The sequence below is a fragment of the Vulpes vulpes genome, chromosome 3 (genome assembly GCF_048418805.1).
Source record: "Vulpes vulpes isolate BD-2025 chromosome 3, VulVul3, whole genome shotgun sequence".
In the NCBI taxonomy this organism is placed as follows: domain Eukaryota; kingdom Metazoa; phylum Chordata; class Mammalia; order Carnivora; family Canidae; genus Vulpes; species Vulpes vulpes.
This window is the reverse complement of record NC_132782.1, coordinates 66,548,291-66,619,704: the sequence shown is the minus strand read 5'-3', so window position 1 is coordinate 66,619,704 and position 71,414 is coordinate 66,548,291. Positions and strand designations below refer to the sequence as shown.

Below are 71,414 nucleotides of genomic sequence, written 5' to 3'. Positions count from 1 at the left end.
GGACAGGCCATGTGAAGACACGAGAAGACTGTCACCTGGGGCCCAGGAACCAAGCTGGACCTGGATCCCAGACGTCCAGTCTCCAGGCGATGAGAAAATTAAAGTTGTCTGCAGCTTACGCCTCCTGGTCCGTGGTGATTGTTGTGGGGGCCCGAGAAGCATTCCTGTGACAGCCACCCCTGTCGTCTTCCTGCTGGGACCAGCCCTGTCCTGCGCTGGCCTGGAGCCAAGCATGCGCGGCTCCTAGAGCCTCAGACACCTGCTTGGTTCCATTCAGACACATCAGGTTCTCAGCTCTGCGTCCTGCTCAGGGCCCCACTGGGACCAGGCCAGTGTCGCTGCTGCCTGGGTGCCCCCCCCCCCCCGTGTGCCCCCCGGGCCCTCTCCCCATGTCCTCTGTCAGCCTTGCCCAGGGACTGGCTCCTGTCACCACCATCCCCCCCACCCCGGGTCTGCAGCACCTGAGTTAGAAGCTGGGCCTCCTGCCCGAGCCCCGGCCCCGGGCTGAGCCTCACATTCTCCTGAGACTGGATGCAAAGCTGCGAGCTCTCCTAGCTTGGACAGCACCCCTGTCCTCCTCCATGCCCCCTCGTGGCTGAGCTTGTGGCCCCCACCCCCGCCCACAGCCTGTGTCCTGCCTGTTGGTGATGGAGCCCTCGGGCCACGACCCCAGGCCTGCAGGTGCTGGTATTCCTCGCTGGGTGACCGGAACCAGGGGTCCCGGGCTCCGCGCTGCTGCCGACGGCCGCCATGCCCAGGTGTCCCCTGTTGGCTCTGTGCCCGCTCCCTTCCCTGCATCACCTTTAGTGAGGGGAGGCCTCCAGGGGTCCCGGCTCTGTGGGATGTGTCTCCTCAAGGGCTTGCATCCTGTCCCCACATATCCAGACAAACGGACACCCCCGGGGACAGGAATCACCAGGGCTTCTGGCTCAGGGCCTCCTAACTTCTCTGGATCTGGGGTCGAGCCTTCAGCTCTCTGGATCTGAGATTTGCCTTATTGTCCTGTAAGCTCCACCATGTGTCGGAAAACCAGGCGCCACCCAGGCTCGTCAGGTGCGCTGGGGCGGGAGAGGTTCTGGAATCTTTCCCCGCCTGGACAGGGCGAGCAGGGAGGCATGGAGTCTAGACTTAAAACAATTCACTTTGTGCGGCTCCAGCGAGGCAGACACAGTGGCTGCTCCTCCTGGATCCACGAGGACCCGTCTACACCACGGCGGCTGGCATCAGCCCCGCAGCCCAGAGCCTGTCGCCCTTTTGGATGCCAGGTCCTAATTCGCTGAGTTACAGGCGGCGCCTCAACCCGTGTGGCCACCCGCAGGAGTTCCCGCCAGTGCCAGCCCAGCTCCCCACAGCCGGCTCTGTGGCCCCCGGCCCCCAGGCTCCAGGCCTTCCCTCTGCCCCGCGTGGGTCTGGATCTCCCTCCCGACACTGCACCCCTGGCGCTGGACCTCCTGCATCCCCAGCCATGTGCCCACCGCTGGGCAGGCATCCTTGGTGAGAAACCCCGTGAGGAGCCAGGGAGCACGGTTGACACTCCAGCATGACATCAAAAAGGTGATGGCACTCCCGGGGGGTCTCCTGCTCAGATGCCACTGATGACGCCGTGACTCACTCTGCTGACTATGGGGTATGGAGACCCAGGGAGGGGGACCCGCTGGGCATGGGGTGTGGATCCCTGGGGAGGGGGACACGCTGGGCATGGAGTGTGGAGACCCAGGGAAGGGGACTCGCTGGGCATTGGGTGTGGATCCCTGAGGATGGGGCCTGCTGGGCATGGGGTGTAGAGGCCCAGGGTCAGGCTGCCTGAGCTCAGGGACTGTGGGGCCAGCATGTTGTTCCTGAGCAAGAAGAAAGAGGCTCAAGCTTCTAACTCATCACATGGCTGAGGATTTGGGGTCTGCCTTCTGGCAGCTTCCAGGGCCGGTCTCAGGGTCCCCTGCTTGAGGAGCACGGGGTGACCAGGAATCAAGGCTCGTGCTCACTTTCCTTGCTCTGCCGGGCACTGGGCTCCCAACTTCCCTCTCATCTGCTCCCAGGTCATCCCACCACCTGCTGGAGGCACTTCTGTGGGCTGCGTGGTTTTTATTTTTTATTTTTATTTATTTATTTTTTTGGCTGCGTGGTTTTTTTTTTTAAGATTTTATTATTCATTCATTCATTCATTCATTCATTCATTCATTCATTCATGAAAAACACAGAGAGAGGCAGAGACACAGGCAGAGGGAGAAGCAGGCTCCACATAGGAAGCCCGATGTGGGACTTGATCCCGGGTCTCTAGGATCATGCCCTGGGCTGAAGGCAGGCACTGAACCGCTGGGCCACCCGGGAAGGCTGCGTGGTTTTTAAAGGCAGTTAGGGGTTTGCCCCTGGTGCCCTGTCCCCACCAGGGAGCAGGACTGGAGAGGGCAGCCAGGGGGCTGAGGTGGGCAGAAGGGGCCGCCAGCCGATGGGTGCCCTCAAAGCCAGCACTGGGACCTCTCCCGGGGGGGCCACCCCCTCCTGCTGTGCTAGGAGCCAGGGATCTGGGCTGGGGCGGGCAGTGAGGTGGAACAGAATGGGGGGGCGGGGGGACTCTCCCAGCGGGGCCCAAGCTCCACTGCTGTTAGACCCATGCTGCCTCCAAGCCTCCCCAGAGTCTCGCTTCTGCGCATCATCTGGGATGTCCGGGGGCAACAGGTGAAATAAATTGCCAGATAACATAGGGGATGCCCAATCGAATTTAGATTTCAGATGAAAAGTTTTCGGGCTCACTATTCCCCATACAATATGTGGTGCATACTTGATTTATCCATTGTCACCTGAAATTGAACTTTAACTGGTTTCCTGTGGGGCTCTTTTTTGCTGGATCTGGCCACCCTCCTGGAGTGGCAAGTCCGTCCCTGCGGGAAGGGTCATGGCTCAATAATCCAGGAGCCCTTTCTTCTTCCTCACTCGCATAGGGCCGGACCTATGCGGCCCCACCAGAACCCCTGGGAACTTCACTCTGCTAACAGACACGTATCAAGCACCCGCTGTGTGTCTGTAGAGGGACCCCCAGGGCATCTGCCGGGGTGGATGCTACGGTCTCCAGGTCAGGTGCGATAGTGGGCTGGGTGCCGGGGGCACAGGGGCTGCAGGGCCCTGGGTGCGAGGAGGACGACGAGGGGTAGAAGGGCAGGACCAGCCCGACGCCTGAGGACACAGCCCCATTCTAGAACCCCAGTGAGTGCTGTGAGGAGTGGGGGTGGGGCGGAGGGAGGTTGTGGTTACAGTGTCTGGGAGGCCCTTGCTGATCCAAGGCCTGCAGGGAGGGTCCTCGGGGCCGGGGCGACCCACACACAGGTGCAGCCCCCACGGTGGCCTCCTCTGTCTGCCCTGCTCCCCCAGGTTTGGATCTGAGGGCTAATGGCTCAGGTGTTCCTTGACCCAGGTCCCAGAACTGTCCTTGGGCCCCCCTGCCCCCCACTTTCGTCCACCTTTTCCTGGGATCAGTCCCCCTGCACATCCTGTTTCCTGGGAGCCCGGCTGGATGATGGAAAGGATCACTGACACACCCGGCCCTGGGGGACGCTCCTCACCTGGGCTGGGCTTGCGACCAACTGTCTGGGCCTCTCCTCCCACCGCCACGCCACCCCGGGATGCCTGTGGGGACCTGCAGCTGAGCCAGCTGGCTCTGGCATACCCGGGGGTGTGGGCTTCCTGAGGCTGCTGTCGCAGTGCCACGACCAGTGGCTTCAAACAACACACATCTGTTACCTCACAGCTCTGAGAATCAGAAATCCCCAAGTCAAGACGTTGGCAGGACCATGACTTCTAGAGGCTAAGGAAGAATGCCTGTCTTGCTTTTTCTGAGTTCTAGGGGTCGCCTGCCCCCCTTGGCCAGCGTCACTTCTGCTTCTGTCATCACATGTCTGACTGTGATGCTCCTACCCCCTCTTATAAAATCACACTTTGGTCACCCTGGACCCACCCAGATAATCCAGGACAATCTCTCCATCTGAGGGTCCTCAACTTGATCACACCTGAAAAGTTGCTTTTGCCATGGAAGGTCACAATGGAACAGCTCCTGAGGTTAGGATCCCTCTAGCATGCCTGCAGTCACATTCGCTGGGGCTCCCGCCGTGGGCAGGGGTGCCGGCCCGTAGTATGGGTGTCCGCTGCCCTGGCACCGACCAGTCTGCAAGCCGTCTTCTCACACGCTTAGACTTCCACATGTGGGGCAGCTGACGTATGTCTGCCGGGGGTAAAAGGGCCTTGTGACCACTGACCCCAGGCTGGTCTGGGCATCCCCCACCCCCCATACCCCCTCGAGGCGTGCAGAGCTGCTGCGTTCCTGCAGAAGCCGCTGGGGAGCGAGGAGGAACCACTGTCCTGCCACAGCCTTGCTTTATTCCTTTATTTACCCCTTACCAGCCTCCGAGGTAAATCAGGAGCCTCCCATCCCTGCTCCCCTTTATTTGCCTGGTTTGGGGACAGCACCCTAACTATACCGGCTTTCTTCCCTACCCGTCTGGCTCGAACAGACGCCCTCTGGGTGTCCTGACATGTTGTTTCTTGTCCCTGTCTCTTCTCTCATTGCTCTGGCACCTTTCTTTTTTCTTTTCCTTTTTTTTTTTTTTTTTTTTTGGCTTTTAGTAAAAAATTAGAGGAAATATACGGCTTTCTCCCCCACTGAAATGGAACAAATGGAAAAGAAAAAAGGGCCCACACGAATAGCACCTTGGGAAGCTCCCTTGGGCAGTGTGGACCCGCTCTGTGCGAATTCTATGGTTTGCAGGCCCACGCGGCCTCGCTCCCTGCCACGGCTCGTTCTGACGGCCCCGCTGGGTCCAGGCACCCCCTGCGGGACAGGAAGGCTTTGGTGGGGCATCTCCTACTTCTGTCTGATGTTTAGCATCATGGGGAAGGAGAGGAAGATTTTGAAAGAAAGAAAATACAGTTCTCTGTACAAGAGAGGAAGGAATTACAGGGCGAACTCCAGACGGGTATTTCCGCATCGCTCCCGTTTCTGTGCCTGCTTGCTGTCGTGTTCGTGGTTGGGAAATGCCGGTCTTCTGTCAGGCTTGGAATGGAAAGGCAGGTGCCCTCCCACGCCCGTCTCACCAGCAGACCCCGCGGAGCCATGTGGCCCTGGCGCCAAGGGCACCCTCACCCCGGGGTCCCCGGCAGGCGTGGTCGCTGGGACCCTGGGCTCCGGTGGAACCGTCAGAACCAGCTCCAAGCTCCCTCCTTATCTCGGTGAGAGGATCTGATCCGACCGCAGTGTGATTACTCCACATAGACTCGGTGCTTCATTTAGCCTGGGTGAGGATCAGCTTTGGGGGGACGAGTAATTAGCATCGCCTAGAACCACCCATAGTCCCCACATGGCGTTGAGGAGCTGCCAGCCACAGAGGAAGGGGGATACCCAGCCTATCTCTCTCCCTTGTCCCTATTCCTGACCTCCGGCTGATTAGAACCTTCTCTCTTCCTACTGAACTCCTCCCCAGGCCTCCCAGCCTGGACTGTGCACACTGGGGCCCAGCCGACAGTGCGTAGGGCTGAATTCTGGCCACAGGTGACAAGGATGACGGCTACGAGGGCCACCGGTATGGGGGGCACTGTCCCTGTGGATTCATCCTGGGAGGAGTTGGGACTTCCTGGGGTGGAGAGAGAGGAGCAGGTAGTGAAGGTGACCAGGAGGGCAAGAGGGGAATGGGGGTGGGAGGGTGGGCTTTCTCCCTTGGGGGTCCCGGGTGGTGGTGGGGGCCTGCCATGTGCTCCAGGGGCACCCAGGCAGGTGTACTTCTCCGAAGGCAGCCGTGTCTCCTAGCAGTTGTTGGTGACGAATTTGTAGGGCTGGGGGTTTTTCTTCCTGGAGGAGATTGACCTTTTTATAGCAAAATTAGTCTCCTTTTCTTTTTCTTCTGATGTTGTAACTGAGATGTCATCAGTTGACAGCCAGGTGGGTGGCAGGCAGCGGAGGTGTCGAGCCAGGACTGTGGGAAGGCGTCTGCAGGGCCACAGGGCGGGACGATTGCCCTCGGCTGGTGACCCAGTGAACACCTCCCTGTGGACACATGGCAGATCAATGGCATCACTCGGAGCCATTTGATTTGGTAAAATCAAATCCAGCACAAGGAAGGTGCACTTGGGCATTTGGTGATCCACTCCCCCAAAGGAGTCACCGTGGGGTTTCCTAGTGAAATAAGCTCACCTGGAGTTGCTTCGGTGGATGTTTATTCAGATCGAGCTGACCCTGGTAGGCCTCTCCTCCTGCTTCCTCCCCAAAGTGTCCACTATAGAAGCTATGGCCCATGAGTCCCTCCTGTGGCAGGGACTTGGGTGACCTGATGTGCTGAATGCGGCAAGACATGGCCCAGCCTGCACCCCAGCTCCCACTAGCGCCCGGATGCCATGAAGATGACTTGAGCTTGGGCTTCCACTGTGAAGGCATGATGCCTATGGGGATGCAAGCTCGGTCAGCAGTACCTAGAGAGTGTGGTCTGTAGATCACGGAGGAGGGAGGGCTTTGCCCCAGAGCCAAAGGCCTGCCAAGCTGGGATATGCATGTGAGTGCAAATTTCCACACTGACAAAGACATCTGGAGTGGGTTGAATGGTGCCCCCTCAAAAAAGAAAGGTCTAAGGCCTAACCTCTCCATACCTGGGAATGTGACCTTATTTGGAAAAAGAGTCTTTGCAGTTGTTGTTATATGAAGGGTCCTGAGATGAGGAGATCATCTTGGATTATCAAGGTGGGCCCTATATCCAACAAGTGTTCTTCTAAAAGCCAGGGGAAACCTCAACACAGACGAGGCAGGAATGGGAGGGGCAAATCTATGAGCCAAGGAATGCCAAGAGCCACCAGAAGCTGGACGAGGCAAGAGAAATCTGCCCCCAAAGCCCTCAGAGCGAGCATGGCCCTGCCTGCACCATGATCTTGGACTTTAGGCCTCTAGAACCTGTGGTTTTAATCCACCTAGTTCGTGGTGATCTGTTGTGGTGGTCCCAGGAAATAAATACAATGGCCAAGGATCCCAAAGAAACAAACCATAACTAAACATCTGGGCAAGGTCCACCCTCCTCTATCAGAACCTTCTCTTCCCCATGGAGTTCCATGTCTCCGGGTAGGGGCAGAGCAGGGCAAAAATGTGAGGTTTGACTGGTATATTCTTTTTTATTGCTGTGTAAGTTTCAGGAGTTAAAGTAACACACATGTGCTATCTCACGATTCCCGTGGGCCCGGAGCCCAGGTCTGGCTCTGCAGGTCCCTGGCTCCGGGTCACACCAGTTTGCAATCCAGGTGTCAGCTGGGCTCCATTCCTTTCTGGAGCCTGGGCTCTTCCCCAAGCTCAGTTCTTGGCAGAGTGTAGTCCCTTCCACCATTGGACTGGGACCCCTGGTTCTTGTTGGTGTCAGCCGGAGCCTCCCTCAACTCCCAGAGACCCTAGCGTCAACCCCACGTGGCCCCTCGTGATGTGGCAGCTTACTTCTTCAAGGCCGACAGGAGAATATCTTGTTTCAGGGAAGGTCTAGACTCCTCCCGTCCTTCTTGCCATATAGCATGATGTAATCATATGCGCTATCCCATTAGCATTACATGTTCTACTGGCTTGTCCCCACCGTGGAAAGGGGACTGTACAACAGTGTGACTCATCCAGGGGTGGCCTCCAGGGGTGGCTGATGCAGCTGGGGCATCTTTGTTCCTGGCTCTGCAGTCCAGCAGCCTTCAATTTCTTCCAGCTTTATTCTTCCCACACCTGGAGCCCACTGTCACACCATCGTGACCCTTTCTCCTTCCCTAAGAAAATACCAATGCCCCTAAAATCTCAGTATTTAACTAGAGGGTATTGTGCTGAGTGAAATAAGTCAACTGGAGAAAGACAATTATTGTATGGTTTCACTCATATGAGGAATATAAGGAACAGCACAGAGGATCGTAGGGGAAGGGAGGGAAAACTGAACGGGAAGAAATCAGAGAGGGAGACAGACCACGAGAAACTCTCAACTCTGGGAAACACACTGAGGGTCGCTGGAGGGGTGGTGGGTGCGGCACGGGGTCACTAGGTGACGGGCTTGAAGGAGGGCATGTGGTGGGAAGAGCACTGGGTGTTACATGCAACTGATAAATCACTGACTTCTACCTCTGAAACTAATGATACACTATATGTTGGCTAATGGAATTTAAATTTTAAAAAATTAAAAAAGAAAGATCTTGGTACTTAAACGTTTTTGGAGATTTAAAGAGAGAAGTTCAAGAGGGATAGCTTTTGGAGAGAGAACACCGAATCATCTGCCAGTCCATGAAGGAGGGCCACAAGTCTCAAATCGGGCATAGTTCCTTTTGGAGGTTCAGAGGGCAAATCCATCCAATGTCTCGCTCCTAGATGTCTCTCTCTTCTCTGGCATTTCTGTCCACCCTTGGTGTTCCTTGGCGTTGACTCATCCCTCCCATCTCTGCTTCCCTATTCATACCACCTTCCCTGTGTCTCTGTTTCAAGCTTCCCCGTGCCTTTCTCCCATAAGGATACCTGTCATTGGATTTGGGGCCCAGCCTGAATCCAGAGGGGTCTCATCTTGGGATCCTTACCTTCAGTGCATCTGCAAAGACATTTTTTTTACCCAAATACAGTTGAGTCCACAGGCTCCGGGGCTTAGGACTTGGCCATATTGTTTTGGGGACCACTATTCAACCCACTCCTGTATGTGTATGTATCTTTTCCTTCATGCTCTAAGATAGTACCTAGTTCTTGGATGCACCACGTGTGTGTGTGTTTAGACATATTTTACATTTGTAAGGCAACACAACTAGAAGGCCCCCATATCTGATCCTATCTTTATAATGCATTAGATGAAGACCCTGGACTCTGAATGTAACTTCCTACACCTTAAAACACCTTCGGAAAAATGAGATCTCTGGGTTATAAAGAATCCGTTCACTATTAGAAGTTACTGGCATAGCCTCATTTTAAACCCTCTGTGTGCTAGGAAGGAAATGTTTGAACAGCTCTGAGCTGAGGGCTCAGCCGAGGGCAGACGGAACCAAAGTAAATGACAGAGTTATTTCCAGTGCTCTCTGAGGCCCTTTCCAGTTCATTTGTTAAATAAATCATTGGCATGAAGATCAGAAGTGGGAGCCTTTGCTTTTATTTCCAACACTTTCTAGAGTAAATTTAGCAAGCTCCAAGCCGTCATTTACTAAAAACAGCTTTTATCCCCCCCCCCCCCCCCACCCATTTGAATGTGGTAGAAAGATCTGACACTGGATGCCATGGAATGCCGTGGAGTCCAGAGCTCCGGGGACCACAGACAGAGGACACGAGCTTCCCAGCAGGTGACACAGGGACCCCCAGGGAGGCTCTAATGGCAGGAATATGAAGGAGACAGCCTGCATGGGATTGTATCTTGTTTGGGAAGGTAATGCGTTTTGTGGAAAAACAACATCGAGAAAGGTTGAAACCAGAGTCAAGTGAAAAGAGAAACCTGGAAACAATGAGAATGAGATCTCATAAATCAGGTGGGCACACGCGCGTGTGGATTTGGTAGAGGTAAGAAGTACTGTCACGTGAAGAGTGATCCGTATCACTTACGAGGAATAAACTCTGGAATGTTGTAGCTAGAAATATTCCCTGAGGGTAGAGACTTAACAATTGTTTTAGGATTGACTTAAAGTAATATTTTAGTGACACAGGAAATCAATTGACCATGTTTAAGTAAAATCAGATTAGAAAAATCAATTCACACTTTTCACGCCTGTTTCCTGTCTTAAAGCTTGACCAGCACTGCCTGCGCAATCTACCTCGCAGCCTTGCTTACGGAGAGGATATGAGGAGAGAGTTCTAAAAGGTCTTTGAGAAATTATAAGCTTTGCAAATGTAGAAACAGAAAAAAAAAAGGAATGTTTCCTACGGGAAAGTTTATTCCTATTGTTTAGAATTATTTGATTGGATTTAACCTTCAAAATGATTTATTAGAAAATCTTTCATGACCCTCCCCAAAATCGTTTTAAAAATTGCTCTGGGATAAATTTAAACAACAACAACAACAAAAAGTTGTATTTCCAAAACACACTGTATCCTGACCCTGTTGCCTCTGTGCTGGCCAATCCTGCATGGTTGTCCAGGACCCTACACTTGTAGGCTGAGCAGACTAAGCACCATCTGTTTGATAAATAAAAGACTCCATTTTGGTAAATAGATTGTGTGTATGTCCACCTCAGTATCTCACCATTTCCTCGTGTCTAAGGAAAAATAACTTGTCCTCATTAGCATGTTGCCTTTATTCTGGCAGGAATAGAATTCTTTAAGAGAGAGAGAGGGTGTGGCAAGTAAGAGTGGGGGCGGCGGGAGAGGGGGAGAAGGAGACTCCCCACTGAGCATGGAGCAAGGAGCCCAATGTGGGGCTCGATCCCAGGACTCTGAGATCATGACCTGAGCTGAAATCAAGAGTTGGATTTTTAACCAACTGAGCCACTCAGGTGCCCCCATTTTGTCCTTTTAGATCAGGCCCTACCTACTGACTCAGAAACCACACCTTAAATTCTTAGTGTCAAGGTCTGAGTGCAATCCTGTTGGGTCTCTAACTTCTGCCTTAAGAAAACTATGTCCCTAGACAGAGACTACCCAAGCCACTGCCATCAACTCTGGGACCCAGCGGAGCTGAGTCTGCTCTGGGGAGAGTATGTGATGGGTCCCATACTCATTTCCATTGCCCAAGAGAAATTCAGAGCCAATGCCTTCTTGAGGGTGGATGTAACATGCCTTCGCTCCAAAGAGATGAAACCAACAACCTCAAGTGGATTCCAACGTGCAACTCAAGCTGTCGACTGGATCATTCCAGATCAATCTCACTGTTATTTCTAAAGTGATGTATTGAGTATCTGTTTCAGGCCAGGCATGGGCTTCATGCTTCCCATATACTGCCTGTCTTGCCACAGCCACCCTCAAGAGCAGATATCCACTTCCAAGTTTAGGTAAGAAAGTGGCAGGTAAGAAAAATTAAGTGATTGTCTGGGAGGCTAACTTCCTTATCCGAGTGCGACAAGAGGCAGAGGGTGGGTTCAAGGCTGTGATCCCAGAGCCCTCACCTACTCAATACTAAAACAGTTTCAGATTTTAAGAGAAAAATGTACTCTTGATTGGAAAATGATTTAAAATATTCACACAAAGACTGGGCAATTCCTCTGATAAACAGTTTAAAATAAAAACTAGAAACCAACTTCTAGTGCGAAAAATTAGCTGTAGTACCTTTTAAATAGATTGAATTTAGGGTGTGTGAAAACGGTCATGTTCTAGAATTACTACTCTATAACAGTTTTTCAGAGAAGTCTCTCTGTAATTCAGTATTAGTTTAGGCTAGAGTAGTGAGCTAAGCACACAATTTCAACCTTAATGGGACTCTTTGGCAAACATGTTCGACAATCTTTTATAATGCAAATGGCAGCTGAAGGAGAAATCTAAATCACAGCGATGCCCAATGAGATGTGGTTCAGTTACATTTCATTGATTTTTATAGAGAACACTAGTGACACACTTCAAAGTTCTGATTTAGCAAACCACAAACAAATCAAAGCACAAAAGATCAGCACATACAGGGCAGCACATACGTGATGCACCCCCCACCCACCCACCGCAGTGGACTACACTGGATAATGTATATGGAGACCCAGAGAAATTCCAACAAATACTGAACATAGACCATGGAAGGACTCAACAAACATCCCATGGAAAGACATTTTATTTTAAAGTCTTGCTTTTCTGAATCGTTGTTTTTCCCATGAGGACAGTGCCTCTAGATTACTTGACTCATGCATTCACCCTCTTCTGAAAGTCAACATTTCTTTCCTATTTCCTCCCGCTTCTTTTGAGGACAACAGAATTGGGCGACTTTAGAAAAAGTATACTCCAGGGGATCCCTGGGTGGCTCAGCGGTTTAGTGCCTGCCTTTCGCCCAGGGTGCGATCCTGGAGTCCCGGGATCGAGTCCTGCGTCGGGCTCCCAGCATTCCCGGCATGGAGCCTGCTTCTCCCTCCTCCTGTGTCTGCCTCTCTCTCTCTCTCTCTAGGTCTATCATGAATAAATAAATAAATAAATCTAAAAAAGAAAAAGTATACTCCAAAGGCTCTGTCTGGAAGTCTGAGGCAGCGCAAGATGTGTAGATCAGCATCCTACTATGGTCATAATGGGGACAATGTACATGAATGAAGTCATGTTGGTGGAGCAGGTGAGCAGAAATAAAACCAAGCACACTCAGCTGCAGTGGCTCTATTGTTGCTCAGTTATTGACATCACCAGATCTAGTGATACAAAGTGATTGCATGTCTACAAAACAGACAGCCACTTAATTTCCTTCAGTAGAAGAAATGAGGAAGCATCCTCTTTTTTTTCCTTTCTTTTTAATTCTCTAGGAGAAACAAGGTCAGTCTGCAGGGGGAAGCTGTGCAGGTATTTATCCCCTCAACACATACTGCCTTACTGACCCAAGAGGATGACCTTGGAACCTGACTCCCCGCAGTGCACTCTGCCATTTGTCCACCCCTGCTATGACCTTGAAATTAAACCTTGCCTCCCTTTGTACCTACACTCTATTCAAGTGCTCTGCCTTGATTATGTCTCTTTGCCCAGCATACTTCGTTTCTGTGTTTGTTTTTTTTTCTGGAACCAAAGGAACATTGCTTATAGCCTTCCTGGATGTCAACAGTGTTTGTCTAGCCTTTCCAGGTCATTGGCCACATCCTGTGGGTCAGATGGATCCTAGGGTTGAGTGAAACTCTGTACTATGTAAACTGGAGGTGGTAAAAATCAGAAAGAGAGGATAGAACATAACATAAAGCTAAGGAATGGAGCTGTATGTTACATTAATGTCTTTGGAGGGAAAGACTATGGCCACATGGGCTGAGCTCCAAGCCATAGCTCCCCAGAGCACTTGGGAGAGCAAACTGCCTTCTCACCAACTTGCTTCTCTTGTGTAATGGATCACTCTGGGTGTTTCTCAACCAGCTGGGAAGGTCAGTGGCTCACAGGCAACCCAATGGTAAGCTCAAAAGTGAGTGCTTGAATGTGGGCTAAGTGAACTGCCTCAGGGTCCATGGGAAGCATCATGGAGGATTGGAAAGCACCAGCGAGATGGTGGCCTTGGCCTCATCCCTCTGGTTGACTTTGGAAAAGCCACTCAATCCATCTGGGTTTGTTTCCTCCCCTGCAGAGTGTCTGAAGGTAGACTAAGTTGACCTCCAAGATTCAGTGGTCAACCCTCAATGCAGTTGGGAAGGAAGTATTTTGCCCCTTTAGAAAGCATAGTCCATTGAAATTTTGCATGCTGTTAGAAGGGTTCAGATAAAACACAGACATCTAATTTAGAGAAGGGGCCAGCCCCACATGCCCTGTTAGGCTCTAAGGTTAGCCCGTGTCTTGCCTACTGAAAGATCTATAGAGAGGGCTCCTGCAGGTGAGAGAGGCAAGGAACTGCCTGGGCGTCCTCTCTAGGGGAACATCATGCTCTCTACAAGGGCATCCCTGGCCCTCCCCCACTTCTATACCTGCCCCTCTTCCCTCTTGCTTAGCCATCGCTCACCCCTGACTTCTCTGTGGAGTCCACCCTGGCTGCCAATCCGTGAACCTCTGGGCTCGTACAAGGTCTACAATTTCCACAGTGCAGTGAAGCATTTAGCGGTCTCTGGTCTCAACTCATTGTTGGTGGCTCCTGCACGTTATTCTTGTCTCCTAAGATCTCTAGGGAAGGAGCATGTCTAAAACTTGTCCCTTCCCTATGTCTGGGCACGTGGAGACATGGCCAATAAGTCTGGCAGGGGACTGGGGACAGGACACCAGTATGTGATCACAAGTCCGTTCTATTTGAATCATTGCAATTACTCAATCAGAGCCACTATTTAAAGGTGTTCTAATTAAAACCCGTTGTTTAACGTGAAGCTCCTCATACTAGAAAAGCAACGCACAAAGTTCAAGTGACAATTTCTGGTTTTCCCAAGCATTTTCCCTCCTGGCTTAGGTCAGGTCTCACAGTAATCCCATAGGAGGCTACAGCCCAAGAAACTGAGGCTTGAACAGGTGGTGTTACCTGCCAGAGTCACACAGACACACGGACATAGGGCCACCTGCCCTTCTATCTGGGTCTCTGTCACGAGGCTTTAGATTTCCCTCTCGAAAAATAAGGTTGAATTTTGATAGAGGGTGTGAACTTGGGAGCTAAAAAATTGGGGCCTTTTTTTTCCTGAGTAATGGATTTTAGGGACTGTGAGTCTTCTGGGGGCACTTGTTCATGTGCCTGTGTGTGTGTGTGTGTGTGTGTGTGTGTGAGTGTATGTGTGTGGTGCTAGGCCAATCATCTTGCTGTTCTCATGGAACTTGAGCAGCCCGAGGCCTGCAGTGTGGGGGACACCCCAGACCGACTGGAGGGGACCCGGGAACCCCGCTGGGTGGGCAGGGGTTAGACTCTTTCCTTCCTCTGGCTCTGTGGCTCTGAGGACATGATGTCTGCACTCCTGGCCAGTCGTCCCCCTGCTGTCTGTCTAAAGAGGGACAGCTTTCTTGGCCCATGTGGGAAGATGACCCCAGCCAACCACTTGCTGGGTCTGGAGCAAGCGTCCCTCCCACCCTGGGCCCCAAGGTCGGCGGGGTCAGCAGGCCTTGGCCATGGCCAGGCTCCCCACTGTTTGGCCAACGCTGTCTGCCTGCGATGCCTCCAGCTGCTGAAAAGGTAGTTCTTCCGAGGAAGGGTCAAAGCAATAGTTGTGTGTTCAATTATTCTCCCCTGCTTTTCAAATGAGAAAGTCTTATCAATTTAAGCAAAAAATGGCATTTCTTTCACTAAAGAATATTTCTTCTACAACTTTCAGTTTTTAACAAACCTAATGGAAATCACAAGCAAAAGAAATCAAATTCAGGGTGTGTGGAGGGCTTGAGACTGGGCCACATGTCCCCCACCCCCACCCCCATCACTGTTGGCAGTGACCCAGCCCACCCTCAGGTGGTCACGAATCTCCTGGCCACATGCAAGTGTGGCAGACCCAGAACCAACCGTGGACGTGTCTTCGATCAGCTGGCAGCCAGCACGGAGCAGCAGGCTCCTGATACACACTCCCTGTGGTATACACACGGTGTATACTTTATGTGTATCTACACAGTATATACTCTGTTTATTCAAACACATCCGTATGTCTCTAGAAAGAAAGTTACTTTACGTTTTACATCAGAAGAGGGAAGCATCCAGGAAGAAATAAGCTCGGGTGCTTCCCCCAGTAGGCTGCTCCTGTCCTGTATCTTTGACACTCACTCTTCCAATATCCCAGGACGACAAGTGGCCCGAGGGCCCAAGACCATGCACTAAAATGTCAGGTTTCAGGATGGAGAGTGCCACTTGGGAGGATCGGATGAAAGAATGGTTTCAGTTCTTTGTCATCGAATTTAGTGACTATAATTACTCAGCAGGAATGTGAGTGGGCAGCCATGCGTCCTCAACGCATTGTCGTCCTGGTGGACAGAGCTGCATGTGTATTAGGGGCACAGGAGAAAGTGGTTAAAAATAAAAGCAGCAAAAAACGGGTCGATTTGGTGAATGGTCGGTCATGCTGGGAGCTGACTCCTGTCCTCTGAGGCTGGGTCACTGGGACCTCTGACAACCTGGGACAGGTGAACAGGTCCGCGACTTAGCCAAAACTGCCCTAAGGATTTTATGTAATCAGCAAAGATTTCTTTTCCTTTGCAATGGGAAAATATAGTTAGCAACACCCAAGTCTGGCCCAATCAACCCTTAATGCTTCCTGTTAGCTTCTAATTGCCTCCCTGATGGCTTCTGGGGACCCTGCTAATCCACTGGAGTTTTGCAAAGACCGTGGGTTCCTAAGACTCATGTTTTGTACCTCGTTGTACAATGTCATCGTGGCCTTCGGAATATTAAGTTCTAAAAACAGATTAGATGTATTCAGTGGCAGGATAGCCCCCAATGACTGGATTCTTGAGGCCGTGTGTCAGGTATGCATGATTTTATTTAAAATGTGTCCAATAAGATTTTCCACCTGGTATGAACATTTTACCTCTTCCCACGTATTATTATAAACAGTGTTTCCTCACTTCATGGAGTTTCTTAGAAAGTTCTAAGTAACTTAACAGAAGAGAAAAATGAAAGTGTGGGAGATGGAATAATGGGGAGTTTATATCACAGCGAGGGTGCTCACGCATCACGCAGCCCGGCCCCCCCGGGACACACAAGTGACAGGAGGGTGAGGGAATAGACCCGGTCATGCAAGTCCTCGTACCGTCACTTGGGATCCGTTGGCAGTTCTGGCATTCCCTGTCACTAGCACGTAGAATAGGATGAGTCAGCTGACTTCAGGGAATGGGAAATCGTCTCTTGCTCTGGGTGGCGGGTTGACCAGCTGGGAGAAGACAGGAACACGAATGCGGTGTCGTAGGAGCGTTTCAGAGTACCGAGGGGGCTGTCCCACTGCCGGCGCGTCGGGGAGCTCGCCCCGCGTCCGCACGGCTGCATGTCCACGGCGGCCACAGCGGCCCTGCCTTTTGTCCCCGGGCACCGGATTATCTGGGGACAGCCGCACACCACAGCGTCAGCAGAGAGCGCACGTTTTCACCCAGTGGGCAGTTGTAGTTTTAAGTCGCTAGAACCTGGCAATGTGAAATTTTTTTCAGGAGCCAGAGGCCAGGGCACGAATGAAGTCTACATGTCGTCACACGGGGCCACGGAAGGACACGTCTCCGAGTTACGCTGACCTGCCAGGGAGAGAAACAGAGACACAGAGCACAGCGATGCAGGACGTTCCTAGCGAATGTGAGCGGTGCCATGGGCGTGAAGTGGGTGGAGCAGCAGGCGCTGGTCTCCTGTCTGCTCTTCGGAGCTGCTGTCTGGGTAGAAGCCAAGGGCGGTGTGAGGGGGCGGGCGGAGGGGCGGGCGGGCTGGGGAACGTCACCAGCTCAACATGGGTTCTAAGGTGACTTCGAGATGGCCACTCATTTACCATCGAAACCTAATCCCGAACAGCGTTCGCTCCCTCGTTCTCCCTGTAAACACATCTGTTCATAAATAACTTAAACGTCTCCTTGGCATTCAGGATTCAGTTCCGGCTGGAGTAGAAAAGGGTGAGGATGCTCGGCGTTGAGGAGGAGATGTCGGGAACTCGTGTGTGTGGACAGGTGGCTGGAGCGTCTCCCGCACGTCGAGGACATCAGCCATCAGACACGGGCGGGGTGACCCAGCCGTACTTTTCATGCGTCTTCACCAAACTCTTAAAGGTAGCTTCGGCTTCCTTGCGGCTGAAGGACTTTTTGGATTTGCCGGCCTTTCTACAGATCCGCCCCTGCGGGAGAGGGAAAGGAACACCAGGTTAGAACCCCCTAGACGGGCGCCAAGCAGAGCAGGGCCGCCGAGCTGTCGGGACGGGAGGGGTGCAGCCAGGCTTCCACCGGCGCCTCATCCCTGGGCCCGGGAAGCACCTGCTCTGTGTCCTCGGCTCCCCACGGCTGTCCCAGGAGAGGTAGACGGGGTCCCTGGGTGGGGGGGCTCCTACGGCCATTCCTCCTCGCTCCCCGAGGATGCTTCCCTGTGACTTCCAGCCTCCCCCACAACCGAAGAGGCAGAGATTCAAAGTTAGATGTGTCCGTGCAGCTATTCACACGCACATTTCAAAAGTCAAGCTCAGGACCAATGGGTGAATTTCTTGTCATTCATGACACGTGGGAGCCACTTCATGAGAAGACGGGGAGGGCATTTTTGAGGAGGAGGGAGTCTGTCTGGAGTCCCAAGAGGGAGCAAAGATGAGGGTTGGTTGTCCTTTACACAATCCGGGAGACAGATCGGGGCACCGGGACCAGGCGTTCCTGACCCAAAAGATGGGACATCTGCATCTGCAGTGGACAAGAGCATCTAAACCATCTCAGAATGGATGCAGAAAGCTCTAGATCATGAGGGAGAAGGAACCTGCAGGCACTACTGACATGACTGTGTCTCAGGCTACGCTCTCCTTTCCAGAAACCAGTGGGAATGAGGTTTATTTGGCATCTGAGGGAAGGAACACATGGAAGACAAAGAGGAGCTCCAGCCGGGCGGGAGCCTCGGTCGGCAAGGGCCAGCACGGCTCTCACCACCCAGCCTCAGGGTCCTTCACGAGGCCTCCTGGTCACCAGGAACACCCGGAGCCTCTCCTGCACGCTCCCCGGTGCTCACTTCTTTGGGCCCCTCCTGGGAGACCTGCATGTCTTTCTGAGCATCTCATGCATGCATGTTGCAGGTGGAGTGGAGGAGTTCGTTGACATCTACCCGCCTGCAAGCTGCACACACCGTCTCCAACCATCTCCTCCACTAACAAGTCTCTGTGAACAGGCCCTCTGCCTTTCGACACCTAACAGTTCTGTTGCGGCACACCTGTGTCATCTGTGTCGCAAGGTGACCTGAACTGGAACCGGGCCTCACCACCAGCAGCCTGACTGGTGCTCCCTTGGACGGGCATCCAGGACAGTGGCCACTGGGCCTGTGTGACTACAGGCAGGCAAGGCCTACCCCATCTTAGTGGTGTCGGATAATCCACTGACGATTCTGGGGGGAAGGCCGTCGTACCGGCCTTGTCATTCAAGGGGAAAATGGTGCCCAATCGCCAGAAACCGGGAATGAAAGAGTGTTTCGTGTTCTTAAATTCAGAACATCTGGTTCAACATTTGGTGTTTTAACACTGGAGACTCAGACCAATGCCCAGGGAAGGAGCCAGAAATCCAGAGTTGCCGCTGGGCCTGCCCTCTCTGGACATCTTTCTGGCTGGGCTTATCTGCTGATGGGGGGCAGTGCCACCATCTAATCTGCTGCTCGCTTCACACCAAAAGTGGTGCTAAAGGAGCAAAGGAAGGATGAAAGAGAAGAAGGCGGGAGATTGCCACTCACTGACTTCCAGAAACCTCCCCAGGCCTCTCCAGCATGCGACTCCTAGTTTGAATTTTATAACTTCCTCCATTGCTTACGCGGCATAGTCACATTTGATATAAAGGGACCATGGGAAGCTAATACATTTATAATGATCATCCTGATGGCTTGAGATCAAAGTCTAAAGTTGCTTGATTAAACAAGCAAACACATCTTTGCAGGGATACCAGCATCAATTTCTACATCAAATAGGAACAAATATCAAGCTTTATTCTTTTGCCTAAAATGCAAATCCTAGCCATCTCTATCAGTCCTGTCTCTAACCCCAAAAGTCTGTGGTATGGTTTGACAATTCTGAACTGAAAACAGACAGGCAAACACAAACTCACCATAATCTTGGAATATTCTGTTGTTTTTGGCGTGAACATACACTTTGCCTGTTCTTTCTGAAAGTCCCAACTATTACAAAACACAACGGACAAAACCCCAAATGAACAGACCACTCTTTGTTTCCCTTTCTTCCCAGGAAACATTATGAACATCAAGCCCCAGCACTCAGTCAATTCAGCAACCAGGAGACAGAGCCTATTGTAACCCCGCCAGGTCTCTGTGCCCTCGCTGTCCTCAACTGCCCACGAAGACCTTTCTCCTCATCTGGTGTCTCTGGAGTTTTAATTTATAGCTAACAGATCTCTCTTCACAGATTGCCTGTCCCCTTCTTGATAGGCTGTTTCAATATCACCCAGGGGAACACGGAGCTTGAAATGTACCACTTACGTTGCCTGGCCCAGCCAAGGTGGCTGAGCTGGTTTTGCTAAGATGCTCCTGAGGTGCCCACTGCATCAAGAAGTGGGGATGCTCCATGTTCCCCCGGGCCCTTGATGTTCAAGGTCATTCTGCTGTGGGGCCGGCTCCCAGTCTTCCCTCCAGGTGCCGTCCGTCCCCTGGAACACGGACTGTGGGGAAACCTTTGGCTCAACTGCTCCGACCCGCTGTGTTGCCCTCTCTTAAGTGGGGACAGGATTCCCTGCCCAGCATCATTATGAGCATCAGATGAGATGCTGAACTTGGAAGCACTTTGAAAAACGTAAATTGCATTACAATGACTGAAAAACGGTCCTTATTGTCGTGACATTCGTATTTCTTCCTTCTCTGGTTCCATGTAACTAATAACCAGAGTCTCTCCTGGAGGGTTTCCTGGAATAAATCTTGTTTCTCCTAAAACACCTCTACTTGTATTTAATGTGAACAGATCTGGATGTGACAATTTACTCAACCCGCTGTGATAGCTTCGTGTAATCGTTAGTTCAGATAAGTAAACACCCTCTCTCTCCTGAGGCCCAGACGGTACACGTACAGGTAAGAGCAACCGGAGGCTTTTCCCCTAACGCCCTTAAAAATTCTCACCGTAACGCTGATGCACCGCGGGGCTAATGAGACTAGTCCTCTAGGGCTGTGTGTAACAAAACCAAAAACCATTAGTTAGTACTTCGGTTTGACTTTTGTGTGGAGGGGCCAATCACAATAATCCAACATGAAAAATTCTATACAGCTACACATGTCTACACTTTTCTACACGACTCCAAACTCAGATCCACATGTCAGTCCCTTCAATGGCTTCCATGGCCTCAATGCACATGGTGAATTTCATTCATTCATTCATTCATTCATTCATTCATTCATTCATTCATTCATTATGTCGGGTACAGGGTCTAGAAAGACAAAGGGATAGTGGTCCCTGCCTGTAGGAGCTTCGAGCCATCATGGCATGGGCTGCAGGGACAGAAGGTGCACATCAGAGCTTCCCAGCCTCAGTCCTCAGCATCATGGGCCAGTTCCTTCTCTGTGGGTGGCATCCTGTGAACTTTAGGATATTATGCCGTGTTGTTGGTCTCCACCTACTAGATACAGCGCAACCTGCCCCGCTAGAGTTATGACAACCAGATGGTCTCCAGACATTGTCAAATGTCTCCTCAGGGGTCAGATCACCCCCTTTGAGAATGGCTGGCATATGGAATAAAGAGGGCATGGGGCAAAGAGGAGGTCCTTTGGTTTCCTATTTGTTTATCAAAGGATTGCGATAAGTCTTCCCAACTTAGGAACTGCTGGCTACTGGGACTGCAGAACTTTCTAAGGTGGAAATGATTCTGGTCCTCACACAGGTTGGAGGGGAGGATGGGCTCTACTGTGGGGTGGGGGGGGGAGTAGCGCCGGTTGTCTGTGCATCAAGAAAGGCTTGTGTCCGATGACACTTGAGCTGAGCCTTGACATGTGGGTGGCAGGTGCTCACCAGGCTGTGGTGGCAAGCATAAGGGGTCCCAGAGCAGAAGTTGAAACAGCTGGCTGTATTCAGAGAACAATGGAAAAGACACTGGTGAATTTGGGGCACAGGGCCTGTGTGTGTGTGTGTGTGTGTGTGTGCACATGTGTGCTAGGGTGAGGGTGCAGAACTCAACAGACTTGGCTTCAAATCCCTGCTCCAACACTTCCTGGCTGTGTGACCTTGGGTGAGTTACTTAACCTCTCTGAATCTTGCTTTCCTTATCTGTAAAATAAGCATAAGAAGAACGTGATATGCCCTGGGTTTTTATAAGGACTTAATGTATTAAAACACGTAAGATAAGATGCTTGGCATAGCGCCAGGCACGGGTGGACACAGTAAATGGGGCTTTTAGGTTTTGGAACTATCACAGACAATCTCACCTTTCGACCAAGTTAGCTTCATTCTGGCCTCTTGAAAACACACACACACACACACACACACACACACATATTCTTTCTGTTTTTTTGTGTATATTATGACTTGGTTTATTCTGTCACAGAACGTCTTTGGGCAAATCCAGTAGTTCACATTTATGTGGCTCATTTCCCAGCTTTTTCAATAACGTCTATTTTAACAGGTTGAGATAAATACACTCATTCTATATTCTCCCTTGATTAGATTTTTCTTCTTACTACTTTATTTTTCTTTGCAAACCTACTTCCGTGGCATTTCTGCATTTCATTCGTCCATGAATTATAGGCTTCTGCTCTTTTAAAAATAGAGTTTCCAGACTCTCATGTGAAGTTTTGGGGTTCTTTCCCTCATTTCCTGGGCTGAATTACAGAGCGGCTACTTGTTTTCAAAGTCTTTGAAAGTTTGTTAGTTTACAAGTGCTCACCATCCCTAACCCCTCCAAAAGGAGTTTCTAATGTGTGCTGTTTGCTCAGCCTCCCTCCCTAACATGGAAGAGGAGACCCGGAACAGAGGAAGTGCCAGGGCCGTGGAGAGGAGAAGGCGTGCTCACCAGATCTCTGAAAGGAGGTCTACTTGGAAAGGCAGCCGAGATTTCGCCTAAGGCCTAACCTGCAAAGCAGATCAGCTTACAAAGTTCTAGAGAACAGATAAGACCCTACAACAGGTGAGGCAGCTTCAAAGAAATGTTTCCAAATCAAAACAGTTACACTGAGCTGCTGGCCAGCAAGGGAGGGACTTCAACAGGATCCCATCCAGTGAGGCAAAAAAGAGAAGCTGGGAGCAGGAATGTGCTGATTTGATTCTGCAGCACTTAGCAGGGGTCTGAGAATGTGTGTGTGAGAATGCATGTTGGCATGCATGTCCATGCATGTGCTCAAATGTGGATATGAGTGTGTGTGTGCATGCATGTGTGCACATGTGGATATCGGAGTGTGTGCATGCATGTGGGCACATGTAGATATCTGAGTGTGTGTGTGTATGAATGTGCTCACATGTGGATATGACAGTGTGTGTGCATGTGCTCACATGTGGATATGAGTGTGTGTATGCATGTGCTCACACATGGATATGAGTGTGTGTGCATGCATGTGGATAGGAGTGTGTGTGCATGTATGTGCTCACACGTGAATATGAGTGTGTGTGTGTGCATGCGTGTGTGCACACGTGGATATCTGAGTGTGTGTGCGTGCATGTATATAGGGTCCCTTTAGTGAAGTGGCCGCTGACAGAACCTAAGAGGAACCCTGAAGGAAGCCCTCCTGGCTGAGTCAGGGAAGCCCCAGGCCACAATGGGCCCATTTGGGGGGTGGTCAGTGGATACTGGGAGACCCCTCGCCTGCCTGGGAGTCTGCCCAGCACCAGCCAAGGCAGGGAGGGGGAGCGCCAAGGAGCTAGGAGAGCAGAAGGGGAAGGGGCAAACTGATGCGGTGCTCCCAACATCTGGGGCTGGACCGTTTGTGGCTGTGGAGCCTGTCCTGTGCCCTGGGATGCTCGGCAGCGTCCCTGGCCTCAGCCCACCAGATGCCAATAGTTGCCCCGTGCCAGTGGTGACAACCACGTCTCCACAACCACAGTATCCTCTGACATTCCCCACTCTAGGTCAAGCAGGGAGCATGCTGGGTGAGTGCACATGGGTGCATCTACCTTGGCCTCGGGGCTAGACAGGCAGGGAAGACTTCCTGGAGGAGGTGTTCAGAGGGTGGACTCAAAGGACAAATTAGAAGGTGTGCGTCCAGGTATTCCTGGGAGGACAGAGAGAGAGAGGAGGCTGGGACAGGAGATACATTAGTTCCTGGGGCTCCTTTAACAGAATGCCAGACCAGGGGGCTGAGATCAACAGAAATCTATTTCTCACAGTTCTGGAGGCCAGAAGTCCGGGATTGAGGTGCCAGCAGGGCTGTTTCTGGGAGCTTTAGGGGAGAATTTTTGCCAGGCCTCCCCCAGATTCTGGTGGTCTGTTGGCCATTGCCAGCATCCCCTAGCTTGCAGACACATCACCCCGATCTCTGCCTTCATGTTCACATGGCCTTCTCCCAGCGGGTCTCTGTTTCCAAACTTCCCTCTTCTTACCAGGACACTGACCACTGCATTAGGGCCTATCCTAACCCAGGATGACCTCATCTTAACTTTACATCTGCTAAGATCCTTCATCCAAAGGAGGACACATTCACAGGTGAGGGAAGGGGTGGCCATGACTTCAATATATGCTTGGGGGACATAAGCCCTCCCACTGCAGAGGTAAGGGTGATAGATCCTCTACCATCATCCTGCAGCATCTGGACCTCTCCTGTGGGTGGCAAATCGAGTCAGGTGTCCTTTTGGGATAGGTCCACTTGGGAGGTGGGTGGCTGGTCAAGTGTGAGACGGTGGCCAATTGGAGAAGAATCTGTCATGTGACCAAGGAGGCCTGGGACACTCTGGGTTTCTGATCCAGGAGGAAATAGGTTTCCAGGATCAGATCCTGAGTCCCTTGGAGGTGGCTGGATTTGGGATGTGTATCAGAAATGCAGCACACAGAGCCGGAGGAGGCTGCTGGAGATGGTGCTTGGGGCTCTCACATCACGGGGTCCAATGACAGACATGGAGAGGGTCCACTGGGGAGAGAGGAGGGAGGGGACAGGGCCACTGGCTCTTGAGTGACCTGCTCTCCCAGTGCCTAGCTCTGTGCCTGAGTCCCAAGCACACTGACACCTGTTGCAGGGGTGAGCCTTTGGAGAGGGGTAACAAGGAACTGGCCCGTTGTGCAGTGGTGAGATGCCGAGATGCCGGGTGGTGAGCACAGCCTGGTGATGGCAGAGCCAGTGACATACTGTCTTAGCACTGCCCCAAGAGAGGGACTGGGGAGCAGGCGGGGACAGGCAAGGGCATGTCAGGAGTGCTCCGGCTGGCAGTGCACAGGTGCCCGGTGAGCCAGAAAAGCACCCACGGTGTGTGTGATGCTCCCATGATATATAATGAAATCGGAACTTTAAAAACTCTTCTTGGCTTTATACTTTAGCAATCTCTGCCATTAATACCAAACAAGTCTGTTCTTAAATACAGTTTGGCTATAATAAACTCCCAAGAAAGTAACCTGTATTTCCCAAAGATTTATTCAGTGCCTACCACCCAACAGAGCTCCAGCGGGTTGCTGGAGATACCAGGTGAGACCAGGTGAGGGAGACGCACAGGGCTGCACCCAGGAGCCTAGGGGTGGAGGCAGGGGTGAATGAATGAATGAGCACTTTTGGCCAGAGTCTAGCTCCCCGTCCTGGCAGGACCACTGACCTGCTTTCCTATGGCATTGGGTCTTACCAGGGTGGAGTTCCAGAATATTGCTCAGGATACAAAGCCACTTCACTCAGGAAGGATTGTTCACTTGCTGGAACATACTAGAATTTTCCATTGAGAAATCTTACATAACCTATTCTCTACTAGAGCCTCTACTATTTTCCCAATGACTGGTAATAAATGTACTCAGATATTTTCTCTTAAATTTGTGAACAACTTAGAATGTCAAAGATAGCATCAATTTTATATAAACTTGGATAATATTCAGTAGGAATTACACTGGAGCTACTTTACTTAATATTATCATAAAACATCCTTGAGCCACTGGCAGCACCAAAGGCATGGCTCATGGATATTTCTGATGCTTGCAAAACATAAGCATCTCTTTCCTTTACACTTTAAAGACAGCTCTAGCAATTACTGAATCTCTTCTGAGACACATGGTCTTTTCCTGGAAGAAGCAAGCAGAGAAAAAAAAACTTTGTGCTAAAAATTTAAATTATTTCAGATAATCATTTCAAAAAAAATCTTGGGGGGGGGATTCCATTAATACTTCTACTTCTGCTTAAGCAGCCGGGTCCCCGTGGGTTTCATTAGCGGCACTAGAACACAGTAAGTGATAGTTAGATGTACTTATTAAAGGCAGGCATGGCAGCTGTGTGTCAGGCATTGTTCTCAGGACAGGGTTTGAACACACGCATTAAACCCTCCCTGAAAGCCCAGCAGGTAGGCTTTGCTACAATCAACCCCAACTTTCAGATGAATAAGCAGACACAGAGAGGTCAAGTAATGTGCTCAGAGTCACACAGTACTCAGAGTAAGTGCAGTACTGAGCCCAAGGCCAGGCCGGCTCTCACAAACAAGGAGAAAGGTTGCATGTGCAAGAGAAGGAGAACAAGATACTGACCACCGACTGCACACAATGCTGCCCAGCCCGGCCTTCTCCCACTGGACATGGGATGCGCTGAGGTCACTGACCCCCTCCGTCGTCCCTCTGCACCCTCTTTATAACAGAGGGCTCCGGGCCCACCATTCCTTATTTACCACGGTTCATTTAAACCCTGAGCTGATGTGCATTGGATCTACCCAGTTCTCCCCTGGTCCCCTTCTCAACCCTGGCGGACCTTCCTCAGTGAGACAGACACCTGCTCACTCACGGTCCCTGTCCCTCCAGATGACGGGCAGTCTATCGTTGCCACTTCTGCTAGACAGAGAATGCAAAGAGAGCTCATCAACAGGCCAAGCCAAGGACACCATATTTCATTTTCATGGCTAAAGGATTTGTTTAGCACAAAACTGCCACTCCTTCAGCGTCTTTGACTTACGAGGTAAATCCAGCTGCCTACGTAATGGGTTCTAGAGAAGTCCTGCCAGCACAGCTCTGTCCCTGGTATCACAGGCAAACTCACCGGGCGCTCCACACACTGGCCTATCTTCACTCACATAAATCTTTCTCCCGTGGACCTGGCTCCATGGGCATGAACAGGTGATGTTAACTGTCTAGGTCTCAGCAGCCCTGGCCTTCTTATAGGATCGCTCTGTATCTGTTTTTTTTTTTTTTTAAGATTTTATTTATTTATTCATGAGAGACATGGAGAGAGAGGCGGAGACACAGACAGAGGGAATCAGGCTCCACGCAGGGAGCCCGATGCGGGACTTGATCCCAGGACCCTGGGGTCACGACCTGAGTTGAGGGCAGACTCTCAGCTGCTGAGCCACCAGGTGCCCCGCTCTGCATCTGGTCTGTGCTGAGTGAGTGATCGGCAGGAAATGTGGCATTTCCTTACCCAGCGTGACCTCCCAGGTCGGAATCCTGGCCACCGTCATCCCCTACACACTGGACCTTCCTTAGGGCACCATATTTCTCCTCACCTTGGAACACATTTTGAAAAGGATGAGGATCAACATCTTCCCCACAGCGCCCGCTGGTGTTTCCGTCCACCTGCTTGCTCTTGGTGGCTCAGTCCTCACTGCGCCCTCCTTTCCAGGGACCGGGACTCCCCTCACCCTGACTCGTGGCCACCCACCTGTTCCACATGCCCCGATGCCAGAAGCTATCTTTGTTGCCACAGTGCCTTGATTTAGGAAGCAGGCCCAGGGGACCTGGAGCCTCAGATGAGGAGGGATGTACTTGGATTTGGGGGGTAGTTGGGTGGCACAGGCCGGGTCGTCCTCTCCCCAGGAGGGCCGTTGGGAATTAGCAGAGCTGACAGCTGCCAGCGAGGTGAGACGCCCACTCTGCACTCCTCGTGCCTTTTGTCCCACAGAAGGCAGGTCTGCTGGTAAGGATCCCTCACCTCTGCAGCTTCGCCCCACGGGAGTGGAGGGGACCCGCCTCCGGCCAGGGGTCTGCTTGATGTCAGGACCCTCCGTAAGCAGCTGCACCGTCCACCCAGTCCCGCCGTACAGCGCCGCGTGGAAGAGTACTCTCTCACACAGACAACAGCAACAACAAGGCCACTGAAAGGAGCTCCAAAGATGCGAGGGAGACCAAGAATGTCACTGGAAAATGTGACAGGAACCGTCCCTGGGCATTCACCTGTCAAAACAGGGGCATCCGCTGTGTTCTGCTCTGCGGCCTGCTGGCAGGAGCTTCATGCATCTGACAAAATAATCCCAAACTGGGCTGTTCTGGAAAAATCACATCAAGAAGGAACACCAAGACTTTTACAGGCAACTAAGGCAACGTATGCTTTTACTCTCGAGACAGTTTCCAGTTTCAGGAGGCACACGTGTCTTTGCGATTTATGGTGGCCCTTTGTCTCTGAGCCACCTCTCCAAGCGGTATGACTTGTAACCACACAGAAAGCTCTTGCCACACAACACGGCTGGCACAGGGACTCCCAAACTGCAGGAAATTATGCAACATTAAATAAATAAAGCTAATGAGACTTTAAATCATCGGGACTCTTGAGAATATTTTCCAGAAAAATTCAAATGTTAAAATAGTACGATTTGGGTTCCAATTCTCTAAACTCCCCACGACGATGGGTGGAGGCAGGCACACCTGAGTCCCTGGATCTGGGGTCACCGGACTCCGGGCGAAGAGACGTTTCTACCTGTCTTTAGGTCAGGAGGGGGCCGCTTGCACCCTGTGAACGGCAGGTCATCATTGGTGGCAACTGGCATCCATGAAGACAGTTGTGGTTGGCTGTTACAAATCCAAAGTAGGTTTTCCTACCGAGGACACAGCTCACAAATGGGCGTCACCAACCCAATATGATTGAAGGTTGCCCCAAGTCATGAAAGGAACAGAAAAGGCACCCCCAAGGGCTAGCTTGTGCATCGCAGAGCCTGTCTGCTCTGTCGCACGCTCATGTATCCTGGCGTGATCTAGGGTTCTGTGCACGTGAGGAACGCTCCCCGCCCCCCGGAGTTTCTGTTTCGTGGGACCATCATGATGAGTCACTGCAGTGGAGCCCTGCACATGGCTCCCCAGCACAGCAATGCCTGCTCAGCTGCTCCGCCACCCAGACAACCACCCCATGGAGTCTTAATATGGGCTGTTTGCCCCTATGGCCCTGTTGGGCCTCCAAATGCCAGAGAACTCTTAATATCCACACACCTTATAGTAAGTAAGCTTGAACCTCCTTGCATTTGCCCTGAGAACACAATTTTTATTGTTTTGTGCACTGGCTGCTAATGAGGTGCTAATGAGGTGCCAGGGTGGTAGATATGGGAGGCATGGCACCCTCACCTCCTGGCCATAATTAGACTGCATGCTGCTGGAAAGAAGAGAAGGGTGAGGGAGACCAGCCCCCCTGAGGTCTCCAGACACTCACCCAACACCCAAGCCACACCTGAGGCACTTTGCCAGCCTGACTCCCGAGGACGGCGAAGGGTCCTGAGCCTTGTCAATCAGTGGGGGTGATGAACTTCTCTCCTAGCTCACGCTGTCCTGATGCACTGTCTTAAAAAGTGAAGGGTATTTTCATAAATCACACTTTCTGGCAGGTCTGGAGGTGAAATACAGCATCCATGACAGAGGCAAGTTCTGGAAAGCCCGTGCATTTCTGAATCCACCAGACATCAGCATTTCGCCCCCATGTCTGGGCTCTACTGCTCCTGGAATTGCAGTCCCTCCAATAGCCCTGGTCTCCTCTGGCTCCCCGCAGGTTCTTACCCATGCATTTCCCCTGACTCCTGCCTTCCTACCCCCAACCCTCTGCTGAGCGCTGGGGTCTCATTAAATTAAGAGCTCTGAGCATTTACAGTCCACTGGCAGTGTGCTCTGCATAACAGGGTAAAGGTGAAGGATTCAAACCATTTCAGAGCTACACACCATCATCCCACCTCCCCATATCTGCCGGTGATATGCAGGGGACAGTCCCAGCACACACATTTTCTGTTTGCAAGGAAATGCCGGGCAATGTTACGGCACAAAATAGCTAAGTGTTGAGAAAGCAGGGAGCGGGGATCTTTCTGGAAAATCAGAGTTCTGTTATCACAAAATAGTCTTAAGACTGCAATCAAGAACGGAAGTTGGTTCTAAATTCAAATGTCTGGGCTCTGGCTGAACAGTTTAGAAAACCAAGGGACTGATTTTGGCTGACCTAATAAAAATTAAAAGTGATTTTCTATAAGCAACTAGGATGGCTATTATTACTTTTAGGTCATTACTTTGGGGATGTTCTGATTCCCACTCTTTTATTTGTATAATGGTGTTGCCATAAGATCTTTTCTTTCTGATTAAGTAAAAATTATAAGAAGAATTCAATCAGTGATTTTTATATACATCACTGGGGATCTCTAAGCAGTGCATACTTTATAACACAATATGGATAAACCTTGTGCCAGTCCCTGTGCTGAGGGCTTTCCACGTGCAGACTTGCTGTGTCCTCACCAGGGTGGAACTGCTGTGACTTCCCTTATCATGGGGAAACTGAGGCAGAGTTCAATTGCCGAGGTCACAGAGCAGGTAGGTGGTGAAACCAGGGCTTGAACTCACGCAGCTGGGCTCCAGTGTCCATGCTCCCAACCACTCTGCTATGCTCGAGACAGAAACAACAGGTGATGGGATTATAAATAGGGGGTGCCCGCTGTAGCAGCCCACACCCTAAATGTGCCTAACTCATGAGCAGGTTTGTATGATACTGGTGCAATTTTTAATTGAGCATTTCATAATCATATTCAAACACTATACAGATTTTCAGGCAACATATCCAATTGTGCCAATCCCCTCTTGGAAAAACAAAGGTCACTTTATTTATTTATTTATTTCAGACTCTCAAGTTCTTTCTCAGGCCCACCTCACCCCCAATCGGGATTGCATTTGACTCATTTCCTCTTTTCCCCAAATTTCCTCCTCTGCATGAGGGCCCTGAGCTTTGGGGCCAGAGGACAAGTTTTTCTCTTCCTCCAGTCCCTTCCGTGATGACACTGACTCGCTGCACACGTGGGGGCGCGTCTCTCTCTAATCCAAACGCAGGTGGATGCTGAGAACAGCAGCCACAGACTCCACGAGGATGCATGCAGCACATCCTTGCTGGGGGCGAGCACAACAAAGCACGGTGGCAGGGGTGTCTTGGAGGCAGAACCAGCCTCACTCAGGGGCTACTCGAGGGTTTACTTTGTTTTACAAGGCTATTAGGGGAATCATTTCTTACAGCTGGATCACAGTCCTTGCAAAGCTTGCAACAGCTTTTACATCATTTTCAAATGACCTTTCTCCTTTGCATCTGGCCCCTGGTGAGGCAGGCTGAGCCACTGTTCCCTTCCCCCATACAGGAACAGAGACAGATGTTGGCCGCCAGGAAGCTTGGCCACCCCACTAAGAAGGGCCGGGACACAATCTGATTCCTACATATTCCTCCCACCTTATCCAGTGCACTAAGCAGCAGATCTGACCAAACCCTACAGATTGGGAGAATTTTAGGAAAGGGACCAAAATGAACCTCTAACTCCTACACATCTGAACTCAGGGCATGAGGTTGAGGGGCAAACCACTTGTCACTTGTGTCATGATGAAGACCCGAGGCTCTGGCATCGTGGCTCATCATCTTGGGTACCCGAGTCCTCACCTCCAGCCTCGTGTGACTACATACCCAGCACGCAACGGTGTGTAAGTGTGTTTCCTGAAGAGCAAATGACGAATCCTGAAGAATTATCGACATTGACCTCATTGACCTCATTGACCCCACGTCCCAGCTAGAATGCCAAAGCAATGGTAGTACACTCGGGTTGCCACTTCCCAACACGTGTCCCGTGTGGTATTCCACATGCGTTAGCTCATCTGTGCCTCACCCACGAAGCACACTTGTCGCAGTTTTGCAAATGATCGGGTGGAAAATAAAGAGGCAAGTGACTTCTTGGTGGTAGCAGAAAGGGTAAATGACAGTGTCCCTCAACGACCTCAGCCTATTTCTGGAATTAGAGTTAGAACCCCACGAATGTAAAGTCTGGGGAAATGGTGTCCTCTACAAACTGATCGGACATTCATGGGACACACCAGCATCCCGTTGGCTCTAAGAACTGTGGCTATGTCTGTGTAAGCCAGGACGTTCCAACCTCACCCCGTTCCCAGCACACCGCCCCCAGCCCACACCGGTCGTTAACAGCCTAAGAACCAGTGCTCGGTGCTGGACAGGCACCCCACAGAAGCACAGACGGTGGCGGTGGGCAGTGCCCGTCAGACCCCACGTGTGCCGGCCCTGGCAGGCTAGAAACTTCAGCCAGCACTCAATCTCTACCACAGCTTTCCAGGAAGTGTCTTTTATAAGGAGAACATGTTCAGAAAACTGGAATTTCAAAGTGAAATCTCCCATGTTTACTGAAAACACCTCATGCAGCGTGTTGTCCTGTTTGCAGTCCAAACTTCTGCAGGGGGCCGGTCGCGGGGCTTGCTAACCAGAGGACAGGGGAGTTAGGAGCAAACACAGCAGTTGACCCCACATATATTCTGTAGTGATGGTTTACGTGGTGGAGGCACAGGTTTTCAAATGAATCTTCCGGCTTTGTTATTTCATATCTCTGTTGGCTTGTGTGATGATCTGGATACAGACATGAAGCTTCTTCCATCTTCATATTTGAACTGGCAAAAAGAATACTTTTGCTTTGGATTTGTTTGTCTGCTTCTCATGATATCGAGATTTTTTCTGTGCCACCAGGATGTAGTATTCCGCTGACCTCATTACTTGTAGCTGGTAAAACCACCTACACAGAAAATCCTACAGGCTTAGCTATTTTTTTTTAAACCACTTTATTGAGGTATGGTTGACATATCAAGATCCGCATGCACGCATTTAATGGGTACAACTGGGTGAGTTGAACACGTGGCAATTTTTGATGAACTTGATGTGGCACAGGTTAGGGCTTTGCAAACAGCCACGTGCTTCCCAGCTCCCACCATCAGCTTGTGGCTTGGCGGCCAGCGCTGGGCAGTGGACTGGGAGCAGAGGTGATATGCGTCCTTCCTTCCGGGGTGGGGGGGCATCTGGAGCCCATGTGCTGACCCAGCCCCATCCCCTGTCCCTGTGAGCTCAGGGGCCAGGTGTTCCCAATGGGGAGGCTAATAGGATGCAAAGGGGCATCCAGCCACAGCAGGCCAGGTGCAGGAAGTATGTGTTCATTGCGTCATGCTGGATTTCGGGGGATGCTCTGCTGCAGACAGTAAATCACCCACGAGCAAAACTCTTGACAAGTGATTGAAAAACCTTACATGGTACAGTAATGACTCACGAAAAACAAAGACGAGCAAAGAAGAGGTCTTGTCCTGTCTGGATGTTAGACTAGGAGGCCGGTCTTAAAGGCACGTGCACATAGTATTTGTGCAGGAGCAATCCTATCTAGGTGATTTGTCACAGGATAAAAATGCCTCCCCCCAAATAAATAAATAAATAAATAAATAAATAAATAAATAAATGTAGCAAAAGAGGGCCAGGTGGGTCAGTAGATGGGGAGGAAGTGGGGTCACCTCACAGAGGGAAAGGAAGGTGGATTTCTACCTGGACAGCACAGAAAGACAATGGGCTAAATTTAAATGCAAACGCATGGTCACAAAGCCAATGGAAGAAAATAGACCATGATGTGATGTAACAGTCTTCACACACAGCTTTGACCATGAAAAGAGGGAGAAACAACTTCAAAATTAGAGAGCTTTTTCTTTTTCCAGTAAAATATGAGAGAGAGCAAGAGAGAGAAAATGCATATACTAGGAGAAAACGTGTACAACGTCTAAAACCCACACAAGAAATTATGTCTGGAAGACAAAGAGAGTTCCTGTAAACTGGCAAGAATAAACCAGAGAACCAGAAAACCCAAAGAAAAGTAGGGAGAAAAATATGAACAGGCTATTTAGAGAAAAAAATCTGAACAGCTGACAAGTCCAGAGGATAATGTCCAAATTTACTGGTTATTAGAGAACTAGACTTTAAAACAGAGGTAAGATATTACCTGTTCAGGGCAAGATTCAGGATAGAGGGTTTTCGGGAGGCCCATGAACTGGTCAGGGAAGCGATTGTGGAAGATTCTGGCAATACCTAGAGAAAGTCAGCATGCACAGGCCTGATGCTGGTGAGTCACGCCTGGACATAGCTCCCAGGAAAGTCTGCACTAAGTGTGTTCCTAAGGAGGCTAGTCTAAGGCGGTGAGCTGCAGTATTTATGTGACCACAAGAGCAGAGGATGGCTGGGGTCTCCCCAGACAGCAGAGGATTAAAAGTGGTCGATGATGCTGGGCACAGTGTGCATAGCAGCAAGCACAAGTGTGACAGCTATGAGGGAGGGTACGCGGATGGCTCATGAAACCACTGAAAACACACCTTGACATGCTTTACCAGGGCCCGAGCAGTTTAAAGAACATTTATGAAAAGCCCAGGGGGAGCTGTGGTGAACCCAACTCTCTCCATCTGGGGCAAAAGGACAGTCACAGAACAAATGAGGTGTAAGGTCATGTATCTGTGTAAATATATTATATATATACAAAAATGTGATTATTTTCCTATCAGGGGTAACAGGTTAGAAAATGTGAAGTAGACAAGCTTATGGACAGTACCAACAAATACCCCATGACCCCGGTATGGGCAGCCCCTGGTGATGCCCCGACGAACACTCCTCCCTGGCGTGCATGTCCTTGAGAGATTCCTTCCCTCTAGTGTGCACGGGGCCTGTGACATACGTCTAACCAGCAGAGTATGGCAGGGGTGCTGGGACGTGTCTTCTGTTTGGGGTACCTTCTCATCCTCTTGCGAGCTGCCACGTGAGCTGCCCCAGGGAGAGGCCTCCAGCATACAGCCGTCAAGGAACCCAACGCTGGTGGCACCATGAGTGACCCTGAAAGCGGAGCTCCCCGTCCAGGCCTTTGGATGGCAAGGCCTCTGCCGCAGTTCTGGCTGCCGCTTGAGGAGAGCCCAGAGCCAGATGCACCCAGCTGTGCCACGCTCGGATTCCCCAACCACAGAAATGGTGCGGCAGGAGGTGCTAGTTGTCTTAAGTCACTAAACTTGGGGATCAGTTGTTAATGGAGCAATAGTCAACTAACACAAAGTGCTCAGAATCAGTGTGACAAAAATGTTCTTAAAATAAGACCAATGACAATCACAAACAGGCAAAGGGGAAAAGCAAAAAATTCAAATGACAAAAAAAGACCATGTGGAAGATCTGCTATGAACTGAATTTCATCTCCCACCTGCCCCAAATCCATCCATTGAAGCCTTCAACTCTGGTGTGACTTGTGGTGATGGGGTCTCTGAGCAGGTGATGAAGGTTTCAGAGGCCACGAGGGTGGGCCCTAATCCAGTAGGACTGGTGTCCTCATAGGCGGAGGAAGAGGCACCAGAGCAGACGCGTGCACAGAGGAAAGGCCATGTGTGGACACGGCAAGATGCTGAACATCTGCACGCTGAGTACAGAGGCCTGGAAGACCTTCCAGAATCCCGTCGGCACCTTGACCTTGGACTTCCAGCCCCAGAACCGTGAGAAAGTAACTCTGTTGCTCAAGCCGACCGGGCTGGGCACTGGCTACGGTGGGCGGAGCAGAATAGCATGATGCTCTACCTCAAAAAATAAGACGTCAGGTAAGTTTAGGAAGACCTGCTTGCCAGCGAGATGAGGAAGTCCTGTCCCCTTCAGGGTTGGAGAGCTGTGGGGACGCCGCTGTGCCCTGCCGTCCCCAGGAGTGTTGCCTGGCATAGCCTTCACGAAGGGCAATGTGACAACGTGCATCTGATCAGTACGTGGAGTGTCTCTGCCCTTTGAGCCAGAAACCCCCTTCTGGGAGCTGCCTTCACCATAACACAGCACAAGTGAGCAAATGTGCGGGTTGCTCCTGAGGGAAGGACAGCTCAGAGGACAGGAATCCACCCAGTGCTGCTGGTGCTTGGTAGCTGTTTAAACAGTGGCCTTGGTCTCGACCAGCTGATGAGAGTAACATCCACAATGCACTAGTGAGAAGAGGGGTGCAGACTTCAGACCCAGACAGAGAGCACGATACATGAGAATTGCTGCATGGGGGCAACTGTGTGGGTGCAGAAAATCAGTGCTTATCTCTGGCAGGTAGAATCATGGAGCTTTCGGTCTCTACTTTGTAAATTCCGGTACTGCATGCATTTTGTACAGTAAGCATGTCTATAATCAGAAAAAAACTGTGAAGCGCTCTAAAAGTGAGACAGAATAAACATACAGCATTACATTGTTGTGCATTATCACTAAATCTATGCTTTTTTCTGGTCCCTTCATGAGATACAGAACCACTCATATTCACAGCAAGAATCCCAAATCATGGGACACCTGGGTGGCTCAGTGGTTGAGCGTCTGCCTTTCACTCAGAGTGTGATCCCGGGGTCCTGGGATCGAGTCCCACATCAGGATCCCTGCATGGAGCCTGCTTCTCCCTCTGCCTGTGTCTTTGCCTCTCTCTGTGTGTCTCTCATGAATAAATGAGTAAAATCTTTAAAGAAAAAAAAAAGAATCCCAAATCATGATGATGATGATGATGATGATGATGATGATAAAGGCTATAATATCAAACTGGCTCATCACAGGCCCTGACTCGAGTGCCTCTGGGAAGGCAGGTCTTCTGAGGGGCCTGTCCAGGTCATTACACCATCCCCTGTCTCCTAAGTACCTTTGTGTATCTGGACTCAACACTGGTGCGCAGAAGCTGACCTGCAATTCAGCCCCAACCAGGGCAGCTCAGTCGTCACCAGCACTCTTTTGACCTCTGATGGCCACTGACCAATGCAGGATCTCGCCTGAGTGTCTATCTTTGGTGCTGTTGTTTTCACTTTCATTGCAGAAGGGCATCTGATTCCAACTCAATAAATGCTGTTAAATTGAACTGCATTAGAGCAATCTATTTCCCTAAGAAATCATTATAATCAAGAAGGCAGATCAAAGTTGGCAGAAACAGAAAATCAGTTTCCTTTCCATTTAATTGCTTTGTTTGGTTAAATGCATGTAGTGGAAGAAAAAAATCCTACAGACCATTTTAATTATGATCTTGTGGAAGTCAGGGATTTCCTCCTGATATTAAAATGTGAACATCTAAGTATATTCTGTTTGAATAAGAAAATTATATAAACACTTTAATATGCCTTTTTGTATTATAAAAAGCCTTAGATTATATATATTAAGGACCCAATCTTTTGACATTTTTGCTGGGCTCTGATATTTGTGAGGTTTATGGAAAAGCCCTCTGCTCATGGACCCTCTGGGATCAGTGGGCGTCCACGGTTGGGCATGGGAAAGATGCTGAGTACCCTGTGCCAGCTTTGAGTCTGGACACACAGAACTACGGCGCTCGTGACTGAGCAGCTGCAGGGAAGGCTCAGACCATGGTGCTGCCCTCCCTCAATGCTGGTGATGGAGCCAGTCTGCTTGCTCCATAGAGTCCCAAGTTCTGGGAAGACAAGAGAGGAGGGAGTTTTTAAGGGTGGACTGTAGCTCCAGAAGAGGAGTCCAGGGAGTCTGGGGGAGAGGGCCATGTCTCCGTGTGTCAATCCTATTAGCTCTGCAGGGAGTCCTCCTGTAGGGGGAGCCCTGCCTGTTCTGGGGTCTGGCAGCAGGCTAGTGGAGAGATTTGGGCAGAGTTTGATGAATTTCTCTACTTAGAATAAAATAGGAAAGCACACAAAGTGCAAATTGCCTTCCCCTTAAACTCTATGATGGACACGGTATATCACCAAAGCCAGCCAAGTGCTTGTTTCAAACAGTTTGATCAATAAAATTCAGAATTAAGAATGGTCTTTTGATGTAACCATAAATCGAATGAGTAAAATTACCATGAAAATGGAACTGAGAGTTTTCAGAAAGCATCCTACATCTAAGTTTGATGAAGACCTCTAAAATGATAAAAGTAACTTTTGATTAAAAAAATGCATCACCTTGGATGTTTCAGCATAAAAACCAATTGATTAACACACATTCTCTCTACTTTCTGCCTTCAGGTGTCTACTACTGTGGAGTTCCAGGATCACAGACTCTCAGGAAGGTGTTTGAAATGACCGTCAACCTTCTGGTCCTCCTGGATTATCTGCATCACCTGCACCATGCCGACCCCTCCACACTCTCTTATTCACCCCATGTTCTCTTTCTCTGCAGCCCCAGGCCAATGCATGTGCTGGGGTGCTCCCTCTCCCAGCCACCTGCTCCCAGGGCTGGGATGACCAGGCCTCCCTGAGGCAGACACAGACCCTGGGGCAAGTGGAATCCAGAAACCCTGAGCCAGAGAGAAGCCACAGGATGGGTAACTACTCCAACCAGGGTGGGTCTGTTGAGACAGTAAGGGCTGGAGAGAGAGGTGAGAAGGAGGGACACACGGGAGGAACAGCATGAGAGCAGGGAAATAGCAATAGAAATATTTCAATGGAAATAGCCAAACAGTCAAGTGGGGTCAAGCAAATGGAGCGAGCAGGAATGGGGAAACAGGGGAGTGCACAGCGGATGGATGGGGCCCCTGCTCCCCAGCTGGATAAACGTATGGGGGGAAGAAGCCCTGCAGGTGGGAAGGGAAAGGAAAGCATGGAAAAATAAAGACCATCAAGGGGTGCTGGGTGGCACAGTCGGTTAACCATCTGACTCCCGATCTCAGCTCAGGTCTTGATCTCAGGGTCCTGAGTTCAAGCCCCATGCTGGGTTCCATGCTGGGCATGGAGCCTGCTTAAGTTAAAAAAAAAATAAAAATAAAGGCCATCATGATTATCAGGAAAAAGTAGAAAAGAAAGAAATTCTGGGAAAGCCAAGGAAAAACAAAGCACTTTGGAAAAGTTGGAGCTCACGAGAAGGAATGTGCAGTTGTGGGAGGCCAGGGGAGCCTGGTTATCACAGGCGACACCCCGAGGCAGCGGGGCCCCAGTGCCAGGCCCCAGGCAACCAGGGCAGTGAGACGCCACGTTTGTGGCACAGTTGACATTCACACGTGCTTCAAAAGAAAGGCTGTTTTGGGCTCACTTATGTTCCCAATATTTATATGTTGATGTCCTAACCCCTAGGGCCTCAGGATCTAAATGTGTTTGGACACAGAATCTTTCCAGAGGTGAATAACACAAAATGAAGCCATGTGGGCGGGCCGTAGTCCAACATGACAGGTGTCCTTGTAAGAGATCAGGACGCAGACCCGCAGGGAGGGACACCCAGGTGAGGACTCAGGGAGAAGGCGGTGTGTCCAGTCAAGGAGAGAGACCTCAGGAGAAACCAAACCTGCCCACACCTCATTCTCCCATGTCAGCTTCCAGAACTACAAGAAAATCAATGTTTGTTGTTGAAGGCACCTGTCTGTGGTGCCTTGTGATCCCAGAAGCCTTCAATAATAATACAGGCTAATACAGGCTCCAACCAGAAAAGTCACAGCTGAATGGAAGGAGGGAAGGGAGAGAGAGGGACAGAACGAATTCACACAGTGGCACAGAAACCTCCGATCAGAACAAGGCCAGGAAGAAATGAAGGAAAAGATGTTTGAGGACAAGTTCTTTAAATCCCATCTGTCAGACAAAACGAACAGCCCCCGGAACAGGACAGATGAGCCGGGCACAGGGAGCAGGGTCCCTCTTGCAGTCCAGATCCTGGCCTCTGTCAGGCATCTGCCTTGTGTGTTTTCTGGCAAGTAGGATAATGACATTTCAAGAGCATATGACTAAAAACAAAAACAATAAAACCAATTCTCGTTTCCTGAAACACCATGACCAGTAAATCTGGGTTGAGAGAAGAAAAGAAAACTCAAATCATGTGGGATGCACATGGCGCTGGAGGCGAAATTATTTTGGTACTTGGTGTCAACCAGCAAACGCCTTTTGATTGAGTGTCGTTTTGTTGCTAAAAATGTCCACTTTCCCGACACTGCAATTACAGTGCGCTCCACACCCGTAATCTTCCTTTGATGATTCATGATCCTGCGGTACCTGAAGGTCATCACCTCAGTCTTCCTACAATAGCTGTGGAGTGACTACCAGCTGCAGGGCTAAGCCATCTCCCTGGGCTCCATGTGTCTCCTGGGAGCCCCACCAAAATGCTCCTCCTATGGGGACGTGCTCCCCTATGGAGAGGTGCTCTTATGGGGAGCTGCTCCTCCTGAGGGGAGATACTCCCCTGTGGGGATGTGGTGCTCCATTTATGGGAGCAGCTGCCCCATGGGGAGCATCCAGTTGTGCAGGCAGGGAGACACAGCAGGGATAGCTGGAGGAAGCAGGCATCCAGCAAGCAGGGAGCAGACTGCTCTGGGGTTTGCACAGGGAAGGGAGCTACTCAGCCAGAGCACAGGCCACGAGGAGAGCAGTGGGGAGAGCCAGAGGCTGCATGGAGGATGTGGGTGGAGATGGGCCTGCATAGATCTGTGATTCCAAGAGGAGACCTGGCCTTGGGGTGCTAAAGGGGAAGCCAAATTCCTCCTGGGGCAGCTCACTGAGTCCTCCCACGATGCCAAGTGACTCTGGTTCCAGTGTGTGAAGAGGAGGTGCAGAGCTGAAGGGAAAGAGAGGATGGGGGAGCAAAGGGGAGGACAAGGGGGCAGCAGGGAGGACAGGGGAGCAGTGGGAAGGATGGAGAGTGGAAGGGATGACGAGGGAGCAGAGAGGAGGATGGAGGAGCAACGGGGAGGGCAGAGGAGCAGCGGGGAGGATGGGGTAGCAGGGAGAATGAGGAGTGATGGGGAGGACAGGGGAGCAGAGGGGAGGATGGGGGAATAGAGAGAAGGACGAGGGAGCAGAGGGGAGGACGGGAGTGGAGGAGAGGACAGGAGTGGAGGAGAGGATGGGGGAGCTGAGGGAAAGATGGGGGAGTGGAGGAGAGGATGGGGGAGCGGAGGGGAGGATAGAGCAGCAGAGGGGATGATGGGGGAGTAGAGTGGAGGACGAAGGAGCAGAGGGGAGGATAGGAAGCAAAGGGCCGGCTATACCAGGGCCTGAGCAGCAGAGGGTGACAGCTGGTAGTGAGCGGGGAGGTGATAAACACAAAGGCGGATTAGATAAGTGCTCTGCACAGGAGGAAAAAGGGAGTTTGAAGTTGGGGAAAGGATGAGTCAAGATTCCATTTTCCCTGAAGCCTGAGGGGGGTGACTCTGGAAGGACGAGTGGGTGCCATGTCCAGGGGGAGCTGGGGCGGAGACTGCTGATTCCCACGTAGGATGTGAGCTGGCTCCCGTGCTCCAGCTGTGGCCTCCTCCCTCCGCACCCAGAGTGGGAACTGTGGAGTCCTGGGTCCTGGGGGCTGGGGAGGTGCTTGGAGAGGCACAGGGGACCCCACAGAGCCAGGAGTGCAGGGTCTCCAGGGGTTCCCAAGCTCCTCTCTTCCTTCAGGGCAGTGGAGGCCAAGGCGGAGAACAGCCAGCTGTGGGGCAGCAATGTGGTGAGTTCTATTTTGCTAATTTCCTGGTTTTCTGTTAGGAAATTAAAATCTTGCTCCTCTTGAGATATAATCTCAGATCGCCTGATACCTCACCTTGCTCTGAAATTCCAGGGTGAGTACGTGTTAAGAAGAGCCTAAGAAACTAAGGCGGCATCACATATAGTAAGTGCCTGACTCTGGCCTTGGTCCTCATGGGCCAGGCCGAGGACGACATTATTAATCCATCACAGGGGTGGCTTGTCCTCAGGGCACCAGCAGAGGTGGCCCCTCAGAGCTCTCAATGGCTCTCATGGCCCCTGGTGAAGACATCCAGAGCGGCAACAGCCGCACCCAAGTCCAAAAGCATCTACCTTGCAAAGGTCATTGAGGCATTTAAAATCCAAAGTGTGGCGGGGAGAGGGGGAACCTGAGGCCCGTGTGCATACTCAGTGTCGCTGTGCACCCCACCAAAGAGCCCTGGGCAGCGGCGGCCTGTCCGGATCGCGGCTGTCACGAGGGGGGCCCCCGGAGCATGGTGGAGGAGGGCTGGCAGGTGGAGGGCTGACCTCAGTTTTCCCCATGACCTCCACACAACTACTCCAGTCCAGCTCTACCTGAACAGAGTGGCCAGCAGTGGCCAAGACCCCTCATGTATGGGATAGAGAACTCCACTACTTCTGATGAAGACCAGACAGACAAAGAACATGTGTGCTGGAAAGTTCTACTGTAACGGACTGGAAGCTGCTTCTCATTTCTTTGCCATTGATGGGTAACAACTCACCAGTCTGACCTTGGAATTTTGGGATTCTGTCTGGTTCAGGATTTTAAATCTCTTGCGAATTTGCTTTAAATGGTAAAGAAATGCCAATGTTATCAGAGCTCAATAAATGTCACTGAAAGCTTTGTTTACTGGTGAGCACATTCACTATGTCTACTTCTCCCAACCCAGCTTAATTATGTGATTCTATAAATTACAAAAACAAAAAACAACCTTAGGATATTCTGGACAAAAACCTTTGGTTTAAACTCATAGCACAAATGCTAAGCTTAAGCCTGGGCTTTCGGAAGTCTTTGGATCAAGGCCCAGCTCCTGGTCCCTTGTGGCTGACAGGGGCCTGAGGCCTATGCAGGATGGGAGGGGGTGGGTAGTGGCCACACCACAAGCCAACAACCTCTTGAGTCGACACCAAAATGGAGATGTGGAAGGGTGTCCCACCGGAGGTCCCCCTCTCAGCAAACACCACACTCCTCTTCATCCAAGTGGCTCTTCCCTGTCTCCGCAGGCATTCCCAGACCTGCATTCTTTCCCCAGACTTTCTTTGAATTACCCCGTTAGAAGTTTAACATATGGCACATGTGTATGGTTTGCAAGAAATAGGTTTTGAAAGTTTTATTTATCCAATCTGAGTGATACCTTCTAGAATTTTCTGAAGTATTTTCTAAAATGCCACCTTCTCATAAATATCGCAACTTTGAAGAATCACAGAAAGTTGGGAAATCAGTGAGACTGGCAGGAGATGAAGGACAAGAAGAGTGGGTACACACAGAGCAATATTCACTGGAGCTATGTAGACAAAAATCACATGACAAAGGACAGGACATGGTTGACTGCCAATAACTGGGTGATGTGGAGAGCCTTACTTCTGAAAGGGAAGATGGCTGCAGAGACTCTTCCTTCTTGTCAAACTATGCCTGACACCTGAGACCAGTGAGCATCACTGCATTCTTCCTAGAACCAACACGCTACAGAATCATAGCCTTTCCTGGGTTTAGGGGCTGGAAATGTCAGAAGCATTTCCCTGCTGCAGAGAACCTCACATTTCCCTGAACCCTTTGGGGCAACTTCATTTCACAGCACAGAGTGGAAGTTTCCATTGAACCTTGGGGGGCAGCCCCACAGGAAATCTGGATGAGGCCCATTCTGTCCTGAGTGCACGCTATGCCCTGTTGCCAGCTGCTTCTGCCCGGCCCTTCACAGTGGACACCTTCTCTCAAATTGGGGGTCTCTCAATCTTTGACAACTTCCCACTTGATGATGCTACAAAAATGAGACCACATAGAGGGAAGAAGATGCGCCTTGGAATTCTAAGTCCTCAGTTCCTACTCGAGAAGCAGTGGTCTGGCTCCATCATGTTACCAGCGGGAGCTCTAGAAAACAGGCACTTGCCTCGTGCCTCCTGGCTGCCAGCCCATCGGCGTCATCTTCATGCCGGAACCCCTCCCTGTCTGGGACCTCCAGAAAGCCATGCCCGTGGAGGTGCTCTGGAGATGGTAAAGCTAAATGCCAACAATGCCCTGGGATGGGGGTTTGTGTTGCTCCCGCCAGCCCACCCCAGACACTGACCCCACCGGCACCTGCTGGGGGAACCCTCACGCCTTTCCCCCTGCACTCATGCCTCTTAGAGATGTCTGCATCCTCCGTCCACCTGCTCCCATGTCCAGGATGGAATGCCTTTCCCAGCTGGGTGCTGACCTCGACCCGGTTCTGAGGTGGCACCACCTGTCCTTCTTCCCAGAGGACTTAAAGATTAAACAGTGTCACCTGCCCTCGTGCAGCTTACAGCCCCGTCAAGGGCAGAACCACGAAGTGCTGAGAGACTCGGTGCTGGGTGGTTGGGGCCACGGTGCTTGGATGGAGGTCCTTTAATATTTTTCTTAGGGCGACTGACATGATCTCAACCAAAAGATTCCATGACAGGAGAGAAAAAGAAATATAAATGTGAAAAATCAGAGTGAGCAACAGTGAGTGGAACTGTTTCCGTTTGCCAGCTATGACGCTGAAGACAGTCCCCACTGCAAGAGGTGACTATGGCCACACCCACTGAAGCCCATCCACCAGTTTAGATGTTACAGACTCTGATTTCACGTACAAGAGAACACCCCTCCTTCGACCGATGTGCGCAGCAGGCTGTGAAACACAGGGCAGAGGATACGCCTCTCATGACCTCAGAGGTTGGGTTTCAGATTTCAGTATGACTCAACTATGGAAAATCATCAGAGTGCAATGGAAACAGCATATAAATCCTGGAGGGTCAGCGAACTGTGTGCCATCTCCTCTCCTTGTGAGAATGTTGCTCCCACCCACCAGTCTTGGGGGTTGCAAGGATCCTGGAGACAGACACCCAGGTGCTCTCCTACCAAATGCAGGAAGACTTACGGTAGTTTCAGGGCCCACACTCAGGGCCCTAATTGAGCAATGAGAATGTGAGGCAGGCTCAGGTGTTCACTGTCGATTAGCCTCCAACTGCCACAATGTCATATATCAGCCCCAGGATGCTTCTGAGAAAATGCAACAAGTCCTGCAGGTTGAACATTTCAACTAGATTTCCCTTGAATCCACTAAAGGAAAGGCCTTTCCTGAAGATGTTTTAGAAAACCCAAAGGATGCCTGACCACAGTGAATTTCTCTCTGCACTGTACAGAGGCGCTCCAGCTGACCTGTGGCGACTGCTGGCATCCACAGCGTTTTACAAAATGTTAAAGTTTCGTTTCTGAGCCAGGTCTTCATCTTGAAACAAAATGGTAACCTGAAAGTGTTCCCATCCTTCTCATATTCCATAATGAATATAGCATCTGAACAAGATTTAATGGTTAAGGAAAACATTGGGCGTGCACTGAAATAAGATGAAATAAATATATTAAGTTACAACATTCTCATGTGTAACTTTGTAACTTAGCAGCAGCCTAGAAAATTGAGCTAATTTAAAGATACTGCTAACAAATAGGATTCTTAAGAGAGCAAAGTCACAAAGGTGAGCAACAGCTCTCAGATCTGTGCTTGGATAATAAACGGTCCGGTTACGATCAGAAACCAGCATCCTGACGGAGCATGACGACCCCCGGATGGAAAGCCAACAGATGCCATAACAAGAGCCCACAGTGAGCAGCAGCAGCAGGCCATCCTGAGATTTTTGTGACTATCTGTAAGATCATGGGCAAGTGGGAATAATTTGAGCCAACTGGATGTCAATAATGGCCCCAAATGCTAGCAGTTATGAAAGCAGATCCTTGCATGTAGTGGATTTGACTGTGAGTCCAATTCTGGGTCTTTGGTGATACTTCTCTTGTGCGTTTATTTCACTACATATTCTACTTCTTTGAAAGAAGGAACAGCTACTGATCACCTCCTCTGTGTGTGGCGCTTGTGTGCATCATTTCCTTTGGGCATCACAATTTACCTGTGAAATGGAGTTACACTTCTCATCTCAGGTGAGGCACCTGAGGCTGAGTAGGTGGCTACCTGCCCAGCAGCGAAGCAGGCTGGAGAGGAGGTACAGTATGGGAGCCCTGCCCTTGCCTTGATGCCCATGGCTTTATCTCCACTCCACTCAACAGGGTGATGGTAGAATGGACGCATATGTTGGACCTCAATCCCAGTGTTCTGGCCATAAGCTGCATAAGCTTGTAGGGCTTTCCCAAGACAGCCATCAACACTGAAAGCCATGCACTATCTGGAGTTCTTAACCTGGGGCCATCCCCAGTGCTACAGGGGTGCATAAGCTTGGATGGAAAAAAATGACTTTATTTTCACCACCTCCTAATCGCAATCCAGCACGTCATTTAATTATGATTGAATTATGATTGCTAGCACAGCAGTGCTAGCAATGCCTCGCCTTTGTCACCAACAGAAAACCAGATTTTAAAAAAAGAAAATCACGTTACTGTTAGTGTGGATATCTTGAAATGCCATTACTGTGTGCAATTAGAGGAGTTGTCAGACCTGTCTCTAGATCTCAATATTAAATATGTTAATAAAGACATGCTCTTTAACTTCCTATTTCAGTGCATCACTTTTAAAAATGTGATAAATGTATTTAAATGTAATTGATTTCCTTTGAAATTTTATTTTGTGCATTAAAGAAAAATTATGCTGAGGAGGGGTCCACAGGCCTCCCCAGATGCCACGGGGCCATGCAGTGCTCCAGGTGGCCTTATCGGAGTCAGAGGTGGCAGGTAGGGATTTGGGGTCTCTGGCTCCTCTCTGAGTGATCTGAGAGAGTAACCAATAAGAGACTACTATCTTTTCCTAGCCATGGAAAGGGAGAGGCCAGGATCTCCCTTTCAATACAATCATTAAAAAAAAAAAAATCACCCTAATTCCATCCAGCAGAGTTCAAACTCACTTTTTATTAGGTTGGTTTTATTTATGAATTATAATAAGTTCCCTTTAAGGTCTGTATAAGTTCACTGGTTGATCCTATAGTTGGAGAGACTGTCTCCCACGAGCTAAGACTATATGATGTTTCACAGCATCAATCGTACAGGCGATCAAAGAATAGACGAACAGATATGTAAGGGGTGGGGTCGTGGGGGCCATTCTGGGCGGCTCCTCCGTGCTAGTTTCAGGCTGACAGAGGGCACTTCCCCAGAACCCTATCCCAGTGGGTTCTGCTTCCCCCAGGTAGGACTGCAGGGGGCTCCCAGCCCAGGGGAGTGTAATCTGCCCGTGAGTGCATGGCTAGGGGAAGCTTCCCTGAGAAACAGCTCCCATGCACAAAGTGAGATTAATGAAATTATTATTTTCCTACTTTGATGACTTTTAAAAGTTACATTTTAAAGGGTTATATATTCAACTAGTTACAATTAATCTAAACTTGTAACAAATTCAATTCCATGTTTCCTAGCAATACTTCTGCTTTTCCCTGGTTGGGAAGCAGAGTGAAGCAGGGTCTGTCATTATACTGAAAGACCCCAATACAGGGCAGTCCGGGTGGCTCAGTGGTTTAGCACCACCTTTGGTCCAGGGCATGATCCTGGAGACCGGGGATGGAGTCCCATGTCAGGCTCCCTGCATGGAGCCTGCTTCTCCCTCTGCCTGTGTCTCTGCCTCTCTCCCTCTCTGTGTCTCTCATGAATAAATAAATAAAATCTTAAAATCCTAAAAAAAGAAACAAGACCTCAATACAGATTAATCTTTGCAGCAATTAATATGTATTTTGTACAATCACATCCAATTCCTGACTGATGTCTCCTGGGAAGCTGAAAATTCACCCTAATTCATATGTGTGTCAGCAGGACAAAAATAATTGTTTGAATAATTATGTGCACAACATGCCCAAATTTATAAAACAGGAATAGCTCTTCTTTATCATAACCAATATATAATCAATTCTGTAACTCTGTATTCTGATTTTTGGAAATGTCTGATTTTCAAGATCAAAAAACAGAAAGCATCACTTTAATATTTTTCTGGAAATTCTTCCTTTGATTCCCAAGTGAGCTGAGTATGTTTCAGCTTGAAGTGTAATCTAATTCATTCTGAGATAGTATTTCCTTACCTTTCTCATCAAAGAACTTTTAATAATAATAATAAATCTCAGAATTGCTTGCCAAATATTGTGATGAGAATGAGTATTTATCTTACAGGAATTATTTTTACAGTGGTAATTTCTTCACTCTGAGTTGTTTCACCAATGTAGCAATTATATTCAAAAAAGCATTTCTTTCTCTAGTTTTTCAGAAATTTTAAAATGCCTTTCCCTTTTGTGTAGAGGAAAAATAAAGCAACAATAATTATCTTTCTCCTGTGGTTCTGAAAGATGTAAAACATTCTTCTAGTTCACACAATATGTACAATGAGCTTATCTGGACCAACTTTGCTGCTAATTCCATAGATTCAATGGCTATGTTTTCCCTCCCTTCTCTTGCGGATCAATCCTGAGTGTTGTACCAAACCAAGCACAGTATCATTGCAGAGATGTCCCTAAGGTGCATAGGGACCTATGAGGAACAACCAGACTGCAGGGGCTCCTTGGCTGGGGTGGCTTCCACTTGCCAACTCACCAGCTCACTGAAACCTGGTAGCTCTGGCACTGACTGACCTGCCTGATGACAACTCAGCTTTGCTTTTCACTAGCCATCTGCCTTGGGCACAGATTCAGCCTGTTTTCTCCTCCATGAAATGGGAATCACAACAGCACTCGACTCACAGGCTGTTGCAAGGATTTAATCAAATGGCCAACAGAAAGCATTTTGCACAGCAGCCCGTCCATGGTAAGTGCCGGATACATATTCACGGTCTTTTACTGCAAACAGGAACACAGCGGAGGGAACGGCATATCTGCTCTGACAAGCAAGTTGCATGATCAACAATTTATTTGGCACACACGATGTGTCGGGCATCGTGCGTTGGGAGGGGCAATACAGACGTAATATGTAAATGCAGTCACAGGATCAGGACAGAAATGAGTGTCTTTCAGAAAATGTGAGGTGGTTCAGAAGAGGGCCTTTTGCAGAGGAGTTGGGACATCAGGGATGGTTGAGCCTCACCCAGTGAATGTTTGGGAGGGGGCCAGCCCATGAGCTAAGGACAGAAAGGACCAGCGAGGGCTAGGGTTGGGGTTCATGGTGCCGGACAGAGCTCCATGGGGGCCACAGCAGGTGCAGGAGGGCCACCAAGTGGGTAGCACTTGAGGTTTGAGGGGTGTTCCATAAAGGTCATAATGAAGGATGTGAGAGAGCTGGGTCTGTGTCTTGGAGGAGCCAGGAAGGGGACAGAGAGACTGGATGGAGCACTGAGGAGTGCAAGCAGGAGATGACAAGCATCTAAGGAGGCAGGCGAGCAGGTGAAGAAAAGGCAGGTGGGGCAACACAAAGGGAAGAGTCCCAGTTTCTCCGGCTTCCTGACCATGCCCAGGCCCGCTGGTGGGAAAGGGGCGCACCAGGTCACTCCTCTCCTCCCCCACAGCCCCGCCCTGCCCTCCTCTTCCAATCTGTTGCCACCTGTTCTGTCCCAAGTCGGCTTCTTCCCCCAACTTTATCAATCTGGGGCCCTGGGTCCTCCTACATCATTTACTCCCCCCTGGGCTCCCACCAAAGTGGCTGGCCAGGGAGCTGGCCAGGAGGAGGACCAGGGATGACACACAGAATGGTGAAGGGGCGCCATGGGAACACCGAGGTGGACGCGGCTACAGGGGCACGGTCACTGTAGACCCTCAGCGCCGGGTGTGGGAGGAAGGGATGAGTCAGCCAACTGATGCAGTGTGATGAGAGGCAGAATTAGCAAACAAGTAACCCTTGTTTTAGTTTGCTGACTCCCTGGTAGGGAAGCGTGGACGTTACTGGAAACATTTTTGCCGTTACAACCACTCCTTTGTGTATTTGGGAAATGCCTGATCTTTTCCCACTTGTGGGCAACAAGACAACATCTAGAAGCACAGGCAAGCCCCGAATGCTGGGGTCCCATCCACCGGTAAGGAGATGGCTCCCTCTGCGAGTATCACGCAGAAGGTGTGAAGACCCTGTGGACCCCAGGAGCCCCAGCTTTCCCAAGTCCCCACTGCACACACAAGCCACTGCCGGTTGTCATGGCCTGAGATACTCAACGAATGGGCACTTGCCCAAACCCAAACAGCACACAAGGTCTGCCAGGCATGCCAAAGACAGGTGTGAATGGGTTTCTCATTGTCCCCGCGGATACTTCTTGGTGGCAGGCACTTTATGCATGTCTTACGCATCACTGTGTGCCTAGTAAGTGTCCAGCATATAGTAGGCACTCACCACCTGTGCTACAGGAACTGGGAAATTCCTACTAGCTCTTTCTGCGTAGTCCGAGCACCTGAGCCCTCACAACTGGGTCTCGTGGGTCAATGAACTCCCTTGAGCACACTTCCTTTTCCAGGGCCCATGCTCCCTCTCCATCCAAGGAGGAAGGACTTGGTTTTCTGATGGCCTCCTCTACAAAAGGAGGGCTTCCAGGGGGATCCGCCAGGGTTGACACAGGACAGCGAGTCCACTGAGGCAGGAGGAGGGGAGGTAAGAAGTCCATTATATCTACAGCCACCTGCAGCTCCTGTTGTGGCTGCTGGTAGTGAAGCATACTTGGAAAAGCCGAGCAACTCCTGGTCAAGGGTGGCTCTGTCAACCATGGCCACACATCAGAATCACCCAGTAGTTTTTCCAAGCCTCTATACCAAGGGCCTGATCCTAGACCTATGAAGTCTGACTCTCTGAGAGTAGGGCCCTGGCACTAGAATAATGTAAACCCTCCAGGGTGTCTAACTTACCAGGGTGCTGAGAACCACTGGCACAGAGGAAAGAAGTTACATGTGCCACCCTCCTTCTTCTCACCTCCCCATTACTTTAGCATCCCAGCAAGGTCCCCCTTTCCCGAGATCTGAAATGTGGCTCCAAGAACCACTATTAGTGGCCACTTTAAAACCAAACCAAACTGGGGATCCCTGGGTGACTCAGTGGTTTAGCCCCTGCCTTTGGCCCAGGGCACGATCCTGGAGTCCCACGTTGGGCTCCCGGCATGGAGCCTGCTTCTCTCTCCTTCTGTGTCTCTGACTCTCTCTCTCTCTCTATGTCTATCATAAATAAATCCTTAAAAAAAAAAATACCAGAGTGCCTGGGTTGCTCAGTGGCTGAACGTCTGTCTTTGGCTCAGGGTGTGATCCCGGGGTCCTAGGATGGAGCCCCACATAGGGATACCCCAGGGAACCTGCTTCTTCCTCTGCCTATGTCTCTGCCTCTCTCTCTCATGATAAATAAGTAAAATCTTTAAAAAGAAAAAAAGAAAAGTATTCAAAAAAAAACCCCCAAACCAACCATGAAAGCCATTTTGGTGGGTTCCTTAGCTGTCCCCAAAGTGGTTCACACACACCCCTTCCTAGGGAAGAGAAAGGGAAGAACTCTGGACTGTGGGCCTCAGGCTTTAAAACCAACTTTGAATTGTTCTAACTTACTGGCAGTTTCCACGAACAAATGAAAACCCTCAAAACTATGCTGTCCCTTAACGTCTTACATCCCTTCGTATCCATCAGAAAAAAGAAACAAAAATGCATTCACAATCCCGTCTCACAAATTCAGATTCTCGAAAGTCCTCAACTCAGGGTAAAGTAAGTCACTACTATTATTAACTGTACCATCAGCCATGGGCGGCGCACACTCGCCAGGGAGCGAGCCGTGGGAGCCCGCCAACTTGGCATGGGACTATTTTTAGGATACCGAGTCCTGTCTGTGTCCTCCTGCCCGTCCTACTTGATATCAGAACAAGCTATTTTTTCTTCCAACAGTCAAGCACATGGCTACCTCAAGCTGCGGAGTCATCCTGGGTGGGCAATGATCTCTGTCACCTACACTCGGCACAGGACAAAATGACAGAGTGACTCATAAGAACTCCCTGCCAACCCATTCTCCTTGGTGAGCCCGTGGCTTTACTCACCCCTGGTTATCACTGTTTACGACGTGCTGCATCCCCCAGCACTTCCCTCTACGAGGGCTACCAACTCTAACCCCAGTCGGCCCTCCTGGGCCCTCCTCAGTGTGGTCCTACCTTCACAGAGGTTGGCTCCACTTATGTACCCTTGCAAACCAGCAGAAGCCTCTAGAGATGCCAGGCTGAATTACAAAATTCTTGTTTGGGCTTGGTTCTGGGCTGCGCTGAGACCCTCCACAATTCCTGGGCTGGCGTCCTCATCCCCAGCGCCTCGGAATGTGACTGTATTTGGAGAGAGGGTCTTTACCGAGGCAATCAAGTTAAACTGATGTTGTTAGGGTGGGTCCTAATCCAATAGGGCTGGTGTTCTTATGAATTTAGGACCTGGACACGCACAGAGGGACGGGCACATGAAGACACAGGAAGAAGACAGCCGTCTCTCTCAGCCACGGAAAGCGGGTGGCCTGGGAACAGATTCGCCCCCACAGCCTCACAGGAACCTGACCCTGCAGACGCCTGATTTCAGATGTCTGCCTTCCAGAACTGTGAGACGGTGCATTTCTGTTGTTCAAGCCATCCAGCAGCCCCAGCAGACTAATACAGGGTTTCAAAGCAGGTGCCTGTTATAACGGCTTGGAAGTCACTACACTTTGGGATTCAAAGGGCTGGTCATCTTCATCACCTTTTCTGTTAAGACCTGGGGAAGTTCCAGTCATAAGTAAAATGCTGTTCCTAGGCCTCATCCTTTGGCAGTTTTCTGAAGAAGACTGTATTTGTGTGTGTGTGCATGTGTGTGCATGCACCATCCTGAGAGACACGCATGATGCAGAGCGCTTTAAGTCCTAGGGTCGAGCTCAGAGACCCACCGCAGCATCAAACAGTGGATTTGCAGAGCCCATTACTTGTCCCCCACACCCTGACCACAACACATGTCAGCTTCCCTTATTCAAAGATCCCAGAAACTAACTCTGGGAGACAAACATAATTGTCCTGCAATCGCTTACCAGTTTGTAGTTCAAAAACTAACATCTGAAGGTGTGTCAGTCCTGCTGTTCTCATTCTGCTGCTGACGCCTGACTGGGTGCCTGTTCTCTGTGGACACGAATGGTTATCATGTGGGTCACCGGGAGCAGACCACTGCCTGGAGACAGCCAATGCCTTGGGCGGCCCCTGAGGGGTTGGCTCTGCCAGTCTGGACAGGCCTCACTACCGTGGCTCGGGTTCTGGAGCTTTGCCACTCGTTGCTAGAATGAGAACAAGAGGTATTGATTTCACCAGACTCTGTGGAGCTACAGTTCCCTCACCTGTACAGAGACCACGGAAACAGTAGCACCAAGTATGGTGAAACAGCCTCGGTACTTACTTGGCTGGCCTGGGACTCAGCACAGAGCGAGGTGCAGTTAGCAGCAGCATGGTGTGCCTGCTGGCCTGCGCTGTGTGGTTGGCTCCGAGGAAGCGGAGGAGGAGCATGGAACAGTCTTTCAAGTGCCATCTGGTTCCCTGCCCCTGGCAACATCTAGCTAATTGAAAAGGGGACACTCAGGAGGTAAAGTGATGTGAAAACAGGACTCTGAGTTAGAGCCCCCTCAGATGACTTTTTGGAACCCTTTTGCTCAGACAGCTGCAACTAGAGGGTCTCTATCCAATCACTCAATGATCACAAGCTCCAAACCCAGTGTGTAAGACAGTGAGCTTCCCGGCAGGCCCCTCGAACACCAGTGCTGGTGAGCCTAGGCTTCCAGAGCCTGTCCTCAGAAATCTCTGCAAACAAGGTCTGTGTGTGGGGCTACCTACTAGGTGCAAGTACTGTGGTCCCACTACAACTGGCTTTACTTTCCAGACCAACATCTTATGGCTTCTGAACGTCGAAAATCAAATCCTACCCTGGATTATGGATCCTCTTCTTTTGGTTTGGTCAATGATAAAGGATATAAACAATTGTTTAAAGTTTTAACATTTTCACTGGTTCATTTTAAAAGTATGAGAATTTTTCATTCAATTGCAGAAAACCAAAAGAATGACCAAAAATGTCTCCACTGAGTCAAGAGAAGGGTTAGTAATAGACAATAAACAGGCATGTCTCTCACTACCTCTACATAGAATACATCTTATGAGCAATGTATGTTAATTTAATTTTAAACAACCACAATCTATAAAGCAGCACAGAAGGGATTTGACAGCATGGCCAAACAGCCAGATAAAGTTCTGATGAAATGACCGCATTTCTCAAATCAAGTGATGACCCCAAACTTTTTTTTTTGTGCACAAAACCGTTAAACAAATCTTTTGTTAGTATTACCAGTAAAACCTTTAAAAGTATTTTACGATATCTCTGAAGGCATAGAAACAAAATCAACTTAGTATATGCTCAATTCAGAAAGTAAAGCTGAGCAGTTATGCAAGAGGAAAACAAGTCTTAACTTTGTCGCTTAAGAAAAACGAGTCCTAAAAAAAGAAATGCCAACAGATGGAGGAACCGAACTAGATTCTTTCTTTTAAACTAATTATTGGTTTGGTAGCAGTCCCGGTTCTCTTTGAATAGCTAATCAGGTACTTTGATTCCTTTCCCAAAGCCTATTACCTTTAACTATGGAAATAATTTGGTAACTACAATATGTGCACTGAGCAGTCTGCAGGCAGGGACTTCATCAAGGGAAAGGCACATAACGCTCAGGTCCCCGAAACACTATTAGGATCTCTCTGCGCACAGGATCTTGAAACATTATGATTTCATTTCTCTTATTCTTACGTTGCATTCTTTAGAGTGTATGTATGTGTATGTCACGTCAGTGTCCTTTGGGTGTTGAAATCAGCACAGAAAATGCAAAGAAATTGAACTGGTGTTTTCATAAGTTGCTGTGTTCTTGCCTTCAGTGCAGATATTTTATACACTAGAATTCAGAACAGATAATAATACAGTATGCCTGGTGGAGGGCCCTGAGTTCACTTAAGTGAGATTTTAAAAATAATAAATAGAAATGTTGATAATTACTTTCAACGCTGGAGTCTCTAACTTGCAAACTGTGTGTGAGGCTCTCAATTTCAATTATGAAGGAAAGGAATATATGCCAAAGGACCCGCTTACTTTAAGAGAAGCGCCCAGGTGTTCATGCAGCTATGATGCACAGCATGAGTTTAAACATGGAAACCACTTAAATTTACAAAGATGTATCTCTTTTTAAGAAACTTCCTCATTTCCCACTTGAAATCTTTATTTTTCTACATCTTTCAAGATGCAGGCTGTGGCCCAAGGGACCTCTAGGATCCCTTCCAAACCTAACATGTCATGATTCTGTGACTCTATGAGGCAAAAAGATGTTCCTCTGCCCCTGATCCCCAAAGTCATCTCACTGTGGAGAACGAAAGAAGGTAAGCAACTGTTCCAGAGACTTCTGTTTACCAATGATTTAAGAAACAGATAACAAAGGCATTTTGCAGAATATTTTTCCACATGATTTGTAGAAACCCTGTTGAAAAATAAAGTGACACGAACCCGCCATCCCCCGCCCCTACTCCTCTGGCTTCTATTAAATCTCAGGCACCTTCCATCAGAGCCAGCACTGAACGGAAAGAATTCGGAATGAACCTCTCATAGCCATCCCTTTCCTAACTCAAGGAATAAGTGGAATCTAAATCCCAGAAACGATGGACTGGCAGGATCGTTACTTGGTAACAACAGACTTGGGTCCAGAATGAAATCCTTCCCCACTGGAGCTAGGAGGCTATCTGAGTGGAATCCCAGGGGCTCCACCTCTAGTGAACTTGGCAGAACAAGCATGATTTGACTGGTGTGAAAGATCCTGCAGTGAAAGGGCCAGAGGCAGGTGACAGGGAACTGATGGCTTCTGATATGCGGCTGCAGAATGATCAAATCGAGGTCATGCAGGGTCTTCTAAACAAAACAACGGTTCTCCATACGACTATCCATATAAAACATGATTTTATTAACTGTTTACTATTGATTCAGGACAATATCAACCAACCTGAGCATGAGCAAGAGCACACAGTGTGGAAAGATAAAACCATCATGCCCCTGTCTGCAGCGAGGTGGGAACACATTTCAGAAGATCCATTCATTCTCTGCTCTAGGTTCTCTGGGTTTCTTTCGATAAAGCTGCCATCTGGTGTAATAGGCAAGAAGACTCCGGCATTGAGCCCCCCACCCCCCATCTCGGCACTTAGTTAAAAATCCTTAGCCCTGATAAAGGATTCAACTCCTGGAGGCACCAGGAAGCCCAGGGAAGAAACCGATGTGAGAGAGATCAGGACCAGAGGTGATGGTTCTGCAAGGGAGCAGGTGCCAGGCGTTTCCTTGACAGAGTCTGGCCTTGTCACTTAAGGAACCACTCAAACTACACCTCTGCTTCTCCAGTGAAATTTCTCAAGAGCACGGCTTTCACCTTTGCCCTAGATGATGCTCAGAAGGAGCCTGCAAAGCAGAGCCGGGGAGCAGATTCACCAGCAGGCCGAGTGTCTGGTCTGCAGAGCACCCCACCTGCACAGCACCCACCTGAGATGTTGGGGAGAAGACCTTTGTGTGTGTGTGTGTGTGTGTGTGTGTGCGTGCGCATGGGCACACGTGTGTGTGTGATAGACTGGCTTGGGCGTTCAGATCCTGGGGTACCTGTAAAGTTCCACCGTCGGGAGGCTATGGGGGACCTATGGGGGACCGAGCTACGGAGGAGCAGATGAGGGGGAAGAGGGGATGGGAGAGGCGAGGGGAGGGGCTGGGGGGGAGGAAGGGGAGAGAGGGAGCGAGTGATGGAGGGAGAGGGGTGGACGGGCGTGGGGCTGGCCGCAAAGGGCAGGGGGTGCAGTGCAGGGACGGGGCGCGTGGGAGGACGGCGAGGGCTCCGCGCGGTCGGAGCAGGGGAGAAACGCGGCGGCCGGCGTGTGCGTGGGCGCAGCCGGGAGAGCCGGCGGGAAGGCACAAGGTCCACGGGCCCGGGAGCGCGAGCGCTGAGGCCGACGCGGCGGAGCCGGAGCCCCCGGGGCCCGGGGGGTGGGGTGGGGGGAGGCGCCCCGCGCGTCCCGGTCCCAGGCCCCCGGCCCGCCCCCGCCCCGCCCCGCCCCGCCCCGCCCCCGCCTTACCTGGCCCTTGACCAGGCTGGCGGCGAACTGGCGCATGACGGCCTCCACGGTGTAGGCGCTGGACCAGCCGCGCGGCGTGAGCAGCTCCATGCAGATGGCGCCGCCGTCCAGCACGTAGCCGTTCTCCAGGCGCGGGCTGAGCACCCGCATGAAGGGCGGCGAGAAGGGGAAGTTGTCGGGGAAGGTGAGGTTGAGCAGGATGAACTCGGTGTTGGTCTCCTTCATGTCCTGCCACAGCACCGAGTCCTTGTCCACCTGGTGCAGCTTCACGTTCCAGTCGAACAGGCTCTCGTCCACCAGCTCCACCGAGATGAAGCGGTCGCTGAGGCGCGCGATGTCCTGCAGCTCCTTCATGAGCCGCCGGCTGCGCACCTGCGTGCAGTGCTGCTGGCGCGCCGCGGGCACCAGGCCGCCGCCCCCCGCCGCCGCCGCCGCCGCCGCCGCCGCCGCCGCCGGGCCCGGCCCCGCCCTGGCGCCCGCCGCCCGCTCCCGGGGGCCCCCGGCGCCCGCCGCGCCCGCGCCCGCGCCCGCGCCCGCCCCCGCCCCCGCCGCGCCCGCCGCGCCCGCCGCGCCCGCGCCCGGCTGCGGCGGCTTGTCGCGCGGGGCCAGCTCCGCCGCGCGCTTGGCCTTGCCCTTGCCGGGCCCGGGGCTGGCGTCGCCCGCGCCCCCGGGGGGGTGGGGGAGCTGCGGCGGCGGCGGCGGCGGCGGCTTGTGGCCGCTCTTGGCGCCGCCCTTGCCGCGCAGCGACGCGCTCTGCTGGCCGCCGCCGCGGTGGTTGTGGTGGTGCTTGGGGTCCTCGGTGTCCCGGTTGTGCAGGCGGATGAGCCCGATTTTGCGGAGCAGCGTGGCCATCTTAGGCTCGGCTCCGGCCGCGGGGCTCCCTCGGCTCCTGCCGCGGGGCGCGGGGCTCCTGCCGCGGGGCTCCTGCCGCGGGGCGCGGGGCGCGGGCGAGCGCTCAGCGGGGCGCGGCGCGAGCCACCCCCGGCGCCGGCGGCCGTGGCGCAGCCCCGTGGGCAGCACGCGCGCTCGGCGGCCGCGGTGTCGCCGCTGTCATGGGACGCGGCGGGCTCCCGCTGGGGCTCCGGCCGCCGGGCGCGGGGCGGCGGGCAGTCTCCCGGGCCCCCGGGCGCAGCCCCCGCAGCCGGCTCTCCGCGGCCCTTTGTGCGCGGCCGTGGCCGGGCTGGCCCCGACCCGAGTCCGAGCGCCGCGCCGGGGCGCAGAGCCGCCCGCAGCGCCCGAGGCAGCGAGGTGGCCGCGGGCTCGCGCCGTAAGCGCCCGCCGGGCCGGGCCGTGCCGCGCTGCGCTGGCGGCTACCGCGGGGCCCCAGCCGCTGCCGCTCGCGTCGCCGCCGCTGCGGCTGCTGACATTGCAGAGGCGGCTGCTCCGTCTGAGCCGAGCGCGGCGCGGAGGGGGCGGCCCTGCCGGCCGGGGGGGGGGGGGGGGGCGCGGGGCGGAGCCGCGGGCTTGCCTGCGCCGTGCCGCCCCCGCCGCCCGGCTCCCGCCGCGACACGCCACGGCCGCTGGGGGGAGACAGCGGCGCGCGGCGGGCCGGCGGGGCGCGGGGTGCGGGCGCGGGCGCGGGGTGCGGGCGCGGGGTGCGGGGTGCGGGGTGCGGGCGCGGGGTGCGGGGTGCGGGGTGCGGGCGCGGGGTGCGGGGCCGAGCCGCCCGCAGCAGCCGGGGAGGGGGTGGGGGGAGGGGCGGCGCGCTCGTGGGCGTAGCTGAGGCTCAGGGTCCTTGGGCCCCAGACCCGGGCTCGCCGCGGCCGCCGGCCCGAGCCTCTGACCTCGCTTGACCTCGCTAGAACAACCTGGAGGCGAAGGGGCGAAGGCGAGGGCCGAAAGCAACCTGCTTGTCGATTCCCTCGGGCCGGGTGGAGCCCAGGGCCCCGCGCAGCGGTCCTGGGCGGCGGGGGCCCGGGACTAGGGGCCCGGCAGCGGGGACGCGTTCATCAGGGCGGACGGCGCGGTCGGGGCGGGGGCGGGGGCGGGGGCGGGGGCGGGGGCGGGGAGCGTGCCGGCCGCAGCCCCTCCAGCGCAGCTCCCGCGGGTCCCGACTCCAAGGGGTGAACGTTACGCGAGTTCGCGCCCCCCGGCCGGCCACGCACAGGGGCCCAGCGTTCGGCAAAGGGGAGGAGGGGACCGCCGAGCGCTGCCTTTCGGGAGAGGTTCCCAAAACTGCCAGGGAAACGCATCCGGCGCCGGCGGGTGCCCGAGGCGCACGGCGGGCCCCTCTGCGCCCCCCTCCCCGCCCGGAGTCCCCGGGACCCGCGGGCACCTCGGGACCCCCGCGGAAGGGGAGGGGATCCTTCTCCCCCCTTTCTGCCTTAACCCACTGAAACTTCTCCTGGTCTGCTGAAATTTCAAGCCAAGAGCTCGTCGGGTGCTCCAGCCGGAACGACCCGAGTACGGCGGAGTCGGAGGCCTGCGGGAGGCGCGCGGCCGCGCGGGGCTGGGAGGCGTGCGAGCTCCTTGAAATACGGGAGAAATCACCCCGTAAACTTCAAGGGCTGAGCACTGTAAACTTCGCCGCTCCTCCCGACTTGGCTTTCAACCTGAGGAGCCTCTGAGTTCATCACAGAGCGTGTTCATTCTGGTGCCATCACGGTTTTTTGTTTTTTGCTTTTTAAGCGTCTTTCTTATTTTCACTTTTTCCGAATTATAAATATTTTCACGGAGAAAAATAACGCATCAGGTCACTGTGGAGACTAGCAGAGACCGAACGGGGGTACGAGGTTCGGTTTTCTGGGGTTGTCTACAGCGAAAAGGAGGTGTTAGCATAATCCTCACCACCGGGGGCGGGGGGGTGAGCTGAGAGGCCTGCACGCCGAGGATCCCCAGAGACAGCCGCCTGTGTACAAAGGTGCGGAAGCGGGAGGCTGTGTTCAGGTGGGCGGAGCTGAGAGCAGTGCAGTGGCCCATTCAAGACCAACGATGGTGATCAGATCTCAGCTGCAACGGACTGAAGGTCTGTTTGTCTGGGTCTCATGGGCTTTTCTGGTGACCTCGTTTTGTCCAGCTCTGTTTTGTAAGGATAGGTTGAGAAGGAAGATGATGTCTGTCTGTAAAGAACTGTGAGTTCATTTAATCTGCAAGAAGAGGGGTATGCAGTGGAAGGTGACATTGAGGGGTATGGGCAGGCATTACAAATGTTCTCATTTTATGGCCTCAGAAGCCCTCTTGGGTTTTGTCTGACCCAGCGTTACTGGTGAAGAAAACTAGTTTCAAAGAGCAACTGGCCGGGCTCAGCCTTGTGCCCCACCTACACCCTGGTCCCACGCCTCCCAGCCTGGTGGTCTGGGTTGACCAGGGGTTCCTGACAGTGCAGCACACAGCCAGGACTCTGGGTGGGGTATCAGCCCCAGCCCCTGGGGGGGGGGGGGGAATGAGAAAGCCTCCACCAGGACAGGCCTGAGTGTCCTCGCCACAGTCAGCTGACCTTGGGTGAAGGAGGCCTCAGAAACATTTGTGGCAGTGACAGTGACCATGTCTACCTGAAGCAGGGAAGTCATCCAGTGTGATTTGAGAATAGTGTAGCTGAAATCCCAGAAATCTAGTGTAAAACTTTTATGTTTGAATGGGATTATTACTAGGGTAGTCACATAATTTATTGTCTGAATGCAGATACTTTTTGAGAGGGAAATGCTGGGACGAGAGGCCACAGCAGTACCGACCAACACACAGGATGGGTAGTCATCTTACTTAGGATCTATCGCACTTACAGCATCTCTGATCAACTCTCCAAAGGGCTAAAACCAAATGTTAGCAAAAAAATGGAAACAACCTAAATTTATAACAAGAGGAGAAGCAGTAAATAAATTATACCTAATCCACTTGAGGGTGTATTATGCAGCAATAACATTACAGTTATGAGGATTATATAGCAAAATGAAAATATTTATGATCTACATAATAATTTTAAGTGAGAAAGCAGAGTGCAAAATTATATCTACACCGTGGCTACAACAACATAAAACTATGCATAGGACAAAAGAAGAGACGGTGAAGAATTTACATAGTAACAATTATGATGTTAGTATAGGCAGTACAGCTCCAGTCCATGGATCCAGACATTTACTTCAGCAGGGGAGGAAGGAAGATCTGTATGGTTTTATGTTTTTTTTAAAAAAGATTTTATTTACTTATTCATGAGAGACACACATACACACACACAGAAGGAGAGAGAGAGAGAGAGAGAAGCAGAGACACAGGCAGAGGGAGAAGCAGGCTCCATCCAGGGAGCCTGATGTGGGACTCGATCCTGGGTCTCCAGGATCAGGCCCTGGGCTGAAGGCAGCGCTAAACTGATGAGCCACCTGGTCTGCCCCTGGTTTTATGGTTTGTAAATCTCCGTCATTCTTTTATCCCAGAAGATTCTGGAAAGTTCTACGTCCCCAGAGAAATGAGTGGATACCTACTGAGCCCAGCAATATGTAGGGGTTACCTTTTGTTGATATAGTTATTCCTTTTTTAAAATTTGATTTTCAAATATTCTAAAAAGGAATATATTGCAGCTATAATGAAAAATTGTTAGCAAATTCAAAAATTAGCTTATTGAAGATTAAGTTTACATCAAGACAGTTGAATTGAGAGCATTTAGTTAAATAAAATGGTCTCAAAGGCAGTATGGGTCTCTGGCTTCTCTGTTATCAAATAGTGTTGGGGCGGGGGAGGGGACACTTAGGGACTGTCTGCAGAAAGAGCCTTGCCAATCTGCCATGAAAGGAAGGAAGGGAGGAAGGGAGGCTGGTTGTCACAATCACTGATCCTCTGGGAACTGTTCTGTACCTGCCAATGACTCTCCCATGAGCATTTGAATCAATGGTCCTAGGGGTCAGCTGTCTCCAGTTGCAGTTTTTATAAAGAGATGCCAAAGTGGGATTTGCCCCTTTATTCTTTGCCCCAAAAGACTCATCCCAGTTTTTCTATTTCTTCATGAGTTCCAATCTTGTAGTCACCAAGGCGTCAACCAGACCACCTCAAAATACCTGTCCCCAAGCATACACAATGTTCATGCTCTCAAGCAAAGGTGTTAAGATTTCTTACTATCAAAATGCAGTAACATTTCCTGCCGGAAGAATTCACTCCAAGGCAGCATAGTGTGGATCTCTGAGGTTGCCAGGTCATACACGATGTGTGCCGTTCATTAATTGATCATCAAAGCTAGCACTTAGGTGGCACTTAATTTTCATTAAGCGAAATTTCGTTAAGTGATTTTCCTTAAGTTGGTACCTCCTAAGTAAGTGTTACATTTATCTCCACTTTATAGATGAGTAAACTGAGGCACAGAGAAATTAAGGTCTCAGCCAATCCCAAGTAACAGCAGAACTTTGGGTTAGAAGACAGGAGGGGCCCAATAAGGCTTCATTCTGGGGAGTGGGGAGGAGTAGAGAGCCATTTCAGAGGCAGTAGCCACTCCTGGGAGGCTTTGGAGCTCGGGGCTGGTGGTTCCATCTATAGGCTCCTACGCCGGTTAGAACTATCTCTTGGGGTAGTTCAGGTGTATCATGTGGGTGCATTCAGGCCGTGTAGCCTCCAAAACAAATTCCTGATCATCCTGGAGATTCTTTGAGTGACATCTATATGTTCCTTTTTGATTGATGAACTCTATTGTTTGTAAGCAAGTATTCTGACAACTTGTATCCTAGTCCCCACTTGGAATGGTTGAGTGTTCTGCACGATTCACTGTCCCTCACTCCATAACTCTTGGGGCCTTTGCGCTGCTCTTAGTTATCAAAGCTTTTCTTCAGTGACCAACCCAGCTTGCTCTTTCCCATCCAAACCTAACTCAGGATGGCAAGTGGGGTTTCATGTCCTCACCCACTCGGATCATTCAGTAGAAGCTGCCAGCGGTGCTGTGATGAGGACTAGCATGGGCTTGGAGAACATGATCATCAATTATGGTTGTCTGCCCTAAGTGCTGGGCAGGTGGTGTTCGAAGCACCAGGCTGTCTGACTTAACTTCAAAGATTCTGGAAGAAAACACCTTGGTGAAACTAATTCATATGAAATTTGAAATAATGTATAGTTCCCTAGGAGTATTTATGTTTTAAGAGTGTGTCTTGTTTTGGTTAGAGCACTGGTTAAGTTGCTTTAACAAAAAATAATCCAGAGGCTCACATAAGGAGTTACTTTCTCCTGTATGTAATGGGACGGGGCAGTTACCCCATGGCTTCCTTGGTGCTTCTGTTGATGTCTTTTCCTGGTTCTGAAAATGTTTGTCCTTAAATGCCCTGGAGGTTAGATACACCACCTTGACTCGTACCCCACTCCACACCTGGCTCCAAGGGATCCTGAGAAATGCAGTCTTGCCCTGGATAGTAGGTGCCAGCTGCCACTCTCTAGAAGGAAACGGGGAGGTCTGGGAGTCCCTTAGAAGTCCTTACCACGTGAACCTTCCTGGTAGAGTTTTAATAGCTCAATTTAGGAGAGTGGAATGTAGAATGAAGGGCTTTGGGTCATGCGTGCACGCAATCTTTGCTCACATTTCCTCTGACCTGCACCTGAGCAACTCCCCACTCTGCCCTTCGGTTTGGGACACAGGTTTCTGCCATTTCGAATAACATCATCTTGCAATTCCTTTGGAGTATAAGATCTCTCCTCTTGGATCCAACATGGCATGTGTTCCCTCAGGGTGAGCCAGCTCCAGTTTGGTGGCTATGAAAAGTGGTGGGTGAGTGTTGAGGACAACAGGCCCTCCTTCACAAGGCAGCTTCCTTGGGCAAGATTATTATGGGTCTTCAGGGAGGCTAGTATTCTCAACCAGGCCAGGAGAAACTATTTCTCAAGCAAGGGACTCTTAAGGCGTTTTAGGGTCATAGGATCTCGAAGCTTTCTGGGTCAACTCAATGGACTCATTTTGGTGGTCAGGGTGCTACTTTTCCCAACTGATGCCCTAACTCCTGCACCAGAGGGTTGGCAAGGCTGTGAATTCAAGGTACTATTTAATTCTGCAACTCTAGGAATCAAATTTGGGGACTGATTTTCGGCTGTGCCAGTCCTACAGCTGCTATAAGGATCGTGATAGCCTCTTAGGACCTTCATGGAGTGTCCTGCCGGCTCTGACTCATCTTGAGCTCAGAGTCCCGATCCGGATCCCAAGGCTTGCCATTTCTCTCCTGTAAGTTGTTGCCTGAGTCAGGTGCAGCCCTCCTGCGCTTCCCAGCTGGTGTCTGCATTCCTGCCCCACTGGCCAGGTGCACAGCTACCTTCTCTCTTCTCCGTGCGTCCTTCATCTCAGACCACAGAGGCTGTGATCACAGAGCTATGCTGCTGCCGCTTTACGTCCTAACCACAACGTCAAGCCCATCATCACTGGGCTCAAGGTCAAAGGCATTAGGTAGTTTGCCCGGGCTTGGAACCTGCTCCTGGTCCTCAACTCTGTATTAATTGGGGTCTGATGAGGAACACAGAGACACACTGTGTTTCAGTGCAAGAGATTCAATCCAGGTAACTGGTGACAAGGGTCACTGAACGTGGAAATGTTTGAGAAACAAAAGAAGAAACAGGGGTGCCAAGGAAGCCACAAGAAGGAGGGGTGTGTTACCCTATGGTGTTAGCAGCTCACCTCCAGCAGCTGGAGCACAAGGGGTCACAGGCCAAGCTGCTGTGGGTGCTGGGAGGGCTGCAGGTGCATCATGCCAGGGCCCCCTGAATCCACAGCTACTTGGCCTCTGCTGTCCCTGGAGCATCTGTGGGAGCCAGCACCGCACCACGACACCTTGGTTACTTTGGGACCTCGGAGAGTCAGGTGGTTCTGTCCACAGCAGTCAGTGTGCAGCCTACCTGGAGGCCCCGGGAGAACCATCACCGTGGCAATCTCTGCAGGGCTCCTCTTGGGCTAGGCTTAGCTTTTTGGGCAGAGAAGGAAGGGTCTGAGACAGCTTTTGTAATTATGGAATATAGACTTTCCCTGACAGTTGAAGGAATGCTTGAATGATGAAATGAGTCATGCATTCTTTTCTGAAGAAGAAACCGCTTGGTCTTAGAGAGATTTCCAGAGATAATCATCTCATTTTTCCTGTCCTTTTCATCTTCGCTTGAGGCAAAGGCAGCTACTTTCTGGTTGTGTGGAAGTGTGAAATGACAGCTGATATTGTGTGTCAAGGTGGCATCTCTATTCAAAGTTACCTTAAATATTCGGTCTAAATATAGGTCGGAATATAGTATTCTGAGGAAGGAAAGTCAGTTCTGCTTCCTGGCACAGCTGAGGGGTGGTGAGTGAAATATTATAATTAACTGAAACTGAGAACATGTATTATATTTATCTTATGCATTTTCAAAGCATTAGAATGTAATGGGATCTTTTGAACCTCTTTGCTGTTTATCTTACCAGCAGTGTAAGACAGTGAATGTCTTCTTGCCTCATGTCAGCTTTGAAAAATATAATTAAAAATAAACCTTGCATATTTCCTGCTCAGAAATAGCATCTTATTTTAAAAATTATTTTAAATAGAGGATTGATTTACATACAGTGAAGGGCACAGATCTTAACTGCTCATCTCAGTGGGTTTTGAAAAAAACATAGGCACCTGCGTAACTTATACCTCATAAAGATATGGACTGATTCTGTCATTCCAGAAAGTTCCTTTCTGCTCCAGCCCACCCTGCCCCTCCACTCCACCGGAGACACCCTCTGTTATGACTCTTCTCATTTGGGTTGCTCCCCAGTTCTGAATATGGTGCATATAGCTTCTATGCACACTCATGTGCAAGTCTTCTCGGACATATATTTCCACTTCCCTCGGGTCTATGACAAGGCGTGGAATGGCTGTGTCAAAGGCTAGGCATATGTTTAACTTTACAAGAATCTTCTAAATGCTTTTCCAAGTTGACTGTACCAGTTAACACTCCCACCAGCATCACTGCCAGAAAACAAGAAAGAGGCTCATCTGTGGACATGAAATTTGGAGGAGCCCATGAAAGACAATAGCAGATTGGAGCAGATTGTCAGAGAAAGGAGCCCAGAAGCTCTTCCACAAAGCTTGGAGTGGTTTCAGAGGGAGTGGAGATAAAGAACAGGAAGTGGTTCCAGATAGTCACCAAGGTGATCCTGGCTGTGTCTGGCAAGATGTCCCCAAACTTAGGAGAAAGCATGGGTGTAGCTAGAGACCCGGGATGAGGGGGAAGATACTCACCTGATTGATCAGTACCTGTTCACTCCTTCTGGAAGGATACTCCTCACCCTCAATCATGGGAGACCAGAAATTCAGAATCAGGCTCACTCAGGATTTGGGCAGGAATTCCTGAGCGATCACATATTCACAGTGAATAAAACTCCACCAAACATTTGAGAAAAAGCGTTTCTCTAAACAAAGAACTAACATCTGAAACAATGCTAAAAGAGCAAGACCAGAGATTTTAATATATGCAATGAATATCTCCAAGAGCAATGTGAGATAAAATTTAGTCTGCTGTCTTTCTGTGGACAGCCTTTCTGAATGCACTCTTACCAAAGGATTGAATGCATGTGCAGATGAATTAATCCAGGAATGAGAAGGGTTGTATCTATACGGGATGACAAGAGCCCCTGACAGACCAATCTGCTGCCTGGGCAGCCCTGGCATGGAAGTCTTTCAAACACTTAGAAAGGGCTTGAGGTGGAGAGCCACACGCTAAATTCTAGTTTAATAGAGAGTACGCGTTAACGAGGGGGAAAAAGATGGGAGAAGCCAGTGCCCAACACCATGACGATTTTGATGGAATGCAGAGGCCGTAATGAAGACCTAAGGCTGTCACTGTCCCATCATGATTCTAGAATCCCACGGGATCCCAAAGTGCAAGAGTGTTTAACTGGATGAAAGCAAGATATTTGGGGAATGATGCTGGTGGTTCGAGACTTCAGTTTATTTCGGGAGCAAATGATATTTTTGGAATTCTGCTGCTGACTCTGAGTTGCCTCTCTACTGCTAAACCCATGTTTGGGTTTCATTTTGTCCTTTATCTTGTTAAAAATGTAAGTTTTAATTATAAACATTTCTGCAAGAAATGTACGTGTCTGGGACAGATGGATATGTGGGTGGGCGTAACATACACAGGCACCATGACAGAAAAATCTATAGTAATTCATTAGAAGCAAGTGGACCCTTAAAAAAATTGTCCAAAATGTCTCATTATCGTGTTTGCAAGGATGGTGTATCTTAGTGCACAATGATACTGCGATGACCCTTCTCTCTTTGCCTCAGACTTGCACCTCTTGTTGAAACCAGCTCCTGAGTCAACAAATGAGACTAGGCGGACCTGTTTGTTGTTCTGCGGGCGAGCAAGCCGGGATAATGTGGCTTTCCCGTGAGCTTGGGCGCCGCATCCAGCAGGACTGGATGGCACCTGATGAAGTGTGGCACCTGATGTCACGCTTGCCGGTCTGAGTGGCCTCCTCCACTTCCAGTGCCTTTGGTTTAGGCCTCGATGGCTCAGGGGCAGCGCTGACCCTTCCCGCCCTGAGCGTGGGTGGCTGGTGAGTGGACACCCAGGCTGGATTGGCATTTAACTCTGAAAATGTTACAGGCTTACAAGATAGCTCTCACCCTGTCTCTGCGCCAGGCCCGGCGCTCTTTGCTTATTATTGTCGTGTCCTCATTTGGTCTAGTCTGGTCTCATCTTTCATCTTTCAGAAAATGCTAAATTGACTTCACTCTTTTCTAACAAGCTTTGACCTACAGCGTTAAAATTCTGCCCTACATCGTCCTCCACTAATGAAAGGCAACCCCCTCTCTCCACCACAAAATATTTGTCTCCGTGGAACATTTTATAGGCAGGAAAGCATTATTCTGGGCTGAGACTGGAGCGCTCAATATGAAGCCATCTTTAAAGAAAGGGAATGATCCTCTAAATCCTTGGGAGTAACCAGGACTCAGCTATTCCAAAAATGCCTGGAACGCCACGTCTACCTGCCCCTGGGATGTGGCCAGACCTGGAGGCCACTTCCGTCCCAACCTGCCTGGCATGTTGCCAGCAGAACAGCCAGAATCTTTGCTGCTCTGCCCTTTGTGTGCATGGGAGGGGGGCTTGTACCACTGCCCCCTGAAGCCATTGCTCTGCAGCCTCATCTTTTCTGAGAATCTATTCTATTTTGCTAGCACCGCTTTTTCATCTAGGCAGCAATATGTTTCTTGAAAAGAAATTTTATTCAGAGTTAGCCTCTGCAGAATAAAAAATTAGGCAATTTGAAAAGATAGATATTACTTCCTCAAAACAGATAACTTAAACAGATAAGCCGCGAGTTGTACACACACACAGACACACACACACATGCACACACATATATTTTAAAAAGCAATTACCATCTGCCTGATAGAGAAGAATAACTCTGTGGGAATTGAGGTTTATTGTGTAGCTTTATAATTAGGAGGCCTCTGAACAGAATAATATGTGTATCAGAATTCATGAAGAAGGCCTTCTGATATTTTCCTTTTGTTTTCAAACTCATTATATAAACAACATTTTGGGGTTTGGATAGAAGAATTTAGACTGTTGTCCTGAAGGGCAGAGCACTTTTGCCAACATATTTATATTTTTTGAGAGTTGGAGGAAACCCCAAGCAGGGGTGTGGAACGTTTTCAATTGGTTATCAGCCATTTCACTCACGTGAAATGCATGTGTTGGACTACCTGCCTGGTCCGATTGCTGGGGCCAGTTCTGGGCTGAGAAGCAGGTGGAATCCAGCCCTCCTGTCCACCTTGGGGCCCTGGCACCCCCTCCCTCCTGCAAGATTCCTCCAGGCACTCACCTTCGCCTGTCTCCCCACTGCCCCTGCTCCCCACGCCCCTGTCTGTTCTCTGAGCTGGAAAATAATCTCTGCTTCACCCTGAGGGGCTCACCCCTCCCTGGGATGACCTTAGCTCACTTTTCTCTGTGGCCCCCCAGAGTGCCAGTTACTTGGATTATTCAGCCACATGTACAAGAGCGTGGGTCAGGGGTGAGGGGGATGCTGTGTCCCCCCACCCCATACCCCAGGACATCCATGCACAGATCTCCCCTCTTATGGGCTGATTTGTGTCCTCCCCACGTTGCAAATTCACATGGTGCAGTCCTAACCCCCAGGACTTCAGAATGTAACTGTATTTGGAGCTGGGGCCTTTATAGAGGGAATTAAGGTAAAATGAGGTAATTCGGGTGGGTCCTGATTCAGCACAACTGGTGTTCTTAGGAAAAGAGGAGATTAGGACACAGACCGCACCCACACAAAGGAAGAGCGTGGGAAGACTTGGGGAGAAGCTGGCCGTCTTCAAGCCAGAGAGAGAAGGCTCAGAAGAAACCAACCCTGGTGCCACACTGATCTTGGATTTCGATCCTCCAGAACTGTGAGAAGACAGTACTTCGTAATGGGAGTGCCAGCGAACCAGCACAGCCTGCCGAAGGAGTCCACCCGGATGAGCCTACGTTTGTGCAGGGCACAGGGAGACAGCTTTGATGGATTCCTTGTCGGCTCTAGATGGCCGTGGATCCTATCTCAACCCCCTCTCCAACTAGTTTGGGAAGCACTGTGCTGTCAAGGCTCACTTTTAAGCCTGCCAGAGTACAGAATGTGGTTGCCCTTGAAACACTATTGTGTGCAGTGAATGAGTGCCCAGTGGCCTTTGAAACTTTTAGCATATGGAATGATGTCCTGGCCATTCATTCTGCACTTGATCTCACCATCCCTCAGACTGACAGAGACACACACTTAACCTCTACCCCCAGAGGGCTCACTTGGGTTTTGTTTTGCTGGTACCACTGGGAGCTTCCCTTTGCTTTTCCCAGAATGTGGTGCTGGAGCACTGGTTGGAACCCAGGGAAGCCGAGTCCTGCAGCTCTGCCTTCATCCCTCTACTGGAAAGCACATTGCTTTAATAGGTGGTTTTGCTTATTCTTTTCCTGAAATGGGTTTTGAACTGCCTGTGAGCAGGGACCTCACCTTCTCTTCTGTAACCCTCAACACCCAGCAGAGTACCTGGTACCCTAGATCCTCACTAAGGACATAGGGATTGTGCTGATGGGGGCCTTGTCCTTAGTGGAGGGTGTGAGGGGCAAAGGAGACCTTCCCACTCCTCCTCTCCCCTTCCCTTCTCTTCTTCCCCCTGCCCTCTGCTCCCTCCCCTCCCTTCCTTTCCCTTTCCCAACATAGGCAATTCACCCAGTGACAAAAATGACTTTTTCTCCCCTGTCCCTTCATACTGTTATTGAAGGGTGGAATGGACAGGCCCCCCAGGACTCTGTAAAGGAAGGAAGTGGGGAGAAGGAGCATGGGCAGAGACGTGGCCCAACTGAGCTGAGCCTGGCACTTGTCAGGCGGGTAGAGAGGCTGGCGTCTGTCTATGGGGCTCCTTGCTCCCCCACTCCCAGCTGAATGAGCCCTGAAGACACATGTAATCCAGCCCCGGATTTCAGAGACATGTTCCTTAAGTGGTCAGGCCTCCTGGAAGGGCTTCAAGGACAGGAACGAACAGCAGCCTCTGGCTAGCTGTCCCCAAGCCTCGGGCCACATCAGGTTTGGCTGGGATCTGCAGTCTCCCACACATCTCCGCCGACCCTCCAGCCTGGGAACCTCTCCAAGCGAATGCAGAAGCACACGAGCAGCCAACTTTGGCATGGAACCAAAGTGGGTTATTTTTAAAAGTAATACACAAAAGCCGTGCCTGCGACATAGAACTAGTCCGCGTGCAAAATGGAAAGTGTGATCCATCTCCTGATGATATGCCAACGTCACAAAGTCTGAGGTCATGAGGACAGGTGAAAACTCTTTCTTTAAAGGTCATGGATTTGCTGAGTCTTATCAAATAGTAAAATTTAAAAATATTCAGATTTGGGACTAGTATTAATATATCCAGATTTGAAAATTGTGTTAAGATAGAAATACATGAGTGGAGAAATCTGGAAACTGTGCCTGAATATATTACCCCGTCTGTAAGATTTCCCTGAATTGGTGGCTGAGATGTGTTTATATAATCTTAAATGTAACTACCCAAAGTTCTGTCACTTCCTGAGTTGGCTTCATTCATGATCATTTTAATCCAGTCTCCCCCTCCCTCCGCCTCCCTCCCTCTCCCTCCCCCTTCCTTCTCCTCCCTCCCTCCTTCCTTCTTTCCTTCTTCCCTTCCTCCTTTCCTTTCTTCCTTCCCTCCTTCCTTCCTCTCTTTCTTTCTTTTAGCTAAGAACATCTAAACTTACAAATTATCAAGCCTAGAAAAACCTGTGGCCCATTCAGTTGAATTTTGTCTTTGACTAGAGCACCCAGAATTTCAGTTTAATTTGACAAGTAACTGTTGATTGACTGTTGATTGAAAGACACAGGATTAGGCCTAGTGTCAAGGTAGTTTCTAGAAACATATGATTGTCCTTTCTAATGTCAACTTCAGAAACATGCCTCAAACAGCCTACTTTCCCATAAGAATGCCATTAATAATGTTATCAATACACTTGTATAGCATCTTGTGAAACTATATTTATTCTTAGCTTTGCCTAACTTTTGTGAGTATTGAATTCTGGATGTCTACTCATGACCTTGTGAGACTCTTCATCCATCTTTTAGCCTTAAACTTGCATCTTTCATGCTTTGCCAAGGCTTTTGGATTTGATAAATGGAGGCATTTTGTTGAGCAGTCCATTGGGTTGATTCTACGGGCACCATCATAATTTGGGCACATTGTTTAACTTCTGTAAAACCTAAATTTCCTCATCAATAAAAACTGGGTAACAGCCTACCTCCCAATGATTGTGGCGAGCATTCAATACAATAGATTCTCCCCAATTCCTGGCACGTGGTAGGCACTCTGTCAATATTTGTGGCCACTCCCTTAGTGATCTAAAAGACATTGATGACGCTCATCTCTAGCCTTATTTTCATTTCAGGTGTCTAAAGCTTCGTTAATTCAACCCAGGGCTTTTCATCTTTGCTATTATTAACTTTCTGGGCCAAATAATTCTTTGTTGTGGGGCTGTCGTGTGCATTCTGGGGCTCTGAGTAGCATTCCTGGCCTCCACCCACCAGCTGCCAATAGACCGCTTGCCCCAGTTGTGAAAACTAAAAATGTCTCTGGATGTTGCCAGATGTTCCCTGGGGGCAAACGCACCCCTGGCTTTTACTGCTGTTTTAACAGAAGAGGACTGAGTTTCTAGTTAGGGATCTTCAGGCTTATAGTGAGTCCAGAGAAGTCTCCAGATGTCAGTCCTGCAACCCCTCACTTTGTCTGTGATCACCTGTCTCTACCTAAGAAGGATGGGCACTCAGCATGGAAGAGACCCTGCCCAGAACTACTTTGCTGCTGAGTGGTATTGTTAGTGAGTTGGATGAAAGCACGTGGTTTTGAATCTGTGACTACCAGTGGGTTGGAAGGAAGCTAATGGGTGCTGGAGATTTACCAAATCCTCAATTCCTTTGACCATTCTATCATAACTTTGGTGAGTATTGAATTCTACATATTTACTCATGCCTATGTGAGGCCATCCTTTTTTAGTCTTAAAAGAAGTCTTTTCAGGGAAATGTTGGAAGAATTTTATGAACTGTAGTTGGATCAAATGTGATAACTCTTTATAGTTCTTCTATATTAAAATGTCATTTGATTTAAGATATAGGACTATATATCAAT

The 71,414-nt window shown here is 50.5% G+C and overlaps 1 protein-coding gene across 1 annotated transcript; it reads right to left on the bottom strand.

The window, feature by feature from the left end:
- Positions 1-15,945: 15,945 nt before the first annotated feature.
- UBE2QL1 (ubiquitin conjugating enzyme E2 QL1) lies at positions 15,946-56,889 on the bottom strand. The gene is made up of 2 exons (XM_026017655.2): positions 55,852-56,889; positions 15,946-17,289 (listed from the first exon to the last, which is right to left on the bottom strand). The coding sequence occupies exons 1-2, from the start codon at positions 56,701-56,703 to the stop codon at positions 17,158-17,160; spliced, it is 984 nt and encodes a 327-aa protein (XP_025873440.2). The 5' UTR covers positions 56,704-56,889; the 3' UTR covers positions 15,946-17,157.
- Between the last annotated feature and the right edge of the window lie 14,525 nt (positions 56,890-71,414).

Bases quoted from the DNA above. Each gene is read 5' to 3' on its own strand.
- UBE2QL1 (XM_026017655.2), bottom strand. From the start codon at position 56,703: ATGGCCACGCTGCTCCGCAAAATCGGGCTCATCCGCCTGCACAACCGG. The intron at 17,290-55,851 runs GTAAGGCGGGGG...CCTCTCCCGCAG, and splicing joins CCAGCCTGGTCAAGGGCCAG to GGGCGGATCTGTAGAAAGGC.